Genomic DNA, 72,089 nt, shown 5'->3' with positions numbered 1-72,089 from the left:
CATATGCCGGTTGGTAAGAGTGGGTGGCTAGAGTCATCTATAAAGTTGTCATCATCATTATCCAAAGTAGAAAAGGTGGATGGAAAGCTCAAGGAGGAATAAGCATCTCAAGTTCAAATCATTATGTTTATGTTCATAACAACTCTTTTGCATCATTTGAACAACATACTAGAGGCATTGGTATGAAGCCGCTCTCTAAAATGGGTTATGAAGGAGGAGGCCTCAACATCAATGTCTAAGGGATCACTAATCCTATCATGGTACAAGAGAGACAAAAATATAAAGGATTGGGATATGGTCAAAGAGAGTTTGGAGAATGCTCTAAACGGTTTGAGGCAAATCAATCATCAGAGGATGATATGTCACACCACGATGGTGGTGACAATGTTCATTTGTCTCTTAAGAGAGATGAATGCTTTAAAGGACCTTGCATGTCATCGTACACTCCACATCGTCAAAGCTGCAACCCAAGAGACATGTATAAATCTCATGGGTGTTTTCCAAATGTTGGTAATTTTGACTATTTATGGAACATGTATCCTTGCTCTTTCTATTATGAAGTTGACCATTGTGTGGATGTTTGCGAGCAATGCATGGTAATGGTCAAAATAATGGATTTGATTCTTGGCATCAAGAATGATGAATCTCCCACGGGGCTTTGGATTGACGGTGAATGGGTGCACTGTTAAGGCACTCCTTGTGATAGGTCACCGGTTCAAATCCCCCATGGGTACTTAGGTTAGTCTAATAGATAAAAAAAAAAGAATGATGAATCTCCTTCACATTTGAGGACTTCCTTGTTGGCAAGCAAGAGAAAGTACTTTTGTACCCATTACAAGATGCATGGGCATGGGAATGAACGATGTTGGAAACTACATCCAAATCTTATTTCCAAGAAGGATAAAGAGATTGTGAAAAACAATGCAAAGGAAGCAAGAGGTGGCAAAGAGGGCTCACAATGTTCCTAAGGCAACCTTCAAAGAATGTAGATGCAAAAAGAGAACCCATAAGTCTAGGAGAGACAAAGATTGGGTAACCTATTTGTATAGTTTGTTTCTTTGTTTCTTTGTAAATTCTTGTTGTTTACCTATTTTGGGTACTTTTGTAAAGTGAACAAGGATAATCACTATGTGCAACAAGTATGTTTTTCATTGAAATTTTATGTTATTGGCTTGTTTATGAGTCCAATGTTTAAGGACTTTTGGAATGCACAATTTTTGTTGTCCAAGTTTGTCTACAATATGTCATGTACTCACCAATGCAAGTGTTTAAGATAAAATTTGTTGTGAATAGAATAATTGTTTAAGATTGTACAAGATGACTATGTTTTTGTAGGGAAAGCCAATGGTGTCATTGAAATTTTGCAGCAATGTACTTTTGTGTACAAGCTTAGTTTGAGGATAGTAAAGTAAATTTGAATCAGGGCATGATAGTCATTGTATTGCTTCTGATTTCCAAGATGGAAAGTCAAATTTGTCTTCAACAAAGGTACTTAAAGATAAAGTCGTTTGAGCTGTGAAATATGGGCTTAAAGAGAATGTTCAGATTCCAATCATTAGTGTTTTTGTTCCTGCATTAGCGATAAGAATTTTTGGCTCGATTCTTGAGAGGACAATAGGTCTTCATGAAGAAGATAAGTGGAGTACCTTGATTGGAGCTTGAAGGGAACCAATAAAAAATAGAGCATTATGGATTGAGTTTTTGGGTAATTTTGAGTTTCAACCTCATTTTATTTACTAGGAGAAGTAAACTTTTGGAGTCCAAAAGTTCCTAGTGGGGAGGTATGATCTGGTGATCAAATTTTAACTCAAAAATGAAAGTGCCCAAATTTTTTTGAAACTGGCATCAAGTCAAAGTGTTCGTCATTTTGAATCCAACGACACTCATTTCACCTCAATTTGATATCGTATCCTCAATATATCACGTTATGATCATTTGGCCCAACAACTAAAAGATTAATAGGTTTGTTGACTGTGCAACTGACTAAGCTACCATACTGCTAACATAATTAGTTGACTTGGTAGGTATGAACCAATGATAGAATTCCAAGTGGTAGCCTTGTATTGGTCGAATTGGTTCATTTTGATTGGGTCATTTTGTGTGTGGTGGACCAATTAGGGTGTGCCGCGTGGCACCCCACAGTTGGCCAAAATTTTAGTATGGGTCAGACAGCCTTAGCCAGATTCGAACCTATGACCTCTCATCCAACACTCAAGTGCCTTACCACTACGCCACGGGGGTGGTTCTTACCCCATAAGGGCTTTGACTCTATTTAAGGTTTATGTGGCTTATATATATGGAGGAGGGGCTAGGTAGTCAACCCTGACCCTTGATCACCTGCTCACCATGTGACCACACCCTGGGTGCAAGGTTTGTGGGCTCAGGACATTAGCCTAGCCCCTAGTCACACACCCTAGCATAAAACCAGAGGCGGGAGCTAAGGAGTATAGTGTTGATGGAGAGGGGGCTTGGGACAACCTTGTCCACTGTCATATGGCACCTACATAGGACCATGGCACAACCAAGAAAGAGCTTGGTGGAGATAAGCTCCAAGATCCGGGTGTATGGTGCCCACAGGACTTCGACGAAATATGGCAAGTGGCTTTGGTTGAGAGGGTGGGCCGTTGGCCCGACCCTTAGCCCCATGGGTGTAACATGACCAATGGCCCAAAATTTTGGCGCTTAGGCCAGTGGGGGTGGTAATTTAGCCCCGGCCCTCGGGCCTATGGCACCCTATGTGGCCAAATTATTCTACATTAGGAGTTATTGGAAAAATTAATGGTGCAACAAAATTCACTTTCGGATGGTGAATTTGTTGCCTCCGCAGTGTAAAATAGGGTGAAATTGAAGCATTGTTATACTGTTTATCCATTTTGTAGGATGGATAACAAAGGAAGAGTGGACAAAACTTGTTGAAGCCATAACTTGGTGACTTTTTGGCATTTTGGAGCTCAGGAAGAGTCTATATAGGGTTTTTGGACATTCTCGATCCAATGGTGACTTCTATTTGCTGATTGGAGCACATTGGAAGAGACATTTTTCAGGTTTAAGTCCATGGGTGTATGGATCAATCAGTGTTTTTCAACAGTTCTCGAAGGTGTTTGAGCATGGAGAAGGCCTTGTAGGGGTTTTCTTACCTTCAAAAGTTTACTGTAGTAGCCGTGACCTGTAGGGTGCAACTCATTGTGTTTTATCACTTTGTATTATTGAGGAAATCTTTCATTTTGTACCTCAATGTGGATTTGAAGTACTTGTATGCTCATGTTTGCTCATTTTCAGATGGAGTACTCGATCTTTGTAGGAGACACCTTTTATTGCTGATGGTTTCATGACTAACTATAGGTTTTCATGCTATTTATAGTGAGATTTATTTACAGGAGAACGTTTCCTTGAAGGGGAAACTAGCCACTTATTTTATCAACAAAATTTATGTACTCTTTTTCATTGAATATATGGAGCGGTCTAGCTATGTTGACAGGCCCAGAGATATAGCTTAGGAGGGGTGAACTCCATCACCAAATTCTTTGTTGTTTCTCTTCATGAATTTCTATATGATTTAAATAATGAGATGTTGCTTATGTTTTAAGTTTACATGAAAAAATAACTCATAGTCCTTGAAGATACTTTTGAAAACCTATTTTGTTATAAGGCCCATTTTTCCTTACAAAGCGTCAAGAGGATGATCACTTTTTAGGAAGGGGGAGTCCTCCTCCAATTTCAAATCAAGTATGACAATCAATGTGTAATTCAAGTTGTTGATAATCCTGTTGCACATAATAAGATGAAGCATGTCACACTAGTTGGTACAAGATAAGGTTGTCACTCTTGTTTATTGCAACATTGATGACCAACTCACTAATATCTTTACCAAGCCTTCAGATGAAGGCAAGTTTTTCAAGCTTCATGGTTTACTCAGGCTTTCGAAAGCTATAATTATGGGGGCAATATGTCCTACAAATGTAATTTCACTTCTTGAACCTACAAAACATTGTGCTAATGGGAGGGGGGTGGGTGGGTTTTGGAAGCTAAATTTATATTGGTTCATCACATCTACAGAGATTTTGGAGACAATCATTAAAAGGGTTTACTAAAACTAGATAGTCATTTAAATTATCACCTTGAATGACAATTGATTGAGTGGTTATTAGGTTGGTTGGGTAACCAAATAGAATAAAATTGTCAACTAGAGGGGCCACTAACTAAACGGTTGAAGGAATCAACTGGATCATAAGGTCAACTTGGATAAAAAACTAACCAATACAGAGATAGCCAATGAGACAATGTTTATTTATAGGAGATAGTTGTAACAAACAAGCCTTGTTATTGGACCAAATCCTCTGCCATTCAAGGAGATTAGTCAGATTTGGCACCTATAAATAAAGGACCCCATGGGTAAAATATGGAATGGTATGGAATTGGTTCATACAATTCATTTCTATCATGTAGCATTTTTCATTATGCATTATGATTTTTTAATCATAATGTGATATGATTTAATGATATAACAATGTCTCTAAACACCACTCATCATCTTGGAGCACTATTTTCTCTTATATTTAATTTATGAATAGATTTTGATTTTTATTCTCTACCCTTGGTTCATTAACTTTAGAGCACATCCTAATAGGAGGTCCTAGAGAAATGAATTCCTATGGGTAACACCATTATAGGAATAGATCAATGTAGAGAGAATTGATTGTTTTATGAGTGTTGCTATGGTTTCTCTGTAGCATTTTTTTATGATTATTTTGTCACATTATGATTTCCGATGTCTCATATTTCTTCATAGGATCATGTTGTTTGTCCATGATTTCATGATATATTCCTTGCAAAAATGGAGGTAATTTTAGTCTTTGGCACGGATATTCATACTATTGCAATATTAGTTGATTTTATGTGTGATCAAATTTTGAAGACAATGAGTAGCTACTAGCTAATACATATGAACTTGGAGATTCAAATTGCATTGATGCAATGCAAGAATGTGTTTATTGTTGTGGTATAAGCTATTGTTAAGCCATGCTTGTTGATGGTTACAATAACTAGCAATAAAGGGAATCGGTCAAAGGAAAGGACATCACAAAAGGGTATCACAATAATTAATCCCATAAATAAGTGTAAACGTGGATCTAAAGATCGAAGAGGAGTTTCTAAGAGAAGGGCCATTGTGAACTACCCTCTCAAATGTTGAGATGACCACAACTATTATTATAAAGGAATGTTCTTCAAGACCCTAATCTATGCAAGAAAAAATTTTAGTTCCCATTATTATGTTTCAACAACAAAATTTGATTCTCTATGTTAGAGATATGTGATATAGTGGCTTGATATCTATGGTTATTGGCATTCAAGTTGTTCTAAAAAAGATGATAAATCATGGAGGCTCTTCCATTCAGAGGAAAATGAATGCTTTCCCTTGAAAATGGAGAGTGGCTCAACTAGTTTATAAAACATGTCATTGCTAAACATTGATAGAGACTTTCAATGATCTTGCACATGAATATAGTTGCAAAGAACTAGAAGGCAAACAAGTAGTTGTATGGTACTCCATGCACACAACATGTAATCTAGAAAATGAAATTGCATCCTTCGATTGAACTCTTTAAAAACATATGAGTTGAAAAGTGGAAAAGATTAGAGAATGGTGTATGTTTTTCTTAAGAGGCCAATTTGAAGTTAGAAACCTAGTTATGGTGACTACAAAGACTATATAAGCTATTGAAAATAAAAGTACAAGAAATAAACCTTAGGGATGTTGAAAAGACAAAGTGATATTAATTTCACTTCATTAGAATTTATGTATGGAAAGTATGTCATGTGATATGTTGAGAATTAGGCATGTTAACATTGTGAAAATGGTGTGGAAATGTTGCTTTGTGTCTCTGTTAAGAGCATGCTTAGTTCTTTGGATAAAACGCTACACGTTGGTGTAGACTTGTAATGGTGTTGTGTGAAGTGTATTGGATTGAATTAATTTAACCAATGTGTTGAGATTATCTAACTCAATATGAAATATAATTATTTTTATAAAATTAGCTACTTTAAAAAATCACATTGGAAATTCAAGGCAACAATTGGACAATGACGTTGAATATCTAGAGGTCAAATATGTAGATGAAGACTCCACACATGTGAAAAATTATTAAGGAAAAAGAAGTCATGGGAAATCCAAGACAACAACTGGACAATGAAACTGAATATCTAGAGGTCAAAGATGTAGATGATGACTCTAAACATGTGAAAAATTATTGAGGAACAAGAAGTCATATCAATTGATGTCATATGTATCACTATCTCTCACTGATATTTTGTAGCCTTGCATGGTAGTACTTTGCAATGTAAAAATAACTCCTTAGTGTGCTTGGTAAAGTTAGGTGTAGTTGTGATCCAGATTGGGTCACTATATCATTTTTAATATATCTTGATGCTTTCACAGTTGAAAATATTGGAAGGATTAGCTTGCAGGGTCATTTTAACAGTGGGATCTAGTTTAGAGAATTAGGTTCTAAAACCTTCTAGAGCCATTTTGAGGCATCAAAAGGAATTTTTTGGGCTCAAAACTTTATTTATTATTCATGAAGTGAGGATGTTTATCTATACTCAAAGCTATTCCCAGTGGTCATAAAGTTTCATCAATCAAAGTTCATATGTAACATTTATTCCTCCCCCAAGTTGACCTACCAAGTTGACCACCATGGTATGAGAGGATGTCATGTTAGCCCCTGTTTTTCACACACATTGGGATATACACATGTGATTTTTCAAGAAGACTATAATATCCAAAAACATAACCCTAATTGAGGATGGAGGGAGTTAACCCTTATCCCTAGTTGGATATCAAGCTATGTTAAATATTGAGCTGCTAGGAGGACTAGGTGTTTCACCTTATGGTATTTTATTTTGTTCCATAGTTGAGAAAAGAAACTAAAAGTGGTGAATTAGATAGAATAATAGAGAGTGTTAAGGTTTTTTATTAGCCTTATAGGCCATAGATCATAGATAAATCCTTAAAGAGTACCTCTTCCTTTGTACTCACATATTTTCATACCTGAGAAAAAAGAGTGGAGCAACCTCACGTTCTAGTTGGATTTTCATTCATATGGGTTTCCCAGGGTAAAAATTATGCTTATTGTGGATGATGTATTTATGTTTTTATTTCTATTCTTTATTTATCACATGTAAGATAATTTATTCATTTAAATAAAAAATAAACTATTAAATAATTTGATATATCAAGGAAAATTAACCTTCATAGTATAGATATCAGTTATTTTATCATATCTACTATCATGAATTGTTCTAATGGAATATCCATGGAACTTTATAAATAAATTTGGAAGGGAAATACTATTTGATGAATGTTTCTCTATAAGTCCTTATTGGAAGGTGGATAAAGAATGTAAGATTGAATTTAATATACCTTGTATCTAGTCTACTCTTTTCCTAGAGAAATAATGAGCAACATGGTTTGGTACCCACATATCTTGGTAGCTAGAAATATGTTTATAGCATGGCCAATTTTTCAATATTTATAGCCAGGATGATGTTAGGCCTTGGAGTACAGTAGGTTCTTAGTCAAATTATATGGTATTAATGTTCAATCCAAAGCTATAGTTGGTTCCCAATTGTTGTGTTATTCAAGATAACAATTCTACAAGTGAATGGAGCATGGAAACTTTGGTTTATATGTGGAGCTACACCAACACAACACAATAGAAATTTTTAAGGTTAGCACAAAGAATAATAAATCTTGTAGGATGAGAGGTAAATGGATCAACATGTAAGTAAACAAAAACACATAAGGAAAAAAATAATGGGAATCAAACTCTTTATTAGATTGTAAATGGAGAAAACTCTTGGTGGCCTTCAAAGGAGACACAAAAGAGGATTGGGTTAAGTAAGGTGAGCCTTATCCTATCCCCTTAAAGGGGGTCCTTTGTGTTTCCATTTTTTCATTCTCTCTAAGTCAAGAAGTTCACAATATTCTTCAATGGTGAAAATATTATTAAATGGAAATGTCAACACATGCAATTTCTTAAGAATTATGGTAAAAGTTACCAAAAAGTTGGGCAACATAAAACTACCCTTACTTCTCTCATCAAATGATGACCCATGGCCTAATATTTATATATTATTTGTAGCTTCATTAAAACTAGCTCCAAGTGTGAATGAAGCTCAATCCAATTGAGAATTCCCATGCATGAAGGGAAAGTTTGGATACCAAAGGACCATCCATCAATAATCATGGGCTCTAAAATAGCTTGGTTCAAGCTACACCTTGAATTTTGATGGGATGTGCGTTATACAAAAAATTATCCTCTACATACAGAGGAAAACACCCTAGACCTAGTGGTTAGCCTGGTAAAAATAAAGGGGCAAAGCACACTTGTATTCCTTTAGAGAAATTAAAATGAATAAGAAGGAGGAATTATATGGATTTTGAAGTCTTTTTCTCGTCGCTTGAACTATCTTTCTCCAGCTCCAAGTGCTTTGATCTACAACTGCAACACAAACATGACAAGTAAACACTACACAAAGAAGTAGATCTATGCTAATTCCTCCTTTCAATGAATCATAAACATCAAAATACAATTGTAATCATATATGGTAAAAGTGTATAAAGAAACATGAGAAATTTTCATTAAATGGACTAGGAGAAGTTACAACCCAATGATCAATGACATGTAGATGTCTCCCCAAGCTAATGTACTCCTTCCTTTGTCTCAAGGAAAACTCCAATCCTCCACCCAAAGAGCACAATGATATGTCTTTAAGCTTAATCCAACAAAATAAGGATGCAAGTAAGGTCCTCTAAAGCCAACCTTGAGCTCCTAGAAGAGGGTAAATTTATAGTATGAAATGGTAGTTTTGGGTTTTACCAATCTAGGCTTGACATCCATGAACTGTGGGAAATCAGCTTAAGAGATGAAGGTAATCCCATGATCATAGGAGTTCGAGATAAATTTTGATAGTAAATGGTTGAAACTGCTTCAAAATATTTTGGAAATGGAATCTTCGAGATAAAATATCTTGTTTCCTGAAAATCTAGAACCAACGCACCTGCAATAATTGGAATACTCCACTGGTAGAGCTTTTACTTAGTTATGCAACTACTCTGGGGTGTGTTTATTTTGCAACTAAGGTAAAATTACACATTAGAAAACTCATATGACCGAGATGATGCTTGCATTAAATTTCTCTTTTTGAGAGTACCAAAACCGACCTAAATATCACCCAATTTGGTCAAGCGAAAGTTGAGTTTTGAATTATTTTATTCATACATGCATTATGGAATGGGTCAGCCCTAAGCACATGCGAAATTGGTTAGGTTGGCCTCAACCCCAAGTGGACCCTTAGGAAAGTCTATAAATATAAGCGACCTCAAGCTCATTTCATCAAATTGATCAAGCCATCTTCTATTCTTCTGTTTTTCTTGGTTCGCACAGGTCTGTCGGAAGGAGTTCGCGTAAGGGTCCAAAATCACAGGGGTGAAGCTCGCACTGTTTTATGGTGTTTTAAGTCCCTAGATGCTGGCTCAGAGTGGGAAAGATAGTTTCCAGAGCCCTAGATGTTGGAACAAAAGCTTAAGGGAGCATCTATGGTTTCAGAGGCAGATCTGAAGGTATCGGTCTTCGGACACTTGCACAGAGTAGTCCTGAGAGGGTCGAGGCCATCCCGTATCAACACATAGCAACTGGAAGAGAGATTCGAAGGGTTTTTGAGCAGATCTGGTGGATTTGACCCTAGAAGCATGCATATGTTCTTCTTGAGAGCATCCAATCAATTATAGATGCCCTCACACACTGGTCGAGAGAGTGTCCAGGGAGTTTCAGATGCATGCAGTCAGTTTTGGTGAGAGCATCCAGGGTTTTGACTTTGGATTTGATATTTGGATTCAGTGATCTGGTAGATTTGGGTTTCTCTCTACTATTAAATAGATATGTAGATATGATTTTTAAATCTTCACTGCTATCATATGTATTGGGTTCATTATATTTTCTGCTGAATTATTTTTATGTTGATCTATTAAAGAAGAAAATTTGAAAGGGTTTCCCCTGTGTGGGGTTTTTCCCTGGTCTTGGACCAACCTATTGTCTCTTATGGTTGTGCTATTGTCTTCTTTGTCACTGCATATATTTTTCTTTCTTCAGTTATGTTTATGATTGGTTATACTGCTAATAATTGGATGCATTGTTAATGAAGAAGTAAAATGGGCTAAAGTTACTGAGACAACATAGAACAATCTAAAAAGTTAACATGGTATCAGAGCTGAGGTGAAGGACAAGCCCAAAAGAAGACAAGCATTGAAGCTCTCATTTTCAAAAAGTAGATTGCCTAGTCAAGGTCAAGATGTCGTCCTCTACCATGAAGGAGCGTGAAAAGGTGGGTGATGCATCAAACTATGCTGCACAGAAAGTTAGAATGGAGATCATAGACGAAAACAATGATGTGTTCGAATATATTCATGGAAGGATGCCCGAGACTCTAGAAAATTCTTTTGCTTCGCTCAAGAGCATGTACAAGAAAGGTGAGTCCAAAGAAAACAAAATTATAGCTAATTATTTACAAGATCATTTACTTGCATATGTTGTGAATTTAAGAAAGTCTAAAGACATGTATGACAAGATAGCTAGCATGTATGAAACCACCAACTTGAATGAGATCATCAACTTGAAATATCAACTAAAGGAAAACAAGATGAACAAAGGAGAAGTTGTTCAATCCTACATTATGAGGATCTCTCACCTTATAGATCAGTTGTAGAGAGTTGGAGAAAATGTGCCTAACATAGAACTAGTAGTTGTGACTCTTAGAGGTGTCCCTCCTATTTGGGAAACCCTCATTACTACAATCAATAACAATAATGTCCTTTGGTCATTTGATGAAATCATTGGGAATCTTAATCAAGAAGAATCGATGATGATAGAAAGAGGAAGGATTCAAGAGAATGAAGAGGGAGAGCCCACTGCATATATCACTAATGACAAAAGGAAGAAGGAAAAAGGATATCCATCAAGGAATCCTCCTTCTCAAAAAACAAAAGGAATGAATGAAAAATCATTATCTCATATTGAATGCTTCAATTTCCACAAGAAAGGTCATTATGCATGAGATTGTCTTGAGAAGAGAAAGAGGCCACGTTACAACACTAGAAGCAACAACAATAAAAAAAGAACAAAATACAATCAAAGGAATAACCACGATAGAAGATATGAAAGAATAAGAAGAGACTCCTCAAGCAACCGTGAAGAAGATCATTGTCCTCAAAAGAAGTCAAGGGCTCCGAGGTATGAAAGTAATACTGTAAATAAATATGAATACATTTTTATTTTTTCCCTTACTAGTTCTTATGCACCAGATTCATGGGATAGTTGGTTGGTTATAGTGGGGCCACTCATCATTTATCTGGGTAAAAGGAAGTCCTCTCTAATATGGTAGAGAGAGAGACTGAGCTGAAGATCATTCCTGGAGACAATTCCACTCATCTCGTGAAAGGCTTTGGGTTTGACAAATTTTAGTTGGATTCTATGGAATCAACTGTGCTGCATGATGTTATGTATGTACCAAGATTAATGAAGAATCTAGTACCTATATCTGCATTGGAAGACAAAGGGTCGAGGGTTTCCTTCCTCAAAACAAAATTTCTGACCTCGCTTGTTGATTCACCTATGAGAGATGCATTCACATTAGGATCGAGATTTAGAGGACTCTATAGAGTCACTGAAGGCCACTTATAGCATTGTTTCATAATACCAATCATCTCAGTGAGTTATGGCACCATATGCTGGATCATCTACACTATGATGCAATTCCAAAGTTGAAGAAATTGGTCTCAGGTATGCCCAATGTTCAAGCTCATCATGATGGAGTTTGTCTAGGTTGTATGAGGGGAAAGAAAATGAGGGGACCATTCCCCTCTAGTAAGAATAAGGCAAATTACGTCCTCCATCTCATTCATTCCGATATATGTGGTATGATGTCGACACATTCCATTAGTGGTCATCTCTACTAAATCACCTTCATTGACAACTTCTTAAGAAAGACATGGATATACTACCTTAAGCATAAATATGAACCCTTTGAAATATTCAAGGAATTCAAAGCTTTGATCGGAAATCAAACTGGAAAGAGAATCAAAGTCTTCAAGCCTAACAATGGAGGGGAATACATGTCAAACGAATTAATAGCATTTTGCAAGAAAAAAGGGATTAAGAAGGAAATGATTGTGCCATATACTCCTAAATAGAATGGTTTAGCTGAAAGGAAGAATAGGTTTATGGTAGAAGCTACCCGTGCCATGCTCCATGATATAAAGGTGCCAAAGTTCCTTTGGGAAAAAGATACATCTACTATTGTATATGTTCAAAATAGGGTGCCTCATCAAGAATTAGAAAACAAGACCCCCAAAGAAATATTCACAGGTATCAAGCATGATATTAGCCATCTTCGTGTATTTGGATGCCCCATATATTTTCATGTGCCTAAGGACAAAAGAAACAAATTGGAAGATACAGGAAGAAAAGGTATGTTTATGGGTTATTTTGAAAATTCTAAAGCATATAGAATAAATATTCTAGGTCAAAGGAAGGTCGAAATTAGCAGGGACATAATTTTCGATGAAGATGCCGCTCTTGCAAAAGAAAGAGATCTTCCTCTGCCTCCTCCTCCCAAGGAAGGGAATGATGACTGGGATATTTTAGATGATCCTTCTATTCTTGAGACTGATATGGATGATGATCCCATGGAGTCTATGGATCCATTAGATCCTCCTCCAAATGATCCTCCTACTAGGAAGAGACCATTTTGGCTCTGTGATACCACATAATTCTAAAGTAAATGTTCCCATTTGTAGATCATTCAGATAAAAGAAGAAACCATGAAGGTATTAGAGATATGTTGCGACCATGAGCACTATGATTCAAGCTAAATCGTCCTCATTCAAAGAAGAAGTAAAGAACAAGTTTGGAAGGATGTTATGACCGAGGAATATCAATCAATTGTGAAACATGATGTATGGGATGTTGTACCAAGGCCGAATGGGAAGTCTGTTGTGACTTCAAAGTGGCTATTCAATATCAAACATGGTGTTGGCTTAAGGGGTCCTGACCCTGGTTCAGAGTTGTTTGCGCCAACCAACAGAAACCTAACTTCTGGCTCTTTTGGCAACAACCTGCGTAATGCAGGCTGCAGTCTCACCCGAAGCAGTATTGGGGGATGCTCGAACTATGTTTCTGCATCCAAAGATAATGTGATAAGTGGTCTTAAGCCCTTGTAGTTCATATCTTCCTTCGTACAGATCAGTGTCCTTCTATGGCTTGATACTATAGCTCTAGGAAAATGACTTCTAGATCTTCGTGAAGGTTTGCGATCAATCTTTATAGACCCTAAAGAGGAAAACTATCCACTTTTCTGCATTAATTAATAACTCTAGATCTGCCTTCGTGCAGATCTATCCAATTTATCAAAAATCATAACAGAATTAACCCTTAACTTCGTGAAAACAGATAAGTACTTAATTCATGTATAAATATGATAGATGTAGTAGATTCGTGCATTTTTTATACATTATTCCACATAAAACATATTATTGAGAGACAAAACATAACATAAACATAATTAACAATAATACTTATATGCAAGATATTTCTTCAAAATCAGTCTTTATTCAGTTCCAGTGTTCAATTTACAGACTTCTTTGCCCTGCGTAGTCAGCTGCAGGGGTCTGTGCACTCAGCTGCAGGGGTTCGCGCACTTAGCTGTAGGGGTTTGCGCACTTAGCTGCAGGGGTCTGCGCACTTAGCTGTAGGGGTTTGCACACTTAGCTGCGGACTTACCAAGGCCTCTTGCACACTCAACTGTAGGAGCCTTCCCCTTTCGCCAAAGTATAGGAAACAGAGCTTTCCTGCCTTAGGACTTGCCCAAAAACAACAATCTTCATTCAAAGTTATCCCTAAGACTCACTATGGCTCAACTATATATAGCTTTCTTCAATACAATAACATGGTCCGTGGACCATGGTGAGTCTCAAAACTGATCTATTACTTACCCAAACAAGGGGCTAAATCCCCTTTGACTCTTACTTAGTTGCGTGCTATGCATCCACATTTTGTGGATACTTTACATTCTTTACAAAATCTATTACAGAAATTGGTAAAATTGACCCTAGGGACCCTATCCCAACAGGCCCCCAACACAAATATGGTGAATCACCCTCGAGTCACTTAGCTAGATTCTCTTCTTTGTGACGTAGCTCACTGAAATCCTACTTCAAGAATTCTAGCTCCGCAATGCCTTGTATTGCAGCCTGCTTTACCTCTTCGACGAGCTTTTCTGTAGTTGGCCCCTTTAGTGCCAGACTCATGGTCCTCTGAGTCTGCTGCAAAGATTTCTGCTTGTTTTGTATGGTCTGAGCAATCTGGCTAGCCTTCTCTGTCCAAGGTTGAAGATGAGCCTTCAACATTGATTCTTTTTGCTACAATTCTTGAACTTGTTCCTATAGCAGTTTCCCTTCCTATGAGCGCGCGAAGCGTTGGATTGGCACCAATGTGCATGCAGTCACCCTAATCTTGTCATATCTTTTTTGGGCTTCCTAGATTTCTGTACTTAATCGATGTAGGTTTGGGTCCTCTTGTAAAGTAGCCCATAACTCCATGGCGTGGCTAAAAAGGAAGTCGCAACCTTTAACTGCCCTCTCCAGAGTAGACATGTGCTCCTTGATGGTTGCAACTTTAACTGAAGCTCTGAGATCTTCATATGAAAATAGAATGTAACTTTATCTAACTCATCCTTCGACACGCTAACTGCAACAACCAATTTTTTGACTTTTACTATAGCTGTAGCATCCTCCAGGATGTTCAACTTAGGAACTATCTTATAGGCCTTCTCTATCGTTGTTTCTAGGCTCCGACTTCGAACTTGTAGTTCCTCCTTTTCCTTTAGAGCCCGAGATTTCTCCACAAACATCTTTTCATTATTCACCTTGAACTCACTGATGACTATAAGGGCGCACCGCTCTCTGATCTGTAGCTCGTCTGAAATGCCCTGATGCAGCACATGGAGGGTGTAGAGTCGATAATATGCCATTATTATTGTCACTTGTGAACGTTTATTTCACCCATTTCTACCATTCTTCATCATGACATTTATTATAATTTATCATTTAAATCCATTTTATTAATTATTTATGCTCTCATGAATAAATATTATTTATTCTCCTTTATTTCTAATAAATTGATTATTATGCATTATTTTACCAATGATAGTTCTAATAAGTTGGTTGTAACCTTATTTACCATTTTTAGCCTCCAAAGTAACTTCTAGATTGAAGATTTGATTTTTAAATCAGCCAACTCAGAAATTCGCTGGTTTAAGGAGTGACAGTTTTGCGGTTAAGATTCTGAGAAAATGAAGACGAATTTGGAAAATCTGGAACATGGGTTTTGTCTAGAACGGGCCCAATTATCTTCCTAGAGAATAGTTTGCCCAAATTCGGCTTGTACAGGGAGAAACGCAGGGTTCTTTGAGCACGATTTTCTGAGATTTGCTGTTGCGGCCGCCCTCCAAATCTTAGCTGCAAACCCAAATCCGCCTTGTTCTTGTTGATCAATGGGTTAGAATCAACCTAAATTTGTAAGAGAAATCATGATTGTAATTATCTATGCTCTGATCTTTCTCTATTTAATGAAACCAAAGATCAGAGGGCGAAAAAAAAACGACTGTTGTTGTAATTATAAGTTTCAGAACAACTTTGATCATGGAGTCTTGTTGAGATCTGATTTTGTATACTTTTGTTAATGCAATCAATATAAAGGATTTGGTGTTCAATTCGTCCCTGCATCTGAAGTAAGTTACGGCGGTGCCATTGGAAGCTACGGGCCCGGCTCCAACGGACACTTGCCGTTGTATTGTTATACGGTAAATTGTGTTTGGTTTGCTTATTTCTATTGTTTCAGCAATCTGATATATCTTTCATATGATAGACTATGCTTTATACTTAATATCTGAATCTGAATAAGTTCTTTAACTCATGTCTCTGTATTACGCGAAGTGAATCTATTTGAATTGCATCTATTTCCATAGCAAGATATTTGTATAAATGTTATCATCATTGGATTCATGTAAAATAAGTATTTGCGAGGCTTGAAGACAATATTACTTTGTTCAGAAACGTAATCATATCATTCGATACTCTCAGATTGCTATATTAATGTAAATCATGTACATACGGGTGATAGTTGTTGTTTCGTAATTCATTAAGGATTGCTGTTCCATTTGATTGCTGTTGTTCCATTTGATTATTGCTGTTCCATTTTACTGCTGTATCATTTATTGCTGTCCCATTTCCATTTCGCCATTCCGTTTTACTTTCTGCTGATTTGTTTACTTGCCTTTATTGCTTTGGTGTGAGAGAAGGTCTAAAGCTGTAGTGAGTCAGCAAGCCGCTGCTTAGCTCCCAGATCTTTGGTCCATGCTCTAATTTCCATTCCATTTGCTTGCATTTACTGTTTTAGTGTGGGAGGAGGATCAAGGCTGTCGTGAGACACAACAGACGCTATTATGCTCCCAGATCCATGATCCATACTCTAATTCCTTTTCCTTCATCAATTTCTAGAGGAATGAGTTATTGCTACTATATCCTCGATTGATGGTCGTTTGAATGAATGATTTTAGTTTAGAACATTTCGGTTTCTTGCTGTTTCAATTAGATTTCTTTTTCAAGCATTCATTTACTTGTGGGTTTTAAGCACTATACTGCGAAACATTACTCTTAAGTAAATAGCCGCCTCAGACAGAGTACACTCTTGAAATAAAAAGTCGTCCCTGGGTTGATAATTAATGTGAGGTAATTAGGAGTTCACAAGACACCTTTTTATCGCTCCACATTTTGGCGCCGTTGCCGGGGAGAGTGTAGCCATTTCTAAAGAGTAGTGTGAATTTGATGAGTGCCTGCTAGGGAAGAGTTGGATCTTAAAAACGGAAGGTAAGAACCTGCGTACGGAGCATGTAAAAGCCCTGCTCCCCCGTCCGCTTTCCAGCAGGACTGTTAAAGAACCTAGAATAGAAATAGATGTTTGAATTTTTGTGTGAATTATTAGGAAAAATAGATTTTTTTTTTTAAAATGAATCACATGATTTCACTTAAGTGGTGATGTAAGCACCACCCATTCCACTAACCGATTGACAGGAACATTTGAAGAAGGAGCCTCGAAGAAACACATGAAGAACATCTTAAACTATGGTAAGAAATGGCTCACATTTCTACTTTTGAATTTCCTATCAAAGATCTAGGAGGAGTGACACAAATGCACATAATTCCCCCATCTTTACCAAATTTTCATGGTTTAGCAAATGAAGATCCACATACATTTTTGTTTGAGTTTGAAATACTTTGTAGAGGATATGATTATTATACTAATGATCAAAGATTGAAAGTGTTTCCTCTTACTCTAAAAGGAGCAGCTCTCCGATGGTTCATGAGCCTAGGTGGGAATTGCATCCAATCATGGGAGGACATGAAGAACATATTCTTAAAGAAGTACCAAGACTATTGCAAAGCCAATGAAGATATTTTCGATATGATACAAGGGGAAGAAGAAAGTTTGGAGGACTATGTAGATCGATTTCATTATAACCTTCAAAAATCAAAGCATAAGCATTTGGAAAAAGAGATCTTAAAAACACTCCTTCTTAAAGGAATCAAAGATGAATTTTTAGAACTTTTAAATCTGATAGGAAAAGGTGATGTTTTTCAGTTATCATATGATGATGTTTGTGAGTTGTGCATAAGGTATTCAAGAGGAATCTCCAAGGCTGGTAAGAATCCTAGAGATGTTTTTTCTTTGTTTTCCAAATCTGCTACAAGAACAGGAGACATAAGAGCTGAAATCAATGTGTTATTTGAAAATTTTAAAGTTGATTTTATTAGCTCTCTAAATGAAAAATTGGATGTTTTGCAGGTTCATAAAAATGAAGAATTTGATGAAGTGTTTTGTTCTCATGATCGAAAGGAGCATCTCATAGATACTCACTCTTCCTTATCTATGATGGAAGTGGCATATCAAAGAGGTAAGGAAGCTGCAACAAAGTCAAAACCACAGAAATCAAGGCCTATAAGTATGGTTCAAAACACTTTTTCTCCATTTTCATACTTGCATAATCCATTATGGAATGATAATGTGTTAGGGCAGCCATGTCAATTTCAATATAACCACCTATCATGTTTACAAGTTGGGCATGGTTCATCTTATGATGGCATGACTACTCTCCCTCATCTTGTAGCACAAGCACATTCTCCATATTCTCCACCAGCTCTTTCACAACACCTTGCTTGCCCATCAAAACCATTCACACAACCCAATCAGCCACATCATCAAAATGCTCCATTCCATACACATTTTCCTGCTCAACTAATTCCACACCCTCACCATAATAAACCAGTACAACATGCTTACAATGTTGAGCTGGCAAGTTTACCCACCCTTCCCACCCATTCTATCTCACATGCGCCATTAAAGAAAACCTACAATGAGATTCAGAATGTTTCAAATGCAAAAATTGTAGAAGCTATGGAAGAAAATGAGGTTTCTTTTACTATGCATCAACAAGCTATTTTAAAAGCCCAAGAACTTCATGATATGATGGCTATGCGAAATCAAGAAAATAAAGGATACATTGAAGATTGGTTTCACTCCATCATTTGTTTGCAACATCACTCTGTGCTTCAACAATTTTTGATATCATTTTTTCAAGGGAAGCTACCTTCTCATACCCTGATTTTCATTAACATCCATTTTTCAAATTTGGGTATGCGTATACATGAAGCCTTATTTCGAAAATGGCTTCACTGGAAGTACTCATATACGTAGTTATATTCATTTTTCAAATCAAAATAGGTTAGGGTAGAAAATAAAATAAATAAGGGAATAAATAAATGCATTTTGTTTTTCCATGTAAAACTAGGGTTTTTGTTGCAACATGCTATGCAAATCAACATCGGTGATAATTTTTTTATAATTTGTGTATGTGGATGAATCATAATTGAAATAATAAGTTCTACAAACACTCATTTTCATTTTTATCACCAATTTGAAAAAATGCTTGAATTTCATTTTTTTGGCTTGCGGGCTTGATGAACTTTCTGGAAAAACAGTCGGGACAGTCATGTTTTGAGGGACCAAAAATGAATATTTTTAAAACCTGTTTCAATCCTAAGTAGCCCTTGATGTCTACTTTCCAATCCAATTTGAATCACTCAATTTGGATTTGAAACGAAAAAGTTAGAGCCAAAACATTGACCGGATGTCTAGCGGGCAGCTCAGCAACAGAGTTGGGACAGTTAGTTTTTGGAGGCCTAAATGAATGAATTTTTAAAACCTGTTTCTATGGTAGGTTCCCCTATGAATCTAGTTTACAATGCAATTAGAATCACTCATTTTCGATATCGTATGGGGAAGTTATGATCAAAACACTGACTGTCTATCGTAAATTAGCACCCTTAAAACTATGTCTTTCCAGCTGTTCCTTAAAGTATTTGACCTATCAATTCTTCTTGTCTTCAAAACCTGTTTCTATTGGAGATCAATAAATGAATCTATTTTCATTTCCAATTTGAATCATTCGAATCCGACATCAAACGAAAAAGTTATGCTTGAAATATCAACTGTTGGTCTAAGGCGGGTAATCGAAAATGACTATGTTATGCAGGTTGTTCTAGCTAAAATTGACATATCATATCATTGAATCTTTAAAACCTGTTTCTACTGGAGATAAACCTTTGAATTAACTCTCATTTGGCTTTGGAATCACTCGATTTCGACGAAAAACAAAGAAGTTGTGATTAAAACACTGCTGGTTAGTATGGTCGACCACTGCTCTCCCGCAGGTAACAAATAAATTTTACTTTGTTATTTTCTCTATGGATTTGTTATAACAGAGTAACTACTTGTTGTTTTTTGCATAATTCTTGGATTAGGGGAGCCCGATCACCTCTCTTTCTCCATGATTGAATGTTTTATTGCAGGTAGACACTCGTTTTTTGCAGGTCCTGGGAAAATAAAGAAGGTCAATTTATGGACGAGTGACTTTTCAAAGAAATTTTTATAAAACAAAGGAATTTTATCCAAATCATTACCCAACGGATTCATAATAGAACAAATGAAGAATTGATTTCCATTTGAAGATTCATGTCATGTCTTTGCTGCCAAAACATTTTTCGAATAGATCATTTTTTTGACATAACATCATAGCTATTGCAACTCAATTTATTTTACATATTGTTTTTAAATAAAATGTTGTTTTTTTCTAATTTCTTTTATATTTTGTGTTTCAGGTGTTGCTTCATTCAAAGTGCAACTCATCCTCAGCATCAATGCAGTGAACAGCTAATTCATTCTTTGCGTGTTTTTGCTATTTTTGCTGTTCCTTTTCGAAATGGAACAGCATTTGTGTGTTTTTGCTGTTCCTTTTCGAAATGGAACAGCATTTGTGTGTTTTTGCTGTTCCTTTTCGAAATGGAACAGCATTTGTGTGTTTTTGCTGTTCCTTTTCGAAATGGAACAGCAGTTGTGTGTTTTCGCTGTTCCTTCAAAAAAGCAACACTTTGAGAGTATTTTTAAGGGCAACCCTTTCCTTTCTCTTGTGGGATTATTCATAGTTCATCTCAACCACATTTTCCTGATTCTCTTTCATGGCATGAAGTACACTACTTTTATGAGGACAAGAATTATGGATTCTAGTGAAGCAAGTTAATATCATTCACGTTATGAACTTTAACAGGACAACTCCTTGATGTTAGATTTTTTTCAAAAAGGGACACAATTATTTATATATTACTTTACTGCATTGTTTTTGCTGTACATGATATTGATTGATCATCTTAATACCATGCTGGTTCCACCCTTCCTGGTTATAATCTTCTCTGTCTGTAATAAATGAGATTATGGGTATATTTTTTTATATTGACATGTTCAACTTCTTCCGCCATCCCTTCTCTTAAGGAGTATTGAGCCTCCCTCTTCTTATCATAAAAATGTGTAATAATAACAAAATTTTGTTCGCAGATGGAGGATAGGGGGTCTCATTACGAGCCAGCCTACCATGTTCATAAGGCTGTAACAAAGTGACATTCCCATTATGGCCACCACACCAGGGTTATGATCCATTGGATAGCCAAATTATCCTTGGAACAGGAGGTCTCATCACGAGCCGGCCTGATCACTTTTGCTACCTCCTAGTGAATGGCAGTGTGATTATCTGGTTACCACGCCAGCACACTGATCTCTTCTGTAGAACAACACTAAAACTCTCCATTTATAAATTGAGGATCCTGGCTCATATGGGTTAAAAAGCAACCCTGCCGAGGCTATAGACGCCTGCTGGCAGCAGCGGCTCTGCTTATGGTATTGAAGTTATATCTTTTCGTCAATTATTATTATAATACCCTTTTCTTATTTTCTTTTTATCAGAGAAGTTATTTCCTTAACTTTTTCCCTGTTTGAACCTTTATGCATGAGAAATTGTTTTATGATCAATCACATCATTTTCAGCTAGAATACCGTCAGCAAAGCATCTTTTTAGCATATTGTTGTCCTTTTTCGTTTTGTATAAACTATCATCAATCCAAAACGTCCTATCTCTTATTCATAACTATATTTACACACTTTGCTCTCAAAATAACCATAACTTTCACCGTCCTATCATTGATAAGTGTACTCTGCCTCCCTTACTGATATATTGTTCATTCCATTGCCTTGCCGTCAGCACCACCCCTTTCATATGCTTTATGGTTATGGAACCCATTTTCCAATTGGAGGGGGGAATGTATGCATTATGGGATTGCATGCGATATGATTACTGCACTTTGCCATACCTCGTTGATTTGAGTTTTTCTAATTGCAATTTTGCATGCATCTTATCTGTTGCTATTCAAAGCTAACACTATGGATTCAAGAACATTGTATGCAAAATAGTGCTTTGTTTACAGGAGAACAACAAGTATGCAGGGGAAATTCTATTCGTAGCATGACCACACTATTGCACTTCACAGTAGAGGGTCGTGAACAATTCTTCAGATATGATGTGCTTCTCTGGATTCCACCTTTTGCATCACTTTCAGCACCAACTCTATCTACATCAGCTTCAACAACTGCCAGTCCATATATGTCATTCCACATTTTTTTTGGAGGTAAAACTTGAGGTAAAATCGCATAGTTTTCTAATTTATTATGAATTTAGGAGAATTTCATCAAAATCTATTTTGAGCATTATTTGTCATCTTTCATTCCACATCTTTACCACTTTCCCTTTTTCAGCAGCATATCATTTCCGAGTATGGGGGAGTGTTCCTTCATTTTTTTCTTATCACCACGCCATTTATATTCTTTATCATCCATTGCTATTCTTATTCACTCTCAACACCTCCCTTATTCCATGTTGTTTTACACCAAGCATAGAATTCAACAACTGGTAGCAACCACCTCTATTTGTTTTCTAGCATCGCATGAGGACATGCTAATTTTTCAGAGAGGGGGAGGAATTGCTATGCATGATGGATATTTTCTACTTTCTTCCTTATTTAAGGCATACAATTTCATTTTTTGATTTCCACATATTTTTAAAACTATGAACCCAATTCTTGTAATTTTTGGAAAACACATACCTATCATTAATACAAACCCACACAATTTCAAGAAATTGTGGTTCATAAAATTTCGGAAATCATACACTCTCACTTACAGCCATTTTGTTTATATCTCATGATCCGTGCATCAAAACAATCTGATTTTTGGATCATAAAGGCATTCATATATTATAAATTTGCTTGCCAAATTTCAACAAAAGCTGGTTTGTAGTTTTTGAGAAAATGGTTCATGAAGTTTGCTGTTACATATATCATATTTTGCTGCAACTTCATACATATAGTTGAATGTCAATGTAAAAATTGTTATGCCTTCATCGAGATTGCTAAAATTGAATATTCATTAATTAAGGAAGCATTCATTTATTCTCAAATTTTTATTGCTTGGTTAACACATGGCTTTTGTCTTTGGGTTGCATGAGGACATGCAATATATTCAGTTTTCGTTGCATGAGGACATGCAACATATTGAGTGTGGGGGTGTGTAGAGTCGATAATATGCCATTATTATTGTCACTTGTGAACGTTTATTTCACCCATTTCTACCATTCTTCATCATGACATTTATTATAATTTATCATTTAAATCCATTTTATTAATTATTTATGCTCTCATGAATAAATATTATTTATTCTCCTTTATTTCTAATAAATTGATTATTATGCATTATTTTACCAATGATAGTTCTAATAAGTTGGTTGTAACCTTATTTACCATTTTTAGCCTCCAAAGTAACTTCCAGATTGAAGATTTGATTTTTAAATCAGCCAACTCAGAAATTCGCTGGTTTAAGGAGTGACAGTTTTGCGGTTAAGATTCTGAGCAAATGAAGACGAATTTGGAAAATCCGGAACATGGGTTTTGTCCAGAACGGGCCCAATTATCTTCCTAGAGAATAGTTTGCCCAAATTCGGCTTGTACAGGGAGAAACGCAGGGTTCTTTGAGCACGATTTTCTGAGATTTGCTGTTGCGGCCGCCCTCCAAATCTTAGCTGCAAACCCAAATCCGCCTTGTTCTTGTTGATCAATGGGTTAGAATCAACCTAAATTTGTAAGAGAAATCATGATTGTAATTATCTATGCTCTGATCTTTCTCTATTTAATGAAACCAAAGATCAGAGGGCGAAAAAAAACGGCTGTTGTTGTAATTATAAGTTTCAGAACAACTTTGATCATGGAGTCTTGTTGAGATCTGATTTTGTATACTTTTGTTAATGCAATCAATATAAAGGATTTGGTGTTCAATTCGTCCCTGCATCTGAAGTAAGTTACGGCGGTGCCATTGGAAGCTACGGGCCCGGCTCCAACGGACACTTGCCGTTGTATTGTTATACGGTAAATTGTGTTTGGTTTGCTTATTTCTATTGTTTCAGCAATCTGTAATATCTTTCATATGATAGACTATGCTTTATACTTAATATCTGAATCTGAATAAGTTCTTTAACTCATGTCTCTGTATTACGCGAAGTGAATCTATTTGAATTGGATCTATTTCCATAGCAAGATATTTGTATAAATGTTATCATCATTGGATTCATGTAAAATAAGTATTTGTGAGGCTTGAAGACAATATTACTTTGTTCAGAAACGTAATCATATCATTCGATACTCTCAGATTGCTATATTAATGTAAATCATGTACATACGGGTGATAGTTGCTGTTTCGTAATTCATTAAGGATTGCTGTTCCATTTGATTGCTGTTGTTCCATTTGATTATTGCTGTTCCATTTTACTGCTGTATCATTTATTGCTGTCCCATTTCCATTTCGCCATTCCGTTTTACTTTCTGCTGATTTGTTTGCTTGCCTTTATTGCTTTGGTGTGAGAGAAGGTCTAAAGCTGTAGTGAGTTAGCAAGCCGCTGCTTAGCTCCCAGATCTTTGGTCCATGCTCTAATTTCCATTCCATTTGCTTGCATTTACTGTTTTAGTGTGGGAGGAGGATCAAGGCTGTCGTGAGACACAACAGACGCTATTATGCTCCCAGATCCATGATCCATACTCTAATTCCTTTTCCTTCATCAATTTCTAGAGGAATGAGTTGTTGCTACTATATCCTCGATTGATGGTCGTTTGAATGAATGATTTTAGTTTAGAACATTTCGGTTTCTTGCTGTTTCAATTAGATTTCTTTTTCAAGCATTCATTTACTTGTGGGTTTTAAGCACTATACTGCGAAACATTACTCTTAAGTAAATAGCCGCCTCAGACAGAGTACACTCTTGAAATAAAAAGTCGTCCCTGGGTTGATAATTAATGTGAGGTAATTAGGAGTTCACAAGACACCTTTTTATCGCTCCACATTTTGGCGCCGTTGCCGGGGAGAGTGTAGCCATTTCTAAAGAGTAGTGTGAATTTGATGAGTGCCTGCTAGGGAAGAGTTGGATCTTAAAAACGGAAGGTAAGAACCTGTGTACGGAGCATGTAAAAGCCCTGCTCCTCCGTCCGTTTTCCAGCAGGACTGTTAAAGAACCTAGAATAGAAATAGATGTTTGAATTTTTGTGTGAATTATTAGGAAAAATAGAATTTTTTTTTAAAAATGAATCACATGATTTCACTTAAGTGGTGATGTAAGCACCACCCATTCCACTAACCGATTGACAGGAACATTTGAAGAAGGAGCCTCGAAGAAACACATGAAGAACATCTTAAACTATGGTAAGAAATGGCTCACATTTCTACTTTTGAATTTCCTATCAAAGATCTAGGAGGAGTGACACAAATGCACATAATTCCCCCATCTTTACCAAATTTTCATGGTTTAGCAAATGAAGATCCACATACATTTTTGTTTGAGTTTGAAATACTTTGTAGAGGATATGATTATTATACTAATGATCAAAGATTGAAAGTGTTTCCTCTTACTCTAAAAGGAGCAGCTCTCCGATGGTTCATGAGCCTAGGTGGGAATTGCATCCAATCATGGGAGGACATGAAGAACATATTCTTGAAGAAGTACCAAGACTATTGCAAAGCCAATGAAGATATTTTCGATATGATACAAGGGGAAGAAGAAAGTTTGGAGGACTATGTAGATCGATTTCATTATAACCTTCAAAAATCAAAGCATAAGCATTTGGAAAAAGAGATCTTAAAAACACTCCTTCTTAAAGGAATCAAAGATGAATTTTTAGAACTTTTAAATCTGATAGGAAAAGGTGATGTTTTTCAGTTATCATATGATGATGTTTGTGAGTTGTGCATAAGGTATTCAAGAGGAATCTCCAAGGCTGGTAAGAATCCTAGAGATGTTTTTTCTTTGTTTTCCAAATCTGCTACAAGAACAGGAGACATAAGAGCTGAAATCAATGTGTTATTTGAAAATTTTAAAGTTGATTTTATTAGCTCTCTAAATGAAAAATTGGATGTTTTGCAGGTTCATAAAAATGAAGAATTTGATGAAGTGTTTTGTTCTCATGACCGAAAGGAGCATCTCATAGATACTCACTCTTCCTTATCTATGATGGAAGTGGCATATCAAAGAGGTAAGGAAGCTGCAACAAGGTCAAAACCACAGAAATCAAGGCCTATAAGTATGGTTCAAAACACTTTTTCTCCATTTTCATACTTGCATAATCCATTATGGAATGATAATGTGTTAGGGCAGCCATGTCAATTTCAATATAACCACCTATCTTGTTTACAAGTTGGGCATGGTTCATCTTATGATGGCATGACTACTCTCCCTCATCTTGTAGCACAAGCACATTCTCCATATTCTCCACCAGCTCTTTCACAACACCTTGCTTGCCCATCAAAACCATTCACACAACCCAATCAGCCACATCATCAAAATGCTCCATTCCATACACATTTTCCTGCTCAACTAATTCCACACCCTCACCATAATAAACCAGTACAACATGCTTACAATGTTGAGCTGGCAAATTTACCCACCCTTCCCACCCATTCTATCTCACATGCGCCATTAAAGAAAACCTACAATGAGATTCAGAATGTTTCAAATGCAAAAATTGTAGAAGCTATGGAAGAAAATGAGGTTTCTTTTACTATGCATCAACAAGCTATTTTAAAAGCCCAAGAACTTCATGATATGATGGCTATGCGAAATCAAGAAAATAAAGGATACATTGAAGATTGGTTTCACTCCATCATTTGTTTGCAACATCACTCTATGCTTCAACAATTTTTGATATCATTTTTTCAAGGGAAGCTACCTTCTCATACCCTAATTTTCATTAACATCCATTTTTCAAATTTGGGTATGCGTATACATGAAGCCTTATTTCGAAAATGGCTTCACTGGAAGTACTCATATACGTAGTTATATTCATTTTTCAAATCAAAATAGGTTAGGGTAGAAAATAAAATAAATAAGGGAATAAATAAATGCATTTTGTTTTTCCATGTAAAACTAGGGTTTTTGTTGCAACATGCTATGCAAATCAACATCGGTGATAATTTTTTTATAATTTTTGTATGTGGATGAATCATAATTGAAATAATAAGTTCTACAAACACTCATTTTCATTTTTATCACCAATTTGAAAAAATGCTTGAATTTCATTTTTTTGGCTTGTGGGCTTGATGAACTTTCTGGAAAAACAGTCGGGACAGTCATGTTTTGAGGGAACAAAAATGAATATTTTTAAAACCTGTTTCAATCCTAAGTAGCCATTGATTTCTACTTTCCAATCCAATTTGAATTACTCAATTTGGATTTGAAACGAAAAAGTTAGAGCCAAAACATTGACCGGATGTCTAGCGGGCAGCTCAGCAACAGAGTTGGGACAGTCAGTTTTTGGAGGCCTAAATGAATGAATTTTTAAAACCTGTTTCTATGGTAGGTTCCCCTATGAATCTAGTTTACAATGCAATTAGAATCACTCATTTTCGATATCGTATGGGGAAGTTATGATCAAAACACTGACTGTCTATCGTAAATCAGCACCCTTAAAACTATGTCTTTCCAGCTGTTCCTTAAAGTATTTGACCTATCAATTCTTCTTGTCTTCAAAACCTGTTTCTATTGGAGATCAATAAATGAATCTATTTTCATTTCCAATTTGAATCATTCGAATCCGACATCAAACGAAAAAGTTATGCTTGAAATATCAACTGTTGGTCTAAGGCGAGTAATCGAAAATGACTATGTTATGCAGGTTGTTCTAGCTAAAATTGACATATCATATCATTGAATCTTTAAAAGCTGTTTCTACTGGAGATAAACCTTTGAATTAAATCTCATTTGGCTTTGGAATCACTCGATTTCGACGAAAAACAAAGAAGTTGTGATTAAAACACTGTTGGTTAGTATGGTCGACCACTGCTCTCCCGCAGGTAACAAATAAATTTTACTTTGTTATTTTCTCTATGGATTTGTTATAACAGAGTAACTACTTGTTGTTTTTTGCATAATTCTTGGATTAGGGGAGCCCGATCACCTCTCTTTCTCCATGATTGAATGTTTTATTGCAGGTAGACACTCGTTTTTTGCAGGTCCTGGGAAAATAAAGAAGGTCAATTTATGGACGAGTGACTTTTCAAAGAAATTTTTATAAAACAAAGGAATTTTATTCAAATCATTACCCAACGGATTCATAATAGAACAAATGAAGAATTGATTTCCATTTGAAGATTCATGTCATGTCTTTGCTGCCAAAACATTTTTCGAATAGATCATTTTTTTGACATAACATCATAGCTATTGCAACTCAATTTATTTTACATATTGTTTTTAAATAAAATGTTGTTTTTTTCTAATTTCTTTTATATTTTGTGTTTCAGGTGTTGCTTCATTCAAAGTGCAACTCATCCTCAGCATCAATGCAGTGAACAGCTAATTCATTCTTTGCGTGTTTTGCTATTTTTGCTGTTCCTTTTCGAAATGGAACAACATTTGTGTGTTTTTGCTGTTCCTTTTCGAAATGGAACAACATTTGTGTGTTTTTGCTGTTCCTTTTCGAAATGGAACAGCATTTGTGTGTTTTTGCTGTTCCTTTTTGAAATGGAACAGCATTTGTGTGTTTTTGCTGTTCCTTTTCGAAATGGAACAGCATTTGTGTGTTTTCGCTGTTCCTTTTCGAAATGGAACAACATTTGTGTGATTTTGCTGTTCCTTTTCGAAATGGAACAACACTTGTGTGACTTTGTTGTTCCTTTTCAAAAAAGAACAGGACTTGCGTGTTTTTTGTTGTTCCTTTGCGAAAAGGAACAACACGTGCATGTTTTTGCTGTTCCTTTGCGAAAAGGAGCAACACTTGAGTGTTTTTGCTGTTCCTTCAAAAAAGCAACACTTTGAGAGTATTTTTAAGGGCAACCCTTTCCTTTCTCTTGTGGGATTATTCATAGTTCATCTCAACCACATTTTCCTGATTCTCTTTCATGGCATGAAATACACTACTTTTATGAGGACAAGAATTATGGATTCTAGTGAAGCAAGTTAATATCATTCACGTTATGAACTTTAACAGGACAACTCCTTGATGTTAGATTTTTTTCAAAAATGGACACAATTATTTATATATTACTTTACTGCATTGTTTTTGCTGTACATGATATTGATTGATCATCTTAATACCATGCTGGTTCCACCCTTCCTGGTTATAATCTTCTCTGTCTGTAATAAATGAGATTATGGGTATATTTTTTTATATTGACATGTTCAACTTCTTCCGCCATCCCTGCTCTTAAGGAGTATTGAGCCTCCCTCTTTTTATCATAAAAATGTGTAATAATAACAAAATTTTGTTCGCAGATGGAGGATAGGGGGTCTCATTACGAGCTAGCCTACCATGTTCATAAGGCTGTAACAAAGTGACATTCCCATTATGGCCACCACACCAGGGTTATGATCCATTGGATAGCCAAATTATCCTTGGAACAGGAGGTCTCATCACGAGCCGGCCTGATCACTTTTGCTACCTCCTAGTGAATGGCAGTGTGGTTATCTGGTTACCATGCCAGCACACTGATCTCTTCTGTAGAACAACACTAAAACTCTCCATTTATAAATTGAGGATCCTGGCTCATATGGGTTAAAAAGTAACCCTGCCGAGGCTATAGACGCCTGCTGGCAGCAGCGGCTCTGCTTATGGTATTGAAGTTATATCTTTTCGTCAATTATTATTATAATACCCTTTTCTTATTTTCTTTTTATCAGAGAAGTTATTTCCTTAACTTTTTCCCTGTTTGAACCTTTATGCATGAGAAATTGTTTTATGATCAATCACATCATTTTCAGCTAGAATATCGTCAGCAAAGCATCTTTTTAGCATATTGTTGTCCTTTTTCGTTTTGTATAAACTATCATCAATCCAAAACGTCCTATCTCTTATTCATAACTATATTTACACACTTTGCTCTCAAAATAACCATAACTTTCACCGTCCTATCATTGATAAGTGTACTCTGCCTCCCTTACTGATATATTGTTCATTCCATTGCCTTGCCGTCAGCACCACCCCTTTCATATGCTTTATGGTTATGGAACCCATTTTCCAATTGGAGGGGGGAATGTATGCATTAAGGGATTGCATGCGATATGATTACTGCACTTTGCCATACCTCGTTGATTTGAGTTTTTCTAATTGCAATTTTGCATGCATCTTATCTGTTGCTATTCAAAGCTAACACTATGGATTCAAGAACATTGTATGAAAAATAGTGCTTTGTTTACAGGAGAACAACAAGTATGCAGGGGAAATTCTATTCGTAGCATGACCACACTATTGCACTTCACAGTAGAGGCTCGTGAACAATTCTTCAGATATGATGTGCTTCTCTGGATTCCACCTTTTGCATCACTTTCAGCACCAACTCTATCTACATCAGCTTCAACAACTGCCAGTCCATATATGTCATTCCACATTTTTTTTGGAGGTAAAACTTGAGGTAAAATCGCATAGTTTTCTAATTTATTATGAATTTAGGAGAATTTCATCAAAATCTATTTTGAGCATTATTTGTCATCTTTCATTCCACATCTTTACCACTTTCCCTTTTTCAGCAGCATGTCATTTCCGAGTATGGGGGAGTGTTCCTTCATTTTTTTCTTATCACCACGCCATTTATATTCTTTATCATCCATTGCTATTCTTATTCACTCTCAACACCTCCCTTATTCCATGTTGTTTTACACCAAGCATAGAATTCAACAGCTGGTAGCAACCACCTCTATTTGTTTTCTAGCATCGCATGAGAACATGCTAATTTTTCAGAGAGGGGGAGGAATTGCTATGCATGATGGATATTTTCTACTTTCTTCCTTATTTAAGGCATACAATTTCATTTTTTGATTTCCACATATTTTTAAAACTATGAACCCAATTCTTGTAATTTTTTGAAAACACATACCTATCATTAATACAAACCCACACAATTTCAAGAAATTGTGGTTCATAAAATTTCGGAAATCATACACTCTCACTTACAGCCATTTTGTTTATATCTCATGATCCGTGCATCAAAACAATCTGATTTTTGGATCATAAAGGCATTCATATATTATAAATTTACTTGCCAAATTTCAACAAAAGCTGGTTTGTAGTTTTTGAGAAAATTGTTCATGAAGTTTGCTGTTACATATATCATATTTTGCTGCAACTTCATACATATAGTTGAATGTCAATGTAAAAATTGTTATGCCTTCATCGAGATTGCTAAAATTGAATATTCATTAATTAAGGAAGCATTCATTTATTCTCAAATTTTTATTGCTTGGTTAACACATGGCTTTTGTCTTTGGGTTGCATGAGGACATGCAATATATTCAGTTTTCGTTGCATGAGGACATGCAACATATTGAGTGTGGGGGTGTGTAGAGTCGATAATATGCCATTATTATTGTCACTTGTGAACGTTTATTTCACCCATTTCTACCATTCTTCATCATGACATTTATTATAATTTATCATTTAAATCCATTTTATTAATTATTTATGCTCTCATGAATAAATATTATTTATTCTCCTTTATTTCTAATAAATTGATTATTATGCATTATTTTACCAATGATAGTTCTAATAAGTTGGTTGTAACCTTATTTACCATTTTTAGCCTCCAAAGTAACTTCCAGATTGAAGATTTGATTTTTAAATAAGCCAACTCAGAAATTCGCTGGTTTAAGGAGTGACAGTTTTGCGGTTAATATTCTGAGCAAATGAAGACGAATTTGGAAAATCCGGAACATGGGTTTTGTCCAGAACGGGCCCAAATATCTTCTTAGAGAATAGTTTGCCAAAATTCGGCTTGTACAGGGAGAAACGCAGGGTTCTTTGAGCACGATTTTCTGAGATTTGCTGTTGCGGCCGCCCTCCAAATCTTAGCTGCAAACCCAAATCCGCCTTGTTCTTGTTGATCAATGGGTTAGAATCAACCTAAATTTGTAAGAGAAATCATGATTGTAATTATCTATGCTCTGATCTTTCTCTATTTAATGAAACCAAAGATCAGAGGGCGAAAAAAACGGCTGTTGTTGTAATTATAAGTTTCAGAACAACTTTGATCATGGAGTCTTGTTGAGATCTGATTTTGTATACTTTTGTTAATGCAATCAATATAAAGGATTTGGTGTTCAATTCGTCCCTGCATCTGAAGTAAGTTACGACGGTGCCATTGGAAGCTACGGGCCCGGCTCCAACGGACACTTGCCGTTGTATTGTTATACGGTAAATTGTGTTTGGTTTGCTTATTTCTATTGTTTCAGCAATCTGATATATCTTTCATATGATAGACTATGCTTTATACTTAATATCTGAATCTGAATAAGTTCTTTAACTCATGTCTCTGTATTACGCGAAGTGAATCTATTTGAATTGCATCTATTTCCATAGCAAGATATTTGTATAAATGTTATCATCATTGGATTCATGTAAAATAAGTATTTGCGAGGCTTGAAGACAATATTACTTTGTTCAGAAATGTAATCATATCATTCGATACTCTCAGATTGCTATATTAATGTAAATCATGTACATACGGGTGATAGTTGCTGTTTCGTAATTCATTAAGGATTGCTGTTCCATTTGATTGCTGTTGTTCCATTTGATTATTGCTGTTCCATTTTATTGCTGTATCATTTATTGCTGTCCCATTTCCATTTCGCCATTCCGTTTTACTTTCTGCTGATTTGTTTACTTGCCTTTATTGCTTTGGTGTGAGAGAAGGTCTAAAGCTGTAGTGAGTCAGCAAGCCGCTGCTTAGCTCCTAGATCTTTGGTCCATGCTCTAATTTCCATTCCATTTGCTTGCATTTACTGTTTTAGTGTGGGAGGAGGATCAAGGCTGTCGTGAGACACAGCAGACGCTATTATGTTCCCAGATCCATGATCCATACTCTAATTCCTTTTCCTTCATCAATTTCTAGAGGAATGAGTTATTGCTACTATATCCTCGATTGATGGTTGTTTGAATGAATGATTTTAGTTTAGAACATTTCGGTTTCTTGTTGTTTCAATTAGATTTCTTTTTCAAGCATTCATTTACTTGTGGGTTTTAAGCACTATACTGCGAAACATCACTCTTAAGTAAATAGCCGCCTCAGACAGAGTACACTCTTGAAATAAAAAGTTGTCCCTGGGTTGATAATTAATGTGAGGTAATTAGGAGTTCACAAGACACCTTTTTATCGCTCCACAGAGGGTTTGAAGTGACAATGTGACCAAGTTGACTCCCATGTCCTTCACTATACCTAGAATAGCACGGTCCTCATCTGATGCTGCATGAAGAGATCCTTTTGGTAAAGGTATGACTCTGAGGTCCAGAGTCTACTCCAGCTCTGCTACTGTGCTACTCCCTTGTGCCAGGCTCAATTACACCCCGTTCGGTTGCCCAACACTCACTTGAATCCTGTCGGTCCGGATCTATAGCTCGCACAGATCCTTAAGGATGCTCCCCAACATCTGCATATATTGTTGCTTGAACTGCTGCCACAACTCTATTGTGGTATCTATGACCTTGTCCCCGATATGATCGAGGTCCCCTTCTATAAGGACCATCACGTCGATGTGCATCTACTTGTTGGATTTATGCTTCTTTTGGGGCCCAACAATCTACTCCTTTCTGTGCTTCTTCATGGTCAAGGGAGTGCTCTTCTCCTGTCCACCACCTCCTTCCTATCTTGAAAGTTCCTACTTATCTATATTATGCGAAACCAATTCTTCAAATTCTTCTATATTTGTGCGTTATTTCTTAGCATGCTCGTTTGCAGCGTGTTCTTTCTCCTCACGCTCCTTCTTTGCAGCTACCTTTGCAACAACTTCTTTCCTCTTATTCTCAACTATAGCTCATGCTACCTTCTAAGCTGCTTCTTTTTGCTTTTGCACTGCGGTCGACTGTGCAACAAAACTTTTTGCACCTTTTTTGGTACCTACACCAAGCTTCGTGGGTTCATGCTACTCCATTGGCCAACCCTCCACAATCTCCTATACATTTGTTTCTGATACTAAATATGGTAGATTGTGCCAGAGATGCTTTTAGTCCTTCCACTCCCTAATTGAAATGTTGAGGAAATCAGCCTTAAGCTCTGTGAAGGCCATCAACTACTCGAACAAGGTTGGGGACAACCTTGGCCGCTGATTGATAACTGTCCTTAGGTCCATCTCCATCAATATCCCTAAAATTTTTGATTCCTTAATCCTCTTTGGATCCTTTGTTGCCCACAGTGAAGCGAACTTCTCTACCTCTGGTAAATATTCTAGCTATGGGGGAAACTGACTGTCCTCCAGTAATCACCAAACTACTAAAACAATAGACAACATGAGCCACACATAATGGAATGGCTTGATCTGCTCATGATCTTCGCAACAATTCACAAGGAAATACTTCGAAAAATAATTTTCCCAATTATATTGAACTCCCTTCGTGCACTGGGCAACCAATGATACTACAGGTACCAGAACTTCGTCCATGCAACATTTCCTCATGATTTTTCTTACAAGTATTTGGGTAGTGAACTTCACCGATTGGTCCTGAATGGAGCAGATATAATATCCACATGACTTATTTACAAGACCATATTCTTCCTTCATCTTATCTCCTAACCCTTTTTCTCCACTTTTCCCTCCAAAATCCTTGGTAGGGTCTGCCCCTTTGTAGGGTAACTTCGTTATTTGATGAATTACCATATTGGTGATCGGGATGGGCTCCTCAAGCCATAGGCACCCATCATGCACCAGCAGGAGGAGCTGGCACAAACACACCATGTTGATTATTAATCTATGAAAATGTGGCACACAAAGCATGTGCAACAACCCAACCTTCTCAACACCTCTGACCCACTTCATGGGTTCCAATAGCGTAACCCCAGTCTCTTCATAGTAAATCTTCATCATATACTTGATAGTCACCAAACGTGGGAATTTATTGTGGTCTGCGAGGTCCCAATATTTCATCTTCAGCACTAGAATGCATGCTAAGGGTGTGCCTTCAAATTCCACCTGTTCCAGTAACAAGGGTATCAAGACTTTAAAATTCCCGGAATCAGGATCTTTCATAACTTTGGCCTTCCCTTTAGGTAGACGGATATACTCTGGGAGTTGTGTGATAGGCTCAACCTCCTAAACATCCAATTCCTCCACTCCTTGGAATTCCTCTTCCTCCAAGTCCACAAATTTCTCTAGCTGCTTATATTTTTTCTCCTTCTATCGCACTTCTGGGTTCCTCCTTGGTGAATGTATCACCGGCATTGGTTTCTTTTGTTTTTCTATTGAAGCCGATTTCTTCGGCCTGGGTGACTTCGGCGACGTAGGCACAACATGTGTAACTTCCATACTTGGTATCTCTAGGCCCATCGCGTAAGAGACAATGACTTCAAAACTCACAATTTCTGTGGGATTTGTGGTAGTGATTTGTGTGAGAATAGTCCTTTGGTTAATCTCAGGCAACGTTGTGAATATTGGACTAGCCATAAAGTCCTCCCAAACCTTACGATTCATACAATGACAAGAATAGGGCTTAAACCCAACTCTCAGAATGCAAAGTGTTCTTTGGTGGACTGACATGCTCAATTTATAGACGGTTTTGAATTCAAATCCCACCGTTCCCTCCAATTTCTTATCTTAAATGTATCTTTGGCGGTAGATATTCAAATATTTTCGCCATAAATGACACATACCCGCTCCGATTAACATATTTTTTTCCATTAAATCATGAATAATAACTCCAATGACTACTTTTGGACTCATGTGCACGGCACCATCCTCCATGGCATAGCTCATTCAATGCAGCTTCACCTGTCATAGTCCTATCGTTTATCACGCAACCTCCCCACTATGTTTTTCACCTTGTCAGGTAAAGTAGTTTATAGTCTCACAATCCCTTGTAGCTGCCTGGATTACTAAGACTGTCCTACTACCATATAGTCACTGTGGAGGGGTAAGATCCCTTGTGTACAGCTTCAACCTACTTCTATTTACTTTCCTAGGAAATGGTTCTCCATTCAATTTCGTGAGTTGAATTGTGCCAGCATCTGTGATCTCCTTAACAACATATGGCCCCAACCAGTGCATTCGAAATTTCTCTAGAAATTTGGTGAACTTACTGTCATATAGCAGCACTAAATCATCTTTCTCAAAAGTGTGCAACATAATATGCTTATCGTTCCATGCTTTCTCGTGTTCCTTTTGCACTTGCTAGTGAAATCGTACAAGAAAGCCGTCTTCTTCTAAATCCATGATCTCTGCGAGCTACTCCTCCACGGTCTCGCGATCCACCATCGTTGTCAAAGGTGCAATACATAAAATTGGCAGAATATACTCTATATGCATTACTTCTTCAATTCCACAGACCAACCTAAATGGCGTTTGGCCTGTCAACTTCTTGCAGGTTGTCCTATAAGCCCGTAGCAATGTAGGGATGTGCATATTCCCATCATTCGTTTACACATTGCAGACATTCGTCAATGCATTCTCCAATTTTTTTTTAAAAGCTTCCATCGTTCCATTCGCCTATGGGTGATAGGGCGTGCTCTTCTGATGATACACCTGGAATTATTTAAACATTGCGCTGATCGTTTCATTCAACAAATTTTTACCCATATCACTCATCAATATCTTAGGGAATCCAAACCACGTTAAGAAATATTCAAACAAAAAATTTGCGGAAGTAGCAATGCTATAATCCTTCATTGGCTATGCTTCCGCCCATCTAGTTAAATACTCTGTTGTATTAATGATGTACCACGCGCCCGTCTTCTTACTTGGTGGTTGTATTGGACCTATAAATTCAATGGCCCATGTATCAAATATCTACAATGAAACTTGAGGATTGAAAGGCAATTCATCCCTCCGTGAAGGCTTCCTTGTCCTTTGACAAGAATTAGAGGCCTTGTCGTATGCCTTAAAATCATTGTGTAATGTCGGCCACCATAACCGAGTGCATAAAATATTCTGCACAGTTTCTTTTCTTGCGTAGTGACATCCTGCCACTCCTCCATGTGCTTCGGCAAGGATATTAGCGCGTTCAAACTTGGGAACATGCCTTCGCAGTATCTCATTTGTTCCCATCTTATACAATGACCTGCAATCACTAAAAAATCCATAGCATGGACTACTAACTCCTTATTTTGCTAAGTGGAATAACTTTCGGGAGTTATTCCCATTGTTAAATACTAAATGAAATCAGTGAAATGATCGTTCACAATGTGCACCACAAAGAGCTATGCATCCAACAGTCTTTCCTCCAAACTACTTGGTCCTTCACCTGTTTCAATGCTTGATAGATGGTCTGGACCTACATTCAACCTTCCCAACTTCACAATCACTTCAAAGTCATATTCTTGAAACAATAGTAACCATCGACATATCTTCCCCCCCAACACAGGCTTATTGACCAGGTACTTCAATGCGAAGTGATCTGTATACATTTGAAAGTGTCCACCCAACAAATAATTCCTAAACTTCTACAACGCGTAGACCATCACCAACCCTTCGCACTTTGTAGTGGAGTAATTCTTCTTAGCTTTGGATAACTTTATGCTCGCAAAAGATATCAGATTATCATTCTCTCCCTCACCTGCTTGTGTTAATGCTACTCCTAGCGTAATGCAATAGGCATCGACATGCACATGGAACTCTTTCTTCTAGTCAGGAAACACCAAAATAGGCACCATCACCATTGTTTCCTTCAAGACATCCAAATTGTGATGACAGTCTTCATCCCAACAAAACATCACATCTTTCTTTAATAATTGCTCCATCGGTGCGGTTATCTAAGCATATGCCTTGATAAATTTCTGGTAATACCCAGTGCACCCCAATGTCGCGTGCAGCTATTTCACATGCCTAGGAGCTTCCAAATTCACAATTACAATGATCTTCACAGGGTCCACCATCAATCCTTGCTTACATACAACATGGCCAAGCAAAATTCCAAAGGGCACATAGAATATGCACTTCTTCAAGTTCAACGCAATCTAATACCTTCGACATGTATCCAACATAAGGCGCAGACTCACAACATGGCACTTCACTAATCCAAACATAGTCTAATCATCAAAATACGCCTCTAAGAATTTATGAATAAACTCTTTGAATGCTGCGATCAGAATCCCAGAAAATATTGCAGGCGTGTTCTTCAATCCAAATGGAATAATTGTATATTGAAAGAAAGCCCACTCAATTGTGAAGGTTGTTTTGCTTCGATCTTCCAGCGTGATATTTATTTGATGATATCCCGAAAAACCATCAGTAAACAAATATGCTTCTTGTCTGCCAACATTCTCTAACACTTCATCACTAAATGGTGTAGGAAACGTATCATGTACACATGCATCATTCAACTTTCTCAGATCCACGCATATGCAGATTTCGCCTTTTTGTTTTTTTCTCTTGGACCACCATCAGGCTCACCCAATCGAATTCCTCTACTGGCTCAATAATAGCGACATCCAACAACTTATCCAGTTCTTGGTGCACCTTCTCTTTATATTTTGGATTCAACCGATAAGGCCTCTACTTAACACACTTCACATCCAGCTTCAACGTAATCTTCATAACACCTAAATCTCTGATGATCCCTTTCGAATTTGAGACCTTCGTTGAGAATAAATCCTGGTACTCGCACAATAACTCAGTTACCTTATCAATAGTATCTTCATCCCAATAACCTCATATCTTTGCGAACTTAGGTTCTTCTTCAGATCTAATGTTTACTTGTCGAGATTTCAAAGGCTCTGATATATCTGGGTTCTCCACCTTCGGTCCTTCAACTTCACATTTTCCTTCTGTCTATGGAATTGCAATATTCCGTGGATCTTCCTCATATTCTTCAACAGTCACATTGTAACATTCCAACCCATGGTGTAACTGTATTCTCCAATTTGATTGAGCCCATTCTATTGGTTCCTTCAACGTTTTGAATATATCCGCTTCTATCTCCTGTAGTGCCTCATCAATTCTCTCAAACCCATCCTCAAAGCTTAAAGTTAATAGAAAACACTCCCTTAATATGTGCCATTTAGTTGTTCCATGAAAAAGTTCCATCTCCAGATACCAGTTCATTGGGATGGTATCTAAGGTATGACAAAAAATGTGCACCCATTCGGGTTGTGGTTCTGTTCCCTAGGCCTTAGTCCATCATGCCAAATGATCACACGGGTCATCCTTCCCACTGTATTTTTCTGTCATTCTAGTATTAGAATACACAAACCTTAACTTCATCATTCTTTTGTATTCTTTCCATCTAGGAAGGTTCTCCTTGTGCGTACTCCACCAATGGGCAGGTATAACGCACAATGCCAATTCTAGTGCCTAGAAGCAATTTTCTTCTAGTACTTCCCTTTCAAATTCATCCAATATAACTCCAGATCAATCAAACCATCATAATGTGGAAAATTTCTTACCTCAGGTGAGACACACTGCAACGACTTGGTCATCATATTGGAAAGGAGTGTAGATACTTCATGTAACTGATTCTACCAGTGTTAAAACTCTTCATCCGAATGCTAGGTGTAGGAGCTATCCCTGTCCCACGCAGGTTTTCCATTGGTTGTGGGAATGATCCAATCTTCATCTTACGCTGTTATCTTGTATATATGATCCATATCATCGTCACTTTTTACATAGTCATGAACAAGTTTAGTATAATGGGCTCCTTCTGTAGGTTCTAGTGGAACTACAGCCCTGAGCGACTTCTTCTCAAACTTCATCTTCTGCTTCTTCAAGTTGATTACCCCATTCATATCAATAGCCCAGTCAATCCATAGTAGTGTGGGGTATGGGATACTTTCATCAACTATTTCAATTACCTCAAAGTCATCCATCATGCTCGCACCCTCAATGTCCACCGTTACACAATATAAGTTCCCCATTAGAATAATCTTCTGTTGATTTTCTATGAACAACTGAATAGGAGACCACTGTAGTGCAGGTATCCCCATTCTTTCCCATGTTTGCTTAGGTAGGACATTCATATCAGACCCTAGATCCAAGATTACTTGGTCCATTTCATATTCACCTATCGGCGCAGTTAGCCTCATCTTGCACCCCGTTCGCATCTTATGCTTACCAATATTTTTTACTGTGCGTTGTTTAGCGAGAGTATTTTATTTATTCGTACACTTGCCGATTAACTCTTGCAAACCTTCTACTACTTTCTAATCACGTAGTAACTTCATACAAGTCTTCAGAAAAGTAGCTAGTACTGAAGGATCTACCTCTTGCGTCGCACTAGTCTCTGGCATTTTCTCCTGACTTCCTGAGGTAGAGGCCTCAGTGAAGTTCTTCTTGGCTTCCATGAAGGTTTCTTTAGCACAATTAAGATCAAAATATACTTCCTTCTCAGTAGCCTTGCACACCCATCCGTCTTCCTCAGGTTGCTTACCTTTATCTACACTAGTCACCATGCCACTTCTCAACATGATATTCATGCTCTGATCTTCTTCATGGGGCTCAACCCTCATCATCTGAATGTTATGCGTAGGATGCTTTGGCTGTGCTTCTTTTATTGCATCTTTTCCATAAGGGCTGAACATTCCTCTATGACATGGTCAAGCTATCAACAATATTGACATGATGGATGTGTGGGATTTGTACAATCTCACGTGAAGTGCCCTTCTTCACCATAGTTATAGCAGATTACCTGTCCTCTCCCTCGACTTGGTCTGCCACCTCTTCCTCATCCTCTGCCTTGGAATCCTCCATGCGCAGGTCCTGCACTTGATCCTAATGCTGACTTTCTGCCTATATTCAATAGGTAGGGGCTGTATCCATCATCAACTTATAACTTCTGCAATGGCATTCATCATGGCCTATAGATTTACAGAAGTTGCAAAACAAATACTGAGTGGTATGTACAAACTTCTGTAGTAAATGGAAGTTATCAGTAGCACACTGTCCTATACCCTGACAGATAGCATACCATAATGCAGCTCCTGCGATCGTCCCAATGTTATTCTCTATCTTTAGGGGAATAATCCATCCCCCAAAAATGTAGTTCTTATAGACTGGGCCATGGTCCTTATCATCTCCATGGATCTTACACTTCAGACACCAGACCTCAGTGTGCACCTTCGATTGAGATTCCTTTCATTTCTTCAGGTTCTGCAACTCCAAGTGCAAGCTTTCCAGCTGTGAGTGAATTTGTTGCACTCCAAGGTTCGTATCCTATATACGCAAGGCATTCAGCCTCATCATGATCTCCAAGGCTTCCTCTTGCGTTGCTATCTTCTATTGTGACAGAGGTACTCCTAAATGTGGCAAGAGCGATGCTATATAATAGTCACAATGCTGGGAATCTGTGATTATCATATCGGCCTACCTGATCAGGCATTTGAACCTTTGATCAAAGTCCCAAGGTGTATCATCTACCTTCTATCAGATTTCCTTAAATTCAATTACAGACTATGCCTCTGACTTAGGCTTACTGAAATCCTTATTCAAATCTTGCTGGGTCTTTGCCAACGTCGCCTTGGAGAAATCAATGCAATACTTGATGTACTATGTTAATGCGTGATCCTGTAAGGCTGTAACTAGCTGCACTTTCTTAATATTATCATCTGTAATCTACTGGGTTGTCCATATAGCTCCTGCAACAAACCAAAATTGTTCGGGATCTTCACTCCCTACCCCTTTAAAAACTTGCATCTTCATTGTGTTCGCCATTTTGAATGGTGGAAGTGGAGGTGGAGGTGAAGTGGATGGATGAGGTATCCTCAGGATACCCTAAGTTATTAATTGAACTGCACTTTGTGGCATCGTCAACACTATTCCTTCATTGTCGCTTGAAGGGGGTTCAATGAGCGGACTATACTCTGGGCTTAATCCTTTGTTTCTTCTAAAGAATATCCCGCTTCGCATAGCCCCAAACATCAAGGTAACTACATAACCCTCTTTTCACATAACAACATTTTAATCATAGTCTTCAATGATTTCATATACTTACCGCACAGTCATTTAAAGAGCCTTCATTTTGCTTCGCTATATCTGATATTTCTATTGATTGCGAAATAAGTAACAAAGCTTCCCAATGTGCAATCAATCTAGTGATCCACAGCCTACGCGATATTGCTTTTTGATGCTTCTAGATGTTGCACCAGTTCAGGAGTCCACACTATAGGACCGTCAAGCCTCCACGTCCCTTGACTATCAGCGAATTTAGACAACCACTCGTGTAGTTCTTCAAGGAAGAAATAGAAGAATGCATCAGTTTCATCTGTGTACAAAAATATCTGCAACCCCTTCTCCTTGGATAATTTAGGGCTCCTGTTCTCTTATGTCACAAATGCACACACGTTTCGATCAATCCACTTGTCAATCTCTTTCTTCGTAGGGAACCATTTATCACAAATCTCTTAAATAGATCCTCGTCCCGGCAAGAAAACCATTTGTTGGCTTAAGGGGGCCTGACCTAGGTTCAAAGTTGTTCGCACCAATGAATAAAACGCTAACTACTAGCCCTTTTGGCAACAACCTACATAGCATAGGCTGCAGTCTCACCTGACGTAGTATTGGGGGATGCTAGAACCAGGTTTCTACATCTAGAGATAGTGTGACAAGAGGTCTTAAGACCTTGTAGCTCAAATATGCCTTCACGTAGATCTGTATCCTTCTATGGCCTGATACTATAGCTCTAGGAAAACAACTTCCAGACCTCTGTGAAGGTCTACAATCTATCTTTACAGACCCTAAAGAGGCAAACTATCCACTTTTGTGCATTAATTAATAACTCTAGATCTGCCTTCGTGCAGATCTATCCAATTTATCATAAATAATAACAGAATTAACCCTTAACTTCACAAAAATAGATAAGTACTTAAGTCATGCATAAATATGATAGACGTAGTAGATTCGCATAGTAATTATATATTAGTCCATAGAAAACATATTATTGAGTGACAGATCATAACATAAAAAGAATTAACAATAATACTCAGATGCAAGATATTTCTTCAAAATCGGTCTTTAGTCAGTTCCAACGTTCAATTTATAGACTTGTCTGCCATGGCCACTCACCTGCAAGGGTCTGCACACTCAGCTATGGACTTACAAAGGCCTCCTACACACTCAGCTACATGAGCCTGCCCCTTTTGCCTAAGTATAGGGAACATAGATTTCCTGCCTTACACTTGCCCAAAAACAACAATCTTCATTCAAAGTTATCCCTAAGACTCGCTATGACTCAACTATATATAGCTTTCTTCAATACAATACCATGGTCCGCTGACCATGGGTGAATCTCAAAACTGACCTATTACTTACCCAAACAAGGGGATAAAGCCCCTTTGACTCATACTTAGTTGCGCGCTCCGCATCAACATTTTGTGTAGACTTTACAATCTTTACAAAATCTATTACAAAAATTGGTAAAAATAGCCCCAAAACTGACCCTAGGGACCCTATCCCAACAAATGGAATAGATGGCAGCATTGGAAAATAGAAAGAAAGGTTCATAGCTCGAGGATTCTCTAAGAAAGAGGGAGAATATTATGATGACATATTTACTCCCGTGGCTCAATATACAACCATCAGTTCGATAGTTTCCCTCGTTTCTTGCATGGAATGCTACAAGAAGAAGTATATGTTGAACAACCACAATGATTTGAAGTGGAAGATCGAAGAACACAAGTTTGTAGGTTGAAGAAGGAATTGTATGGTTTGAAACAAGCTCCCTGAGCTTGGTATGCATGCATTGGTAGTTATTTAATGAAGTTGGGATTCACAAGAAGAAATGTTGATCCCAACCTCTACTTCAAGGTAGTCCAAGGTATGCCATTGATTTTTGTTTTATATGTTGACGATCAATTATTGACAAGTAGTGAACCTCTGACGATCGAGTGTAAGAGGGAGCTAGCCTTTGAATTCGAAATGAAGGACCTTGGTCTCATGCACTACTTTCTAGGCCTTGAGGTGTGGAAAAATGCTGGTGAGATTTTCCTTTCACAAGGAAAATACATTGTAAAGCTGCTGGAAAGATTTAGGATGACTGAATGCAAATCCATGGCTACACCAATGGAAATCAGCTTCAAGAAGTTATGTGGAGAAGTTGTAGAACCAGATTTTGGAAAATCCATTCGATTATAGACAACTAATTAGGGCTATTATGTTCCTTGTGAACACCCGTCTCGATATATTATATGCAGTAAATACATTGAGTCAATTCGTGACCGATCCCCTCCATGCACATTGGGTAGCTTCCAAACATGTATTGAGATATTTGCATTGGTCAATCACACTTGGCCTAAGATATTCTATTGGAGATGTTCAACTTCATGGATACACTGATGCTAACTGGGCAAGAACTACTATAGACAAGAATAGTACATCTAGATGTTGTTTTAGCCTTGGATCTTCCATGATATCCTAGATAAGTAGGAAACAAAAGTCTGTAGCATTAACCACCGCCAACGAAAAATACATAGTTGCTAGCATGGCTAGCTACGAAGGAGTTTGGTTGAGGAAGCTCTTTGGAGAGATATTTGAGCAGGCCCTAGACACTACAGTGATATATTGTGACAACAAGAGTGGGATATGCTTAACAGAGAATCCTGCGTTCCATGACAAGTCTAAGCACATTGAGATTTGACATCACTTTATTTGAGACATGGTGTAGAGAAGAGATGTTAGACTCCATCACATATCAAAAAATGAATAGATTGTAGATATTCTCACCAAGGAATTACTGAAAGGAAAGTTCTTGATATTCATAGAGTATCTGGGACTGATGGATGTGGTCCCTCCGGATAAGGGGAAGCACTGATCGATGACAATGAACCAACTCTTCCTACCATGTTTGAGCTCCTACGGTGAGGAATTGAGATAGAGGGCTCCTAGGGTTGAGGGATCTCTAGAAAATAGGGTACTCCCCTATCTGTTACCCATAGGGTTGAAGATGTTTCTAACATATCTTAATAGGTTCAGAGAATGATTCTCCCCTATCTAGTCTTTGCAGAGAATACCCTAGTTGGCATCATACCCACAAGCAGTGCTTATCGGGAATGCTACTTCTCCTTTGGCCAACAAGTTGAGAGTGTACATGGGGTGTACAACCCAAGTCGATTATGGTGCAGGTGATCTAGCACATGACTATTGAGAGTCATTGATGGGAAGATAAGTAGGCTATAGGATTGGGTTGAGATGTTTCTCCCATTTTGAGATTTTTGGTTGAGTATGAGCTCTTAGATGAGATTCGAGGGTTTAAGATGTGCTCCCCTATATGATGAGTTATCCTATTGTTTAGTATGGGTGGAAGCTATTACCTGTTGGGTTATGTTATATTCTCTCCACGACTAGCCCACATAGTTAACCAGGGGGTTAGGAGGGGGGCTGAGCCTCCCCTTTGTTGCGCTAATTGCTTAGCGGGGGGAGTCACAGGGGGTTTGAGGGGTGCAGGTAACTCGACTCTATGGGCTCCGGGGCAGTGCCCCCAAAAATTTTGGTTTTGGACCCTATGTTAGGTTGGGCGGACCTACCTATGGTTTTGTGCATGATTTTCGGACATGGTTTTGGACGCGATGGTTTTCGGTCCATGGTATTGGATGCTTCGACATGTATAAATATGTATTGTAACATTGAAAGGAAAATAATGAAAAATCAAGTTGGTAGTCCTGGTTTTGGGGGGGAAATATCTGTGTATATGTATTTTATGTGTTATGCTCTCGCATTGTTTATTTTATGTGTTTTAGAATTCGTATGCAGGTAATTTCTGTATGGGGTTAAAACCTACATTTGGTATCAGAGCTGTTTTGGCTTGAAGGGGACGCCTTTGTTGCTGAGGAGTTTCGCTCGGGCCCGTGGTAGACCTTGTTCAATTGGAGATCTGTGAGATCGATTCTGGTGGTGAAAGAAGATGGTGAGCAGTGGAAAGATAGAGATCGAGAAATTTAATGGTCAAAGTTTTGAGTTGTGGAAACTCAAGATGGAGGATCTGTTGGTGGATAAAGATCAGTGGATCGCGGTAGATCCGAGTACTAAACGAATGGGAGCATCCGATGAAGAATGGAAGAAGTTGGATCAGAAGGAAAAGAGCACAATATGATTGTGTGTCTCAGATTCAGTATTGCTAAATGTATCAGGGGAAGCTACGGTGAAGGCTTTGTGGGACAAGTTAGGGACTTTGTACCAATCTAAGTCTCTGGTGAATAAATTGTTCCTGCAGAAAAAGTTGTATAACCTGAGGATGAAAGATGGAGACTTGGTGACAAAGCATCTGAATGCATTTAATACTGTGGTAAGTTAGTTATTATCTATTGATATTAAAATTTCAAATGAAGATAAGTGCATCAGTTTATTGTGTTTCCTACCAGATTCATGGGATAGTCTAGTTATTGAAATAGGGAGCAATACAACTACCTTGCAGGTTGATGAGATATTCTCATCCTTGCTGATGAAGGAGATGATACAGAAAAATTTGGAGAACCAGAATGGTGATGCCTTTTCTGTACGAGGACAGTCCTAGAACAGAAACAAAAATAAGTCATCGAGTGGGAGATCTAAATCTAGAGGGAGATCTAAATCTCCAGGAAAACCTATAAAGGTGGTGTGTTGGAAATGCAGAAAGGAATGGGTGATGATGCTCCTTCTGCAGAGGCAAAAACCACCTCAGATGAAGGTGGGGATGTGTACTTAGATTCTTCAAGTACACATGTAGATCATGAGGCATGGTTGATTGACTCAAGTGCATCCTTTCACTTCACTCCCCATAGAGAGTGGTTCTGCGAGTATGAGAAATATGATGGTGGTGATGTCTTCATGGGGGATTATAGGAAGGCTATAATCATTGGTCATGGAAAAGTAAAGTTGAAGTTGCAAGGTGGAAGGATTATAACACTTCCGAGTGTTCTGCAAATTCCTGTATTGGCCAGATCTGATTTCCATAAACAAGTTGGATGATGCAGGTGTAAAAACAGTGTTCGAGAAGGATACCTACAAAATGGTTCAGGGAGCACTGGTATTGATGTGGGGAGTTCGGATTGGAACTCTGTACAAGCTGCAAGGTAGCAATATTATTGATGGGTGCAACAGTTCTGCGCTTCCTAAAAGTGCAGCAGAAAATATAGTGGTCTCTGGAGAGAAGACCATGCTCTGGCATCAAAGGCTTGGACATATTGGAGAGAAGGGCTTTCGAATACTTCATGGTAAAGGTATGGTAGAAGGTATGAGTAATAGCTCTCTAGCTTTTGCTTTCTATAAAAATTGTGTATATGGGAAGAAAAATCAGGTGAGTTTCCCCTCTAGTGGTAAGAGGATGAAACACATATTAGAGCTTGTGGACAGTGATGTGTTTGGAGTTGTGAAGGTTCCATCACTGGGTAAGTCTGTGTACTATGTATCATTTATAGATGAATTCTCAAGGAATACATGGATATATTTCCTTAAGAATAAATCTGAATTCTTTGACAAGTTTAAAGAATTTAAGGCTCTGGTGGAAAACCAGACAGAGAAGAAGATAAAGGTGCTAAGGACAGATAACGATGGAGAGTTTTGTAGTAAGGAATTTGAATAATTCTGTAAGAAGTGTGGTATAGCACGGTAGAAGACTACTCCATATACACCTCAGAAAAATGGAGTTGCATAAAGAATGAACAAGACGTTGATGGAAAGGGCAAGAAGCATGCTCAGTGGTGCTAGGTTAGGACAAGAATTATGGGCAGAGGTGGTGGAGACTGCATGTTACCTGGTCAACAGATCACCTTCATCAGCATTGGAAGATAAGATTCCACAAGAGGTATGGACTGGTAAGAAACCCTCTCTTTCACATCTGAGGGTATTTGGATGTGATGCATATGTACATGTTCCAAAGGAGAAACAAACCAAGTTGGATAGTAAATCTGAAAAGTGCATCTTTATTGGGTATAAGGATTGTTTAAAGGGTTATAATATTTGGAACCCAGTAACAAGGAAGGTTATGTACAATCAAGATGTGGTGTTCAGAGAGGTGAAAGATGTTATTAAACATGAAGTCCAACCAAAGGAACCTAAGAAGATAGAGTTTGAGCTAAAGGAGGAAGAATCAAACTCTACAACAGAGGAGGAATTAGAAGATGAAGAACCACAAACTCTGGGTGTGAGAAGATCAGTTTGAGAAAGAAGGCAACCAGAAAAGTATAGTCCATCTACTTTCTGTTCAAATCTTGCTTTATCTATTACTGATGATGATCCTAGAACTGTGAAGGAAGCAGTAGATTCAGAGGATGTAAAACTCTTGAAAGAGGCCATGGTTGATGAAATGACATCTTTGCACAAAATGAGGCTTGAGATCTGGTGGAGTTGCCGGCTGGAAGGAAACCCATTGGCAGCAAATGGGTGTTCAAGAAGAAGAAAAATGTAGAAGGAAAGGTGGAGAAATACAAACCTTGGTTGGTAGCAAAAGGTTATTCCCAGGTGCCGGGAATTGGTTTTGGTGATATTTTTTTCTCCTGTTGCCAAGGTAACTTCTATTAGATTACTTTTATCTGTTGCTGCTGCTTTTGATTTTGAGGTAGAACAGATGGATGTGAAGACAACATTTCTTCATGAGGATCTGGGAGAGGAGATCTACATGAATAAACTTGAAGGCTTTGTGGTGAAGGGTAAGAAAGAACTGGTATGCAAGTTAAAGAAGTATCTGTATGGGTTAAAACAGTCACCAAGGATGTGGTATCAAAAATTTGATACATTTATACAGGGACTTGGCTTCACTAGAAGCAAAGCAGATCACTGTGTGTATTTTAAATTAATTGGTGACCGTGTTATTTATTTGGTCTTGTATGTGGATGATATGTTGCTGGTTGGAAATGACAAAGAAATTATCCAGGATTTGAAGACCCATTTGTCCTCCAAATTTGACATGAAAGATCTTGGTGCTGCAAACTATATTTTGGGCATGGAAATTAAAAGAGATCGGACAAAGAGGAAGCTCTGGTTAAACCAGAGGAAGTATGTCGAGACAATATTATAGAGGTTTAATATGCAAGATAGTAAACTGGTGAAGGTTCCTATTCCTGTAGGTGTAAAGTTATCTGTTGAACAGTGTCCCAAGACACAAGAAGAGGAAGAGGACATGTCCCGTGTTCCATATGCAAGTGCAGTCGGTAGCCTGATGTATACGATGGTCTGTACTAGACTAGACATTGCACATGCAGTGGGAATATTGAGTAGGTTTATGTCAAAACCAGGGAAGGAGCATTGGACAACAGTGAAGCAGGTTTTCAGATATTTGCGTGGCACTAGCGATTATGGTTTGTGCTACCAAGGAAGATAAGGATTGGACAGAGTGTTGGATATTTGTGGCTTTGTTGATGCAGACTGGGCTGGAGATCTGGATCAGAGAATATCTACAAGTGGGTATGTGTTTAACCTATTTTGAGGTGCAGTCAGTTGGATGAGTAAGAAACAATGTGTAGTGGCACTATCAACTACAGAGGTAGAATACATGGCAACCACTCATGCAAGAAAGGAAGCAGTTTGGTTTCAAAGATTGTGTTCAAGTATGGGGTTAGTACAGGGAGCTATAAGGATAGACTGTTACAGCCAAAGTACAATTTTCTTGGCAAAGAACCCTGCATATCATTCAAAGACAAAGCACATTGATGTTCAGTATCACTTTGTGAGGGATATGATAGAAGAAAAAAATGCGATGTTGGTAAAGGTGGACACTTTCAAGAATACTGCAGACGCATTGAAAAAATCTATGAGCTCTGAGAAATTCTCTTGGTGTAGAGAAACAATGGGCGTTGCAGGGCTAGATAAATTACTAAGCTCTCTTGTGGCCCCCGGTGGAAAGAAAACAACAAGTGGGAGAATGTTGGGTTGTGTTATATTCTTTCCACGACTAGCCCACGTAGTTAACCAGGGGGTTAGAAGAGGGGCAGAGCCCCCTCTTTGTTGCGCTGATTACATAGCGGGGGGAGTCACAGTGGGTTTGAGGGGTGGAGGTAACCCCACTCTAAAATTTTGGTTTTGGAACCTATGTTAGGTTAGGTGGACCTAACTATGGTTTTGTGCATGATTTTCGCACATGGTTTTGGACACGATGGTTTTCGGTCCATGGTATTGGATGCTTCAACATGTATAAATATGTATTGTAACATTGAAAGGAAAATAATGAAAAATCAAGCTGGTAGTCCTGGTTTTGGGATCCAGGGGAAAATCTCTGTGTATATGTGTTTTATGTGTTATGCTCTCGCATTGTTTATTTTCTATGTTTTGGAATTTGTATGCAGGTAATTTCTGTACAGGGTTAAAACCTACATTACTCCCTAGTTCTTGTTTTTCTAGATTCGATAAAATTTTAGTAGATAGAGTTGAGTACAGAAAACCACAACATGATTCAAACATGACAGGATGATATGAAGATCAATTGATAGATATTGGGAGGTGGAATTAATCCTATTTGAGAGGGAGTGTTAATTTTTTTAAATGGGGCAAAATTCCATGTTGGATAGCTCAGATGACCAAGATTATGCTTGCATTAAATTCCTCTTTCTGAGAGGACTATAATTGACCTAAAGATCACCCAATTTGGTCAAGCGGAAGTTGAGTTCTGAATTATTTTATTCATACATGCATTATGGAATGGGTCAGCCCTAAGAACATGTGAAATTGGTCAGGTTGAATCAACCTGAAGTGCACCCTAATGAAATCATATAAATAGAAGCAACCTCATGCTCATTTCATCACATTGATCAAGCCATCTTCTATTCTTCTCTTTTGTCTTGGTTCACACAGGTCTGTCGGAAGGAGTTCGTGCAAGGCTCTGAAATCACAGGGGTGAAGCTCACATCGATCTAGGGTTTTCTGAGTCCCTAGATGTTGGTACAAAGTGAGAAAGACAACATTTAGAGAGCCCTAAACACTAGCACAAATGCTTAAGGGAGTATCTAGGGTTTCAGAGGTAGATCTAAAGGTGTTAGTCCTTGGATGCTTGCAAAGAAAAACCCTAAGAGTGTCTAGGTCATCCCAGATGTATGCATAGTGATTGGAAGAGAGTGTCCATGGGTTTTTGAGAAGAATTGGTGGGTTTGACCCCATATGCATGCATAGGGTATTCCTAAGAGTGTTTGAGAAGTTATAGATGCCCTTACACAGTGGTTGAGAGAGTGTCTAAGGAGTTTTGTACGCACACAATCAGTTTTGGTGAGAGTGTCTAAGGTTTTGATTTTTGATTTTACAGTTGGATTTAGTTGGCTTCAATGATCTGATAGATCTATGTTTCTATGTTCTATTATATAGATATGTAGATCTGTATATCTCATTTGTAAATCTTCACTACTATCATATATATTGGGCTCATTGTACTCTCTGCTGACAACATTTTATGCCGATCTATTAAAGAAGAAGATTTGAAAGGGTTCCCCCTTGTGGGATTTTTCCCTGGTCTTGGGCCAATCTGCTGTCTCTTATGGTTGTGCAGTTATCTTGTTTGTCACTACATATATTTTTATTTCTTTAGTTATGTTTATGATTGGTTATACTGCTAATAATTGGAGGCATTGTTAATGAAGAAGTAAATTGGGCTAAAGTAACTCATACAACATAGAACAATCTAAAAAATTAACAGAGTGTAGGTACATAGTGATGGTACTTGTGCTAGCCCTAGAATCAAGGATTTTGAGCTCAATTTCTAGTTTGTCTTGTACTTCCAGAAAGAGAATGATTAAAGCTTTGTGGGGGATGATTAAAAGCTGATAAATGATGATGATTAAGCCATTTTATAGGCCATTAGGTCCAACATAAAAATATAACTCATGTATGCTAAGTAACCCAAGTGCGACAGAATAGAGAAAGTGCGACACATGCGACAAGTGCAACAAAATGGTCTAAAATGCATTCCCCCCAAAAGTACAAAGTTGGGAATCATGATTAAGGACTCAAGTGTTTTGCCATGAGATAAGTCTGGGGCACAAGTAGGAAGGTCGAGGTCATCGTCTATTACAATACATAATACATCATGATATCATTACTGAGGGAGGCATACCCATACTCAACATATAAGCCTGTATACATGTACAATGATCAAGAAGTCTTGTCAATTGATGATTGATTGTGGATCCATGTTCGGATAACTGTTAGAATGATCATAGCCATCATACTTTGTGATCTTGTATGATCCTGAAATTGTAACCTTGATGGATGAAAATAGATCTAGGGTCTTCTACCTCATCACTCAATAATACGAGTCTAACCATGTGAATAAGTGAGTTGGAGTCGAACATGGAAAACACCATCTAATTACTGATAAATGATGTAAATTTTTAATAGATGTGAGAGAAACCACCGATGATGATAATGGTTCTCAAGGTACTATAGTACAATCTATATTGTGTGAATTGATGAGTTGAAGTTGAATACCACATAAAATCTATTGGATAGTTGGCATTGTCTTGATGGCCAGTGGCCTAGTGAAGATATCTGTAAGTGTGTTGGCATTAACTTCAATAGTCATGCTAGGTAGATGTGTTTGGAAGTTGGAATTGCCTAACTATTGGCAGGAGTTTTGGCATTGATTTCAACTAGAATAACATGAATTATTGTCGCAATAGATGCAAGAAGTAATGGCTTAGGAAGACTCCCATGATTGCTGCAGTAATCTGTAGAGAATCATCATAGTAGTAGGCTTATTAGAAAATCTGTAAAATTATGAATACTATGTTTATCAGGATGGAATCCCATGGTAGCTATAGGATTCATGTAGATAATCATCATAGTAGCAAGCTTACTAGAGAAGCCATAAAATGATGACTATGGTGGTTGGGAGTTCAGGATTCCAGGCACAAGAAAGAGAGTCAAGGAGAAAAGAGTGGAAGAGGTTTTTCATCCATCCTAAAGGTAGCATGTGGGCTCAAAGCCTACATCATACCTTCACCATTGGGAAGTTCTCTGAAAGAGCTTCCTAATGGCGTGTGGAAGTTTGAAAATGGCCTCCTGGATCAAAGGTTATGGTCTACCGAGTTAAGGGTCTTGAAGTCCTAAGCAGGCCATATAAGAGCATCAACGTAGGCTATATTGGAGGTTTAAGCACATTAGGACTTGATATCAGAACTCTGATGTAGGCTATATTAGAGATCGGAATATCGAAACATTGGAGGTCAGAGCATATCAGATATTGGAAGCTGGAGGTTATCAGAATATCAGAAAGTTCAGGCCATAAGAACATCGAAGCTTCTTAACATTTGAAGTTATGATATATCAAGGTGCCGATATTGATAAAATCATCGAGGGATGTATAATAGGATTAACAAAGGACTTTTTTGAAAAATCGAGGCATGTCGGGACCCTCTTCTCTCTCCTCTGGTAGGACACATGGAGACATGAGATTGGCTCTGAAAGGCTGCAGTGGCAATTGACATCAGCATGATGTGGTAGTAAGGTGGAAACGTGGCAACCTACTTTAGCATTTTTGGTGGCCAAATGGGGAAGTTAGAGTGAAACATGTCACCAATTAGATGGCACCACTTGGAGAAGTTACGAGAGCATGACATCATCTCTGAGATCACTATATCAGAGGTTAAGGAGCTCGTAAATCCTGTGTAGTTGTCACTCGAGAAAGTTATGATAAAAGGGGGCTCTGATATTTACAAGAAAATGGTCGTGTGGAGATCAAAAGAACCAAGTACGCATAGAAGCTAACAAACAAAGATGGGATGCTGGCAAGAAGAAACATTGTTAACACCTAAATGCTAAGCTACTGGTTACAATTCCCAGTCCCATGAAGGAACAATAGGAAAGTGCCAAGCGAAAGGAGCTCGGAACCTCACGACCTTGTAACATCATTCGAATAAAAGTTACTAGATACAATGGCTTCGATATTGCAGAACCCAAGGGCTATAACGTCGGTCACAACTCTCAGTCCCATGGAGGAGAAATGATAAGGAGATAATAAGAAGGGGCTAAAAGCCAATTAGAAGCTCGCAATTTCATAAGGTCTATTAATAAAAGTTAAGATATGCAGGGACTCCGATATCACATCACAAGTAGAGTATGAAGCTAAACATCATACATCTTGGTCCTATGAGAAAGAAAATGCCAAAGGAGCTAAGTTCTAAGGGCTAAGGGTATCGAAACTAAGTAATATCGTAACATCCTTCTTGTATGAGTTATGATATGCTATGACTCTAATATGAAAGTATAAGGGTGTATAACCGATGGATGAGTCAGCAACAAGGGCCACAATCATGTAGAGGAGTTGGTCTCAGGAGTAATTGTGACTATCAAAGATCGCTAGGTCAAGGTAGTAAGGACCAAAATTTTCAGAAAAGTGGTTTGGGTCTGCCTTGAGGTGAGATAAGCCATCTCTATGCTCTGATGCACGCCTCAGTGAGCTAAATGGATGAATGGGTCAGAAGCTGAAGAACAAATGAAAATCGAAAGATTTGGTTCATAGAGTCAGATGCATATGTAGAAATATCTAAGAGAAGGCAATGAGGACAATGGTCCGCAGAGAAGCAATGCCGAATTAAATATAAGTTGTGTGAAACCATGAATAAGCATGGAGAGCCTTATTGATAAGAGATTTTTCACAGAGAGGACTGTGCCTAGTTGGAGTGTGCAGGTGGATTGAGAATTAATTCTCAGAATATAAAAAGAGTCAAGTGCTCATTCTCATGTCTAATGCATTGGCAGGGGCCAAGTCAGATGGAACAACAGAATGGAAAATCCATGTTGAGGTACACTTGGGTAGTGTGAATACATGACAGTAGAGGCAACATTATGCATTGTGTAGTAGTGGAACAAAACATCATAGCTCAGTTGAGAAATTGAGTGGGGAAAGCAACATTTTTGCTGGAGAGAAAAGTGGAAAATCTCTCTATATGTGTGCGTGCTGCTATGTGAGGCTAAGTGAGCCCATTTTGCAAAGAAAGGATCAGAGTGCATATGTAGAGGTAAGAGGCCCAGAGAGAAGCTGTGCTACTGTGTGAGTAAGGTCGAAGGTGCTTGTGTAGAGAAATAAGGGTGAGAGTTGAGTGTGTGCTATTGAGAGAAAAAGGTGGAGATCTAAATGCACGTTGATGAAGAACAGAGAAAAGAGAGCTACGTGGACTGTGAGGAGTGACTTTTGTTGAGCATATCAATGTGCTATTGTAGAGTGAGTAGAGTGAGAAGAGAATAGAGCTGAAATAAGGCAGAGTGGCTGCCATAGATAAATAACATACAATTCATATTTGAGTGTGCCTTGGAGCCTATATTTAGGAAGTTGGTGCTTCCATATATAGTGGGTGCTTGAGAAGGCTTGGGGGTTGGTGCCTCCTGCAAGTTGGTGCTTGAAATAAATACATGAATTTTGTGCTTCACATGGTGCTTTTGGTAAGCTGGACATGTGTCTATAAAAGGAGGGAGTTCGTGCTTCCTGCTAGTGGGTGCTAGTAAATAATCAAGGGTGTTGGTGCTTCCTGTGAGTGGTGGCTCACAAAATAAATTAATGTAATATAGTAGTTGCTCTTATTTTACATCAATAACAACAATAAGATTTAGTGGTTTTTTCCCTAAAGGGTTTCCACATAAAACCTTGTGTCTTATGCGTATGATTCTCATGGTGCGTGCTTGTATGTTGAATTCATATTGCTTCCATATTATATGTTGCTGCTGATTATATGGATGGTTGCCAAGTTTGAATAACAAAAGTAAATTGGCATAAAGAATTTAAAATTAGCCTTAATACTAATTCATGTCCCCTCTTAGTATTAACATTGCTTCCAACAATTGATATCATAGCCACATTCCTTCAGGAATAACTTAATCGTTAGAAGGTAGATCAAAGGGAAACAATCACTAATCAAGTTTTGCTAACAACAGAAGGAGTTCCATTTTTAAATGGATCAGACTATGAGATCTGAAAGGTTAGAATGGTAGCGTATTTAATGGCCTTGGATGTTGATATGTGGCTCTTCGTATTAACTAGAGAAAAGAGTGAGAAGAATGAAGAAGCCTAGAAGATTATCATGAAAGGGCTATCTAAGCTAAATGCTAATAAAGTGAGGATTTGTGAGTTAAAAAAGGAAGTGATGGATAGGTTACAATTTTTGTATGGAGATATCCATGTGGCTCAAGATAAGGAAAACGAACCTTGCTTCTCTAGCAATGAATCACAACATGCAAAAGTTGCTCCTCATGATACTCGGTTTGGTGATGAAGAAGGGATAGCCCTTAGACTTGTGGAAGACTTCATGGACACAGAGATGGATTTAGATCTATGTGGTAGATTAGATAGCACCTCTGATAGTGAAGAAAAGTATATAGATGAAATAATTTGTTTAGAAAGAGGTTGATCTTGGGTCTAACGGAGATCAAGGACCTATCAGAGGAAAATCTTAAGTGAGAGGATAAACTAAAAATATATGAGCTTGAGAATGAGAAGTTGAGAAAAAAATGGTTGAAATAAGTGCTCAACAAGAAGAGGCTAGTAGACTGAATGGGATGTTAACGAATTAGGTGAGTGAGAAGGAAGCTTACTCTAAAAGACTACAAAATAAAGTAGTCTCATTGAGACATGACTTAGAAAATTCAAATAAAGAGTTTTCACCATATCAGAAGCTTGAGGAGAGTAGTAAAGTCTTAGATGAGATGCTTGGCAAGAAAATATTCCCTCTCATCAAAGCTGGTTTAGGTTTCAAGGAAAAACCTAGCTCCAATAAGACAAAGGCTGAAGGGTCAACTTCCCAGGTAAAGGGAGTTCAAGGTTCCAAAAATAAAAGAGGGAAATAGGTGTTAGACAGTATCAGTAGCAAGGAAATCCGCAACAAAAAGAGAAGAAAATACATCAACAAAAGGATAAGAAGAAACAACAAGTAGCACAATAGAACAAAGCTAGGAAGCTGCAAGAAAGAGTTCACGACATCGATGCAATTTTCATGAAAGGCACATGAAGAACAAACATAGGTCATTTCCTCCTCAAGGACAAAGCCTTCAAAGAAAAGGTAACCTCTGTCATCAAAATAATTTTTATGGGTATTATTTTTCTTGCAATAATTTTTGACATAAAGCCATAATGATAGATGGCATGCAAGGAAACAAAATATGTTGGGTAGCAGCAACCCAAGAATGCATAAAGAGGATAGGAGAAGGCATGTGATCTAGGTGGATATTGGTTGACACCTTCCTATTCCACCTGGACCCTCACCATTGTTCTGTCATGTTTTTTAGTTTCCTTAATTGTAGAATAGTTTATTAGTTTTGGCAATTTTTCGGATCCTGAACTTCGAGAGTCGTTTTGAGGCCCTAAACGACATTTTCTTGGAAACATTCCTCCAGTGAGGTATCATACCTATAGATATATTTCCAATGAGGTATGATATGCCTCAAACAGAGATAATATGCCCAAGTTACGACCCCGGGAAGTTGGTTGCCCAACTAACCCTAGCGAGGCCCATAAACTCTTGGTGTTACATCTCCTAAGGTTAAGGTTTTGGTTGTTTAGGGTTTTCTCTTATTGTTCAATAAAAAAAAAGGCCCTTGAGTTTCATTATAACTCATTTCAGAGGCATGTAGTAGCCACATATCTTCTTAGAGATAAGCTTCCATCGCTTGAGCTAGTCTTATTTCCATTTTGTTTGTAAGCATATTTCAATATTTGATATTAATGAAATGAAGTGTTATTTATGTTGCATCTGCATATTTATGGTTATACTTGTAATTTGTTGCATTCTTGTTTAAACATAGATTAGTGGTATAAAACCGGTCTATCTTTCTCTGTTTTTCTTTGCATGTCCCCAACAAGGTCGAGATATAATGAGTTAGGGCTGGAACTAGTTGAACCTTTGCAAGACCAACGTCGTAAATCCCAATGGCCTCCCATGGCGGATGAAAATAAAAAAGAGAGGGCAAGAGATACTATTAAAATCTTGCTCAAATAAGCCCTCGAGCAAAAAAGGAACATGATGATGGATAACTTTTTCCATATCCTTCAGCAGCTACCCAGGGGCACATCTACTATCAATAGCTACTCTGGAAGCACCACACCTTTTAAGGTACAAGTTAACTTTTACATTCCCATATTTGAGGGTTAGATAGATGCGGATGTCGCAGATAAATGGTTAAATATTCTAGAAGGATGTTTTTTTGTTCATGATTTTTCCATCCAGGAAAAGCTCAATTTTACAATTCACATAGCTACCTCCCACGTGAAGGACTAGTGGGAAACCTACTACGAGAAGAAGGATGATAGTAAGGGCTCTCTGTTTTCAGTTGCACCCACTTGGAATTAATTTAGGGATGCCATCAATGAGTAGTAATACCCTGTTAGAATCTATGAGGATAAATACATAAAGTGGACCACGCTGCGGCAGGTAAGGGACCAAGACATGCCTGAATTTACCAATATTTTTCATACCCTTCACACAAAGTTGGGTATCAATGATTATGAGTAGAATTTGGTACTCAAATATCGTGGCTTCCTACACAGGTACATGTAGGATGATATGAAGCTCCTAGACATCTCCTCGCTTGGCACACTGTACTAATACACTATCAAGAATGAGAAAAAGTTAAAAAAAAAGAAGAGAGACTTTGGATCTGTGAATCTGAAGAACAAAGGACAAAGCCAAGGCGGGGTGACTCAAGACAACCCGTCAAAGCTGCAAGAAAATAACAACACTAAGAAGTCAAAGAAGGACATGGGAAAGTGGTGTGAGTTCCATAAGAGTCCCACTCACAACAAAACTGAGCATCGGACCAAGAAGTCATTGGTGGTCAAGTTGAAGGTTTCAGAATCAGATGCATGTTCTGACCCAAATTCAGAACCTGACAAGGGGAAAGACAAAGGGAAGAAGATTATTGATGTAGAGACCAGTGCCACTATTGCCACTACCAAGATCTAGAAGAATGATCCTCAAGACCCAGAGGAGAGGGAGTGTCTTTTCCAGTCACAAACGTGGGTGAAGGGTTTTCTGCTGCATTTCATTGTCGACAGTGGCAGCCAAAAGAACCTCATTTTAGCAGAGGTCATGAAGTGACTGGACCTATTGACCATACCACACCTGCAACCATAAAACAACAGGTGGCTTCACCATGGACGAGATCTCTGAGTCATCCAGCAATGCCACCTTGCCTACAACATCAAGCCCTTCACAAATGAGGTATTGTGGGATGTTTCTCCTCTCGACGTTTGTGATGTATTATTAGGACAACCATACTTGTGGAAGAAACATGATGTATATGAGTCTAGACCTCACTATGTGATTATTTCTTTGGGTAATATGTTATACAGGATACCAGAGGTAGCCCCACCTACCACCACCTCTTTGATCTGTGCTAAGAAATGCAGTAAGATCATCTCCCATACAAGGAAATTTGTTTTTTTTTTTTTTGTTTTGTTTTGTTTTGTTTTGTTTTTTTGTTTTTTTTTGTTTTTTTTGTTTTTGTTTTGTTTTGTTTTGTTTTGTTTTGTTTTTTTTTTTTTTTTGTTTTTGTTTTTTGTTTTTTTTTTTTTTTTTGGTGCGCTCTCAAAGTAAGGGGAAGATCGTAGCCACATCCATGGTCCCCGGGAAGGCTTCCTCCACACTACAGAAGTAGGTGGATATGGTCACGAAAGAATACACAGACATCTTCTCCCCACCCACAGGGGTACCATTGTGCTATCAAGTCAAGAATTCATTCGATCTAACTCTCGAAGCACCTCTCTACCCAATGGTCTGATATATCACTGCTCCATTCTGGAAAATTCCAAGAACAAGCAACAACATGATCAACATCGAGTGCCACACAAGTTTTAGGTGTGTGATAATATCTGGTTGCGTTTACAGAAAGAACACCTTACAAGAGCCCATCGGAAGATCAAACCACTCCGATATGTTCCTTACACCATTACCAAGGTTATGGGAAACAATGATTTGGAGCAAAGAATTCCCCCATTCCTGGCTAGCACCTAGTGTTCAATGTAGATCGCCTTCGGCCATACTGTCCACCATTGTTTGACACATCTGACATTGCAGAACAACTCACACCAACATAGCTCAACCTAGACTGCATGGAATAGGCCACAACTAATCATATCATGGACATACAAATCAATAACACTCACCAACAGAAGATCCAGCTGTATTGATTTGTCAAAGTAGGCCAACTCCTTCACCAAGGCAAATGGCTCACCAAGGACCAAGTTCAACAAAAGTTTCCTCATCTCATGGAGGAACTCAATGCAATGGAGACCATTGTTTCCTAAGGGGGAGGATTAAACTAGGTGGATATTGGTGTCCACCTACCTATTCCACTTGGACCCTCTCTATTGTTCTGTCAATTTTTTTTTCAGTTTCCTTAATTGTAGCACAATTTGCTATTTTTGGTAGTTTTTCGGGTCTTGAACTTCCAGAGCTGTTTTGACACCCTAAACAATGTTTTTTTTTGGAAAAATACCTCCAATGAGACAACATACCTAGACAGATCTTTCCAATGAGGTATCATACACATCAAACGAAGATAATATGAGCAAGTTACGACCCCAAGAAGTTGGCTGCCCAACTAACCCCAATAGGGCCCATAAACTCTTGGTGTTACATCTCCTTGGGTTAGGGTTTTGGTTGTTTAGGGTTTTATCTTATTTTTCAATAATAAAAAGGCCCTTGAGCCTCATTGTAACTCAATTCAGAGGCATGTAGCCACCTATTATACTGTTCAACAACCCCTATTTTAATATATTATAAATTTCCTATGAAATTTATTATACTAATATAGGGACCCTTTAGTTTAAAAAAAAGCCTTTGATTTTATTTCTTTAATATATATATATATATATATATATAAAATATAAAATCAACATACAAAAAAGATGTTAATAAAATACCATAACCAAAGTTTAATACTTAGGCTTTTTAATAAAAACTGAAATATTAAACCTTGATTATCCAAGAAAAACCAAATTTTAAATAGCCCCCGAAACCCAGATCGCACTTAAGCTTTTAAAGACCTATGTATTAAAACAAGGATTATTTAAAAAAAAATCAAAATAATTGACTCTTCACCATACCCCACATCGCACATCGACATAATAAAAAAATTCTAAAGGAAAAGATGTCCTCATGCCTTAACTGATCGCAATATGTGATAAAGCCCAGACCCGATGAGATTATACAATCCAATACATAAATCCCCCCACATCTGTGGCTGTTGCATAATTCTCTATCATATAAGTCCATTCCCCACTACCTACGCCGATTTGCGATTGTGATTAAGCTCGTTGAACGCCAATTGGGATTGTGATAAAGCCCTGTAACTGATGAGATTATCCACTGCAATTCATAAAATCCCCCGTGTTCGCAGCTATCACAAAAGTTCCAAAAAAAAAGCTTAAGTCCATATGCCTACCTCATGCCTATTGCGATATACAATAAAATCCAGACCTGATAGTATTATAAATGCCATTTCATACACCCCCCACATCCGCGCAATTTCAAAAGCCAGACAACTTAAGCCATTATTCCTCTGCCCATTCCGATTGTTATTTGGTTTTATTTGGATTTTCATCTAAATGGCTTAGATCTAATCTACTCAGATCAACGACAAAGAATATTTTGGACCCCCTGCACTCAATTTTAAGTTTCTCAAAGAATGGGGTCTGAAAAGTGGCTTTTTCATTCGGCCCCATATCTACGTGTCACTCCTTTGTTCTTTCAGACTCCCCTCTTTACAAACCACTTACCACTTCAAATCCCCTCCAAACTACTGAGCCTCCCCTTTCCACTGCCATATCATCTACCACATCATCCGCCACGTCGTATTTCCACATGGATCTGCCACATCATGGTGACATGACCATCATGTCATCCCTTACATCATCCCGCATATCGCAAATCACAAGTCTTTTGGCCAACTCTTATAGCTTGCCACTCCATAACTTCTATTGAGATATTCCCGAGTATGACGATCTGCGATCAAGCCCCAAACCCAATAGAAATTACATGTCAATTCATAAATTCCCCCACATCCACGGCTACTGCAAATACCAAAGGGTCATACTTCATGCTTCTCCTTTTCCCATTCCATTCCGATTGTGACTTAATCTTAATGGATATGATTCTGATTTTTTATAGGAATTCTTCCTGCTCAAAATATGACAATAATTCATCCCCTCCCAATCTCCAACCGATTGTGATTATTAGTTCTACCTCTGGTCTAAAAGCGATTGCAATTTCCGATAAAACTGTAAAGTTCGCCTCTCTTATCGGAAACCTCACTCTGCATTCCTCTCCATGATGGTTGTGTTTGGGATTTATTACACCCTACAGTTTTCTTAATTTCCTGCAAAACGTGATTTGTTTCAAATAAAACTCACTTATTAGTCTCATTTAATTTTTACTTATTGATTCTTGTTTTCCATGTTCAGGTTCACAACAAAAGAGGACAACTATGCTGATAAGTGGAAATTCATTTCAAACAGATGGAAAAACATCCAGATAATCCGATGGAACAAACAAAGTTCATAAAGACAGCAAATCACTTCCAAAAAATGCCTACCAAAAAAAATTGTTTTCCTTTAAGCATTAGTGAAGGGATTTGTTTAAATTCCCTCAACGCTCTACACAATGGATTCAATTTTTTTTTTTTTTTATTTTTTATTTTTTATTTTTATTTTTCTGCTATTTAAGCTTACTTGTTGTATGAAATTAAGGTTTGGAATTTTATGAATAAAGGATTACAAAAGCTCGCACTACTATACTTTCATATTTTCCCCAATATAACGATTCAAACATTGTTTTAGGAATTTTCATAAAGAATTTTGAGAAGTTGCATTTTTGTACTCCCAAAGTCATCTTTGTGAGAAGGACTAAATTGCTGCTATTTCTTTTATGAGCTGAGCAACATGCATATGGTATTTATATCGTTGTACCTCTATTTTGTTCATAAGTAAATAGTGAATATATCTTTTCAAATTTCTTATTACATGGTATTTAAAGAACAATGTTACATGTATCAATTTCTGATCATGTTGCCATTGATATTTTTTTACTTGTTAAGCAATTTGCTTTGATATTCTAAATGAGATATTAGTTATACACATTATTTTGATTAACTATTTAATCAAAGTAATCATATTGAAATATTTTCATTTCCATTGGTGTTTGAGCAATCTATATTGTCATTTACTAAGGAAAATCATTATAGATCACATCCAGATAAATGTTAAACAATCCTAGGATATAGAGTTGATTAATGCATATGTTTTCCATTTAATTCATTACTTCCAATCCATCTATTTCACTTCACTATAAGAATTAGACATCCATTCAATAACCTTTCATTGGGAAACTGGTCCCATTATCCCCAGTTGGAGCCACTACCTAAACGGAAAAGGAGTTGTCTTAAGGTCCAGACCAGGTGGTTTTCCCCCATGTTGACACAACTATTTTCGAGGCCTCAACACATTTTGGCGCTAGAAGGAGGGCCTGCATACTATGAATGGAAATTAAGTCCAATCCAAAAAACAAAAGGCCATTCCAAGAGTCATTCCCCCTCCAAATCTCCTACAACTTCTAGATCCCCTCCAGAATATCCTACTTTTAGATCAGGAGTTGTACAATCACCTTCCAATTCTCTTAGAATACTTCCTGAGGTAATCCCTGCAGATTATACTCCAAAACCACTAGAAATTATAGCTTTGATAAATAAATTGGAAGACACCTCCATTTCAGTAGAAAAGCATGAATCATCCAAAGTTTTTGAAGGAAGTATAACTTCTATTTTTCACGAAACCGGTGATTTGACTAGGTCCTAAAGTGAAAAATTTGGCATATCTTCATTTGAATTTTGACTTCAATCCCTCCGAACGAAAACTGATACATCAGATTCCCAAAACTCTACTAGTGACATTACCTCATTCTCTCATTCACAAACATCTCCATTTATTCCTTTTTCATTTCCTTTTTCTCTACATATCACTTCATATATTTCCATTTCCTCTACAAAAAAAATAGTTCTTCCTCAAGAAGTACTATCACAGTTTCCATTTCTTCTTTCATCACATCCACCTCCCTAACTATTACAATGGTAGCTAGACCTTGGTCCAATCTGAGAGCTGTTCAAATGCTAGAACCACTTCATCCTCTACCAAGACATCCTAAAAGATGGCTTCCCAAATTCAATCCTAATGATGGGTTATCTTTTGAAGAGCACCTTCATAATTATATGTTAGCCCTCAATATTAACAAGGTAAATGAAGAAGATGTTGTTAAAGAGGGGGTCCATACAGGTTGATAGACTTTTTTTTATTTTGAGGAAGAACCTGTGAACAGATTTGAAACCAACGTTTCAGACTAGCTTAGTGAGTCCATCATCAGGGCAATGAGATTTGTTTTTGAGAAGAGAGAGCGTGAAAATTACGGAGCTTATTAATAGTTATTTGAAAAGCATTTCTGTTGTCTTCATTAGTTTTTTGAAAAGCATTGCTGTTATAAGATTATTCTCGTACTCTCTTACAGGATCAGTAGGGTCCTGGTACTTTTCATTACCAACTAATTCTATTACTGGTTTGGATATTTTGAAGAACATTTTTTGACTAAATTTGGTGATGATTGCTCAACCGCATCTCTTATCAATGACCTTTCCAATTTAAAAATGAATTCAGGGGAAAAGATAAAAGATTTCAATTCCAGATTTAACAAATTGTTAAATAAAATTCCAGTTACTTCTAGACTTAGTGTCAATGTACAAATTGAATGGAATATTTCATCTCTTCCTTCTAAGATAGCAATTTTTGTAGCTAGAGCTAATAAAAATACCTTGGTATAAAACACGAAATAAGTTGTGTCTATAGAGAATGGGATAAGTGAACTAGAAAAGAAAAAGGATCAAGAAGAGAGAAAATTCAAAAGACTTACATTTAAGGATGAATCTAAAAAGAAAACACTTAAATATCCATTTGATCTTGAAGGCTTGCAACAAGTCCTTAAAACGTTTTCTAACAAGATGGTAGAGATGAAAAAACAAGTAGCTGAATCTTCTTACAAAAAACATTTTAGAACATACATAATAAATCAACCACCTAATCCACAACCTCCAAACATGATCTCTAATGCAGAAACTGATGATGAAGATGAGGAGGAAGAATTTTTTTTTGCTGATGAATCCCAAGATGAACAAATAGAAATTAGCCTTGACGTTAAATACCTTCAAGTTTTTGGAGATTCAGAAATTGTAATTAAACAAGTAAGAAACATGATGCACTGTATCTCTACACACTTGAAGAATTATCAGTCTTTGGTTCATTTGCTCACTTTGCATTTTTTAGCGTTTATCATTTATGCTATTCCTAGGATGCAGAATGCCAGCGCTGACCTTCTTGCTAATGTTGCATTAAAACTGATCCCATCCGAATATTACAGTCCCGATAGAATTTCTATAGAGTTAATCTTTAGACCATCCATTCCTGATAATATCACCAATTGACGGGTATTTAATGATGATGAAGAAATTTTAAGCTTCTTAACTTTTGAAAAATCATACGATGACCAAATAATTGATGAGGATGAACATAATGATAAATTAAAACAGAAAATCGATGATAATCCCATACCCAAATCTGTAGTAAAACTTGAGGATCTCTATGATTTAAAAGACAGATTTAAAAGACATGTTTAAAAGAATTACTAATTCAAAACTACAGACTTCAACTTTGAGATTTGAATTAATAAACCTTGGGACAAATCTTAAACCTCAAAACATCAATTTAGGACTTGGTCTCTTGTCTGAAGAAAGATTATCCTTCATTCATTTGTTAAAAAAATAGTTGTCATTTCCAAACTTATGTCTTTCCTTGATGGTTTCTCAAGATATAATCGAATCATGGTCCACCCAGATGTTAGGCTAAAGACTACTTTTATAACTAAATGGGGAACTTATTCCTACCAAAAAAAGCCATTCAGTTTAATAAACACAGGGGCGACTTTCCAACGAGCCATGGATATAACTTTCAAAAGTTGGTTAAACAAAATGATTGTTGTTTATTTGGATGACATTATTATTTATTCAAAGAACATAAATAATCATTTGTGGGACTTATGATAATTTTTTGAATGTTGTAAAAAATATGGGATTTCATTAAATCCGAAAAAGTCTTTTTTCGCTCTTAGTGAAGGGAAACTTTTAGGATTCATTGTGTCAAAAAATGGAATTTACATTGACCCTGATAGAATAAAAGAAATTTTAGAAATTTCTCCACCATATAACAAAAAAGTCATGCAATCATTTTTTGGACAGATCAATTTTGTCAAAAGGTTTGTCCCTGATTTCTCACAAATTATTTTTCCATTACAACAAATTATTAAGAAAGACACAATTTTTAAATGGGGTCATCATGAAAAGCAAGCATTCAATTTAATCAAAAAGGCAATTGTCAATGCTTTTTTAAATACTCTGAATTTCTCTGATCATTTAATATTATATACCTTTTCTTCCTCAACATCTTATGTCATTGGTTTGACACAAATTAATAATTACAAAATTGAAGCACCCATCTCTTTTTTCAGTTCAAATTTTCAGGGTGCTGAATTGAATTATTTAGAAGTAGAAAAACAAGCATTTGCTGTATATAAATATGTAAAGAATTTTAGACATTTTCTTTTAAAAAAACATACGAAAGTAATAGTCCCATTCCCAGTAGTGAGGTAATTAATAATGCAGAAAACATGAGGAGAAAAGAGAGCAAATTGGGTAACAGCTCTGCAAGAGTGTGATATTGAAATTAAACCGGCCAAAATTGTCATAGGGCAAGGTTTTTGAAAGCTTCTTACATGAGAATCCAATGTACCAACCTAAGGGGACACAGGTAAAAATGAACACATTTATGAGGTAAGTGTAATTGATGTTGAGTCCCAATATGTTGATTTAATTTTTTATTTGAAAAATGGATATGCTCCTTCCGAACTCAATCATAAAAGGAAAAGAGGTTTATGATTAAAAGAAAGTCATTATGAGATTTTTGATAACATGTTATTTAGGAGAAACTATGATTCCATATTGTTAAGATGCCTTGAAAAGTCTGAAGCACAAACAGTTTTGTAGGAACTTCATGATGGAGTAGAAAATGGACACTTTGGACGATATACTACTGCACTCAAAATATTACATGTTGGATACTACTGGCCCACTCTCTTCAAAGATACCCATGCTTAAGCAAAGAAATGCAAAACATGCCAAATTTCTTCTGGAAGACAACAGAAACTAGCCTTGCCTCTTCATCTAGCCAACATTGAACAACCTTTCGAAAAATGGGGACTAGATATCATAGGTGAGATCATTCATCATTATTCTAAAAAAAAAAGATATATTCTGACTACTACAGATTACTTCACTAAGTGGATGGAAGCAATTCCATTAAAGGTAGTCAATTTTGAATATGTTATTGAATTTAATGATCAATTTATCATTACAAGATTTGGTTTGACTTCTGCACTTATATTTGATAATGCATCTTATTTTTCAGGTACTAATATGATTAAATTTGAAATTAGGAAAGGTTTTAAACTCAAATATTATGCTAATTACTATCCCCAGGGAAACAGTTTGGCAAAATTCACTAATAAAAATCTCAGAATAATCAAAATATCTATTGATCAAAATCAAAGAAACTGGCACAAAGCTTTAATATTTTCTCTATGGGCTGCTAGGATAACTCAGAAGGCCTCTATAGGCACTTCGCCATTCAACTTAGTATATGGGAAGGAAGCCATCATTCCATCACATTTTGCTCTTCCTTCATTATCCCTAGTTCAATTTATTGAAGAAATACATTCGTTTTTCTTGCAATTAAGAAATTCACAAATCCTAAAACTAGAAGAAGAAAGGGAAAATGCCAAGCTCACACACACCAAACATCAACAAATGGTGAAAGCTTCTTTTGATGCAAGTTCAGTTACACAAAGATCCTTCCAAGTTGGAGATCTGGTTCCCAAGTGGGACAAAGCACATGATCAAAAAGGGAAACATACCAAATTTCAAAAATTATGGCTTGGTCCATTTCAGATTGTTGAAAAAGTAAGCCCATCTACATTTATACATCAACATTTATCACGAAATAAATCTTCTCTTCTTGTAAATGAGCTCATCTTAAAGAAATTATTTTCTTAGGATTAACAAAAAAAAAAAAATGTAAAAAATAACTTCCATTGTACATCCCATGGCATTCTATTTTCCTTTTATAGATTTTGTTAATAAAATGTTAAATAGTACTCTATTCACTTTTCAAACATCTCTCAAAGTTATTTTTTCATTTTTTTTTTTTGAAGGTATGAATTTTTTAAGAAGTGGTTTCCAAAATTGAAAACTAGATAAAAATTATATAACTCTGAAATTTTTGCATTAAGCTGTAAAATATTAAAAAAAACCTAAAAAATTATATCTTTTTACTCTAGTTTTAGTAAAAAAGGTTATCCTTAAAAGGTAAAGACTGTCTTACGACTAAAGCACTTTCAACTCGGATTTTTCATCCAAAACTCTTAAGGAGTCAATAATCCCCACCATCCATTAAAACAAGAATTTTTAGAGTGTAATTCTAAAATATAATAAATCTAAAAAGATAAGAGGTCTCATCACGAGCCTGCTTACCATGTTCATCAGGAAGTATTGTAGCGGCTACAACCACCCTCCAAAATTTTTCTTAGCTTCATTTTGGAGCCTCCCTACCAACTTTTCACAACACCTTGTCTTCCTTTGTCAAGTAAACAAGCTTCAGTGTTTTTCTTGCACAAAGGCATCCAGTTAATCACAGTTCAATGCATTCCCCTCACAGGGTGATCACCCGGATTTGGTCCAGCTGCAGGATGAGATGCTCCCCCAAGAAATTGTGCAATTCTAGAAGGAAACCAGCCTTCCCTTCAGAAATTGCACAATTGTGCCTAGCACAGTGTTGGGCTCCAGAATTGCACAATTTTGGTAGTCAACACTCACAGTGAAAATTCACAATTTTCCCCACCATGGCTACTCAGCCTAGAATTTGCACAAATCTAGGTAGCAGTTAGTTGCTCTACCAAGAAATTGCATAAATCTCCTGGGCAGCTAGCCTAGCTCCTAGCCAGAAATGCGCATTTTCTCCCAGCAGTTGAATAGCCTTGTGCATGTGCAACTGAGTTGACAGGTTCCCTATGGGATAGAGCAAAATTGACTTGCATGCATGGGCTGCTTCTCCCAAGGTAGCATGCAAATGAATCCCTTGTTTCAAGAACCTATTTTTGGCAGTTGGAGGTTACATGCAAGGATCATTTTAGAAACCTCCCACCAAGTGTCGGTTTCCCTAGATCTGTGCCATGTGCATCACAACCTCGATTTTATCAAAACTCATCAACCGGACGCTATAGAGCTCATTCCCCACATCAACCTTGCATCTCTACCATTCCACATCACATCTAGGAGCTGCTGGCTCATTCAGCTCAGTTGTCTTGGGGTTAGCTCACCTTCCTTGTCTTGTGTTGCATTTCTGGTTCTTTTTGTGTTTCGATTCGTATGAACATTGTCTTCTTGATTTTAGTGAGCACTTGCTATCGTTTTGATACATATTAGCTTGTACTAGCACCATTTCAGTTTTAGTTGCTATCTCACTATTGTGACATGCATGAAACTATCTTTCACGAACCGTCGCTGATTTGGCGACTCGCTTCACCCACATGCATGTTGATTTGTTTACTGAATATTTAATTGAATGTTTGCATGCACGATCAATCACTTCTATTTCACTTAGTGTCGCCATGCATTCACTTCCACATTTTCTTTAGGTTGCCCGTCGGCGAGTCTGGCCAACCTTGGCCCGCACTCTGCCTCCACTGAGACAACATTGCGTTATCTGGGGAAGGAAGGCTCTGTCTTTCTCTCCAAGAATGCACATTTCTACCCAGCAGTTGTTCCCTAGGACTGGTTTGTGCAATCTTGAGGGACAGTGACTTCTAGCCCATAAAATTGCGCAATGCAGTCACTGAGCTTGCAGTCATTTCCAGCTGAAAATGTGCATTGTGCGATTCCAACAGTGAGCAGTCAGGCTGGACTGTGCATTGCGTAGTTCCAGTAGTCAGTTAGCCTCTCAGCAGCCTAGACTATGCCTTGCGCAGTCTTGGCAGTCAGTCTCCCGACCTCCCGGCTGAAATTACGCAACCTTCATGATCATTCACCCAGGTATATTGCAAGTGAGTTCTCAAGTTCATTTTGGTTTTTGACTGACAGATTGCTTTCCATGAGTGTTTCCATGTCTCTAGGTATTGCAGGTGTTAATCTGCCTCTCAGCAGTGTAGGTACAATGGTTTCAATAGAGCAGAGTCAAAGACACCGTTTAGAGAACACTTGGGGATGTAATCGATCAAGTATCTATGGACATGCCTACCCACGAAGACATCAAGTTATTCGTAGCCAAGGAAATCAAGATATGACAATAGAAGCATCACGATGAGAAACATCATGAACAACAGCTGAAGGCAACGTATTGAATGCAACGAATGCAAGAGGAATGTTGTTGACAACATAGAGGCGGAACAAAGTTGCGAGCTCAAGCAGATCGACAGATGATGAAAGAAACTTTGGAGACTTAGGCTATGAGGTGACGAAACTACATGAAGATCACAAGAAGACAGAGAATGGAACAAATAAGGAGTTGCCTTTGCTGAAGCAACTACTCAAGGAAGAACATGAAGCTACACAGACAGATGAATGAATTGCAGTAGTAATAGGAAGAGCAGGGGGCACAACATGCACTCACGGATGCAACTGCACCTGTACAAGTTAAATATCCATCCCATCAGCCGGCACAGAGTAGACATGGTGAGCGGTGTTGTTGATCACATGCAACAGATTCAACAACATGCATTTCATTATGTGCACACATACGATCCAACCCATTCAGCACCCTCACCAAGGTGAAGACAAGAAGCAAGTCCAACTAGAGCTGAACATGTACTTCGGCAAGTTGATGTGCATGACCACCAACACACACTTGAAGATCAACATAGACACTATGCATCAATGTGTTTCCCGTTTATTCGCACCCAAGAATACCATGTACATGTTAGCAGATGAGTTGGATGAAGGAGCCAAACCAATGCACCAGTTGCAACGGAGGCAAGATTTCGCTTCAGTAAGATGTCACCATGGGGTGCATGCACACCATCATGGATGACCAAGCTTGGCATCATCTCACCCCCTTCGCCATCACAAGCATGTCAAAGAGCTGGTCTCATCACAATGGACCGAGTCTGAGTGATGTCTTGCATGGCTTGCTCAAGCCATGTTATCTCACATGAGTACATTTTCATTGTAATGCAACGTCCTGTCAAGTGTAAGTCAAGTGTCGATAGTTGGATGTAACAATCATAGAGTAGAGTAAGAGTCATGAGGGTAGTTGAACTGTCACAAAAGAGAATGTCAAGGGTCACCCAACCTTTGCTATAAATAGAACCTCATAACTCATTGTAAAGGCATTTGTTTAGCCAAGCTTCGATAGGACTATCTTAGAGAAAGTTTGGAATATATTGTAATGAGCCTTGGCTTCTCCAATGCGCAAAGCTAGTATATCTATTTGGAGGAGTAGGAAGTTTTGGCTGTAACGTTCCACTATTGGAACTAGTGGGTGTACATGAATGTATTGTATGAATGGAACTTACACTTCTTAATAAAAGAGAGCCAACACATTTTCATGCATATGTTGTTATTGTAGTTGGACTATTCTCATTGCTGTAGTAATGTATGTTGTTTAACTTATGTATTTGTGTATGAACTATTTTGTATGTAATTGTATGAATCTTGTTGCAGATGTGTTGTTGGTTTGAACATCACTTTGGATTGCTTGCTATCTTGCTTTCCAACCGGTGATGCATATTTTCTCGTGTGTTCCCCTCCAAGCCGAGTACTATTACAGGTTTCCAAGGTGCACACTCACCTCACTCCCTATGTGTTAGAACCTTTCATGCACCTTCCTTGGCTCGCCTTAGTTGTCACACCCTTTCTACCAAGAGAGTTATCTTACTTGCCTCTATGCCAAATCATGATCAAGGCATTATCGTACAACCCACTGCTGGGAATCCTACACCAAATGGTCTGCGGTCTAATTGGAACTTCTTACCGGGGAGATCCCCTGACATGTTGGTGGGTCCAGCACTATCAACATTTCTGGTGCTAGA

Source organism: Pinus tabuliformis, chromosome Q (genome assembly GCF_031772625.1).
Source record: "Pinus tabuliformis cultivar Carrire ecotype Pingquan chromosome Q, CPIR1, whole genome shotgun sequence".
In the NCBI taxonomy this organism is placed as follows: domain Eukaryota; kingdom Viridiplantae; phylum Streptophyta; class Pinopsida; order Pinales; family Pinaceae; genus Pinus; species Pinus tabuliformis.
This window is presented reverse-complemented; position numbering follows the sequence as displayed.